The 72089-nt window shown below is 40.8% G+C and overlaps 2 long non-coding RNA genes, 3 other non-coding genes and 1 pseudogene across 8 annotated transcripts; 3 read left to right on the plus strand and 3 right to left on the minus strand.

Annotated features, from left to right (window-relative positions):
• Positions 1 to 4175: 4175 nt before the first annotated feature.
• On the minus strand, positions 4176 to 4298 carry LOC143142723 (U1 spliceosomal RNA; annotated as a pseudogene).
• An 18818-nt stretch (positions 4299 to 23116) lies between these two features.
• On the plus strand, positions 23117 to 23280 carry LOC143142744 (U1 spliceosomal RNA). Its single transcript, XR_012990984.1, has one exon. It is a non-coding gene; the product is annotated as a U1 spliceosomal RNA (small nuclear RNA).
• Positions 23281 to 24798: 1518 nt separating this feature from the next.
• On the plus strand, positions 24799 to 35645 carry LOC143141768 (uncharacterized). The gene is made up of 3 exons (XR_012990796.1): positions 24799 to 25272; positions 25872 to 25925; positions 35330 to 35645. It is a non-coding gene; the product is annotated as an uncharacterized LOC143141768 (long non-coding RNA).
• LOC143142726 (U2 spliceosomal RNA) lies at positions 24970 to 25160 on the plus strand. The gene has a single exon (XR_012990967.1). It is a non-coding gene; the product is annotated as a U2 spliceosomal RNA (small nuclear RNA).
• A 24998-nt stretch (positions 35646 to 60643) lies between the features above and the next one.
• On the minus strand, positions 60644 to 69301 carry LOC143142083 (uncharacterized). 4 transcript variants are annotated; one of them, XR_012990890.1, is made up of 3 exons: positions 65923 to 69301; positions 64712 to 64854; positions 60644 to 60817 (listed from the first exon to the last, which is right to left on the minus strand). It is a non-coding gene; the product is annotated as an uncharacterized LOC143142083 (long non-coding RNA). The 4 variants fall into 4 exon arrangements; XR_012990889.1 differs by having other exon boundaries at positions 64533 to 64854; XR_012990892.1 differs by lacking the exon at positions 60644 to 60817 and having other exon boundaries at positions 64359 to 64854; positions 65923 to 67383; positions 67908 to 69301.
• LOC143142727 (U2 spliceosomal RNA) lies at positions 69047 to 69237 on the minus strand. The gene has a single exon (XR_012990968.1). It is a non-coding gene; the product is annotated as a U2 spliceosomal RNA (small nuclear RNA).
• Positions 69302 to 72089: the final 2788 nt, after the last annotated feature.

Raw genomic sequence — 72089 nt, forward strand, 5'->3', positions numbered from 1 at the left:
TAATTTAGGATGATATATTTCCTTGATATTTCCTTAGTTAGAGAACAGTGCAGCTGCCGCTTGCTCAGGCTGCGCGGGAACTTGAGTAGAGAGATGCTCTCAGTAGGGAGAATGAGAGAGCGCACTGGTTATATGTTGACTAACGTAAAGTTATAATGACGAGTAAAGCAAATACATGATTTTAATGTTTTAATGTTAATTGACTGTTACCAAGTGATTAGTAAAGCATAATGACGAGTAAAGCATAATGGTTTTAATGCTAATTGACTGTTACCAATGTCAGATATGGATCCACTGCTGCCAGTGTTAGAGATACTGGACACTAGCGTGCCAGTAGAGAGGCAACAGTGCATGCTACGGGCCTCAAAAGAGGCCAAGGCTGCGCAGGGCAAAAGCCTGAGTGTTAACAAGCTGCTGCGGGAGCCAAAGACGGCCTACAGAGAAGGTAACATCATGGCATAATGACAACCTAATGCAGAGCTTTTGCTGGCTTGTTCAGTAAGGTAATAAAATGTTTTTTTTTTTTTTTTGTCTCCAGCAAAAAAACGCTGTCACATTGACAACCCTACGGAGGCCCAGTACCTGGGACAACTGGTCCTGACATTCGGCTGGTACTTTGGGAGGAGCTTCAAGTGGTTGATCGAGAATGATGTTGGCTACATCAAATAGTAAGTACATTGCAGAAAACATTAAAGAAAACCAAACAGCATACAGTTGTCCGTTTCTTAAACTAACCATGACGTGTGTGTGTGTGTGTTTCAGTGTTCTTGACCGCCACTTGGAGGAGACCCAGGACCCAAAGAGAAAAACTCCCATCAATGACGGGTGGCTGAAGGACAGCCTGATGAGCTATGTGACGCTGTTCCCCCCCGTCTCTTGTCACCTTGAGGTCAACGTGGATCGGGCCATTTACGGCCAGGGGCAGTTCAAGTCCTTCACCTTCTTTGAAATGTGGAGCTGGTACAGCCTGCATAAACGCCACCAGGCTGACCCACAAGCTGGGAGTGAACAAGAAAGAAAGAAGGCGCGGGATGCTCATGCCGCTGTGAAGCAGTGGCTGCTTAAAAAGGAGGGTGACATCACCACCAAGTCCCTCAAGCGCTTCCGGGTGTACATTTTGGAGAAAGAGGTATGCTTGTTGAGTTGTCCTAATTCTCCTAATAATACTGTAACATCTGATGCATAACAGAAAACATAAAGCTGATACCTACCTGTATTTCACAGAAGTCTCAGTCGGGCGCCGCTCGTCCTGCTGCCACTCCGTCGTCTGCTGCTGCTGCTGCTGCTGCTGCCACTCCATCTGCTCCTCCTACAGCCACTCCATCTGCTCCTCCTACAGCCACTCCGTCTGCTGCTGCACCTGCTGTCGCTGCTCCATCTTGCGCGTCGTGGTGTGATGATGATGACCTCATGCTGGATGCCCTCGTCACCTTTGAGAGTAGTCAAGGGAAGCCAGCTGACGAGCTGTCCACCAGCCAGCCACAGCCTGCTCCTCCTGCCGCTGCTCCTCCTGCCGCTGCCGCTGCTCCTCCTGCGTCTCCGGGGCCTCCACTCCTCGCTGAATCTGGGAAGCGGGCCAAGAAGTCTGCCAAGAGTCAGACACAGCAGCCTGCTCCTCCTGCTGCCGCTGCTCCTCCTGCGTCTCCTAAGCCTCCACTCCTCACTGAGAAGCGGGCCAAGAAGTCTGCCCTGATCCAGCGGGTGAAGATGGCCAGGAGGTACGCGCCGGCCCAGCAGGACATCAGCGCGCAGCACAATCGCCTCATGTACGTGCTGGTCAAGCTGCTTTGGTTGAGTGCCCCCCAGTCCTCTCGAACCGGCCCGGAAAAGGCCAGCATCCTCAAGGCCTATGAACTCATACAGCACAGGGTGTTGGTGGACGACCCGGTGCTGTCCAAGGCGGGCATCCCTCTCCCCAAGATCAACGTCAAAACGGTCAGGGACTTTATCCGACAGCAAGAGAGGCTGGTCAACTTTCACGCCACCAGGCAACCTTCGGTGATCTCAAAGACCACCTCCGTATCGTCCACAGAGCTTCCTCCAGCGCCACGGCAACCCGACGTCCTCCCTCCGCCCGACTACCCGGTGATGGAGTACGTACCAACGGCCAGCACGGCCGGCACCAAGAAGCTGAGGGGACGGGCTGACATGGCGGCGCCGTCGCAGCTTCCTCCTCCTCAGCCACTGCTTCCTCCTCCTCAGCCACTGCCTCTTGTGCGGCCGCTGCAGAGACCCCCCGCCGCCTTCAGCATCACCGGGTCTGTGCCCACCCCCACGCAGTCTGTGGCGGGCCCCTCCTCCACACAGACCGCGCCGACTGCTGCGCCCTTGGCTCGGCTTGTGCCCATCCTGCCTGCCCCTGCTCTCGCTGGGCCTTCCTCCAGCCAGACCCACGCTGCTCCAGCTTCCTGGTCCAGGTCGACCCATTATAAAAGGAAGCTGGTGGCAGACCAGCCCACCCAAGTTGGGGCAAAGCTTTTCAGGGTCCAGCACATCCCCAATTGCAAGGTGTGTGGCCAGCCTATACAGGGACATAAAAAATACAAAAAGAAAACGTATTGCCCTGTGAAAGACATGTCACCCTCCAAGGGCCTGGACAACAGGATCTACAGAAACTTTGCCCACTTTGTCGCCGTCATAGATGGCTTGGAGGACTGACACTGTACAAATTGTAAATAATTTTTTACCTGTAATCTGTGTTACAAGTGCCCGTTATCATGGCACGTTTTTCTCTGTTGTGCACCGTTCTATTTTATGCACTTTCTAATTTGTTATCTATGTTCTGGTCTTACAAAAGCCCGTTGCCTTGGCACTTTTCGCTGTGCTTTGCAGTGTTTTGACTGTACAAACTGTACAATAGTTTCTGACTTGTTATCTATGTTCTGGTCTTACAAATGCCCGTTACCTTGGCACCGTTCGCTGTGTTTTGCAGTGTTCTCCTATTTTATGCACTTTCTGACTTGTGTTTTGCAGTGTTCTCCTATTATGCACTTTCTAACTTGTTATCTATGTTCTGGTCTTACAAAAGCCCGTTGCCTTGGCACTTTTCGCTGTGTTTTGCAGTGTTCTCCTATTTTATGCACTTTCTGACTTGTGTTTTGCAGTGTTCTCCTATTATGCACTTTCTAACTTGTTATCTATGTTCTGGTCTTACAAAAGCCTGTTGCCTTGGCACCTTTCGCTGTGCTTTGCAGTGTTTTGACTGTACAAACTGTAAAATAGTTTTTGACTTGTTATCCATGTTCTGGTCTTACAAATGACTGTTGTCTTGGCACCGTTTGCTGAGTTTTGCAGTGTTCTCCTATTTTATGCACTTTCTGACTTGTTATCTGTTTGCTGGTCTTACTGAATAAAAATGGTAAATCAGTAACAATGCCTTGTTGAGTGTCTACATTTATTTTACACACACACTAGAACTAGGTTTCTAAAGGGTCAAAATCTTAAATCTAAATTAGTTTAAAGCCTTAAAAGTCTTTAATTGTGCACTAGGTCAAAATACATTTAGTGTCTGTCATTTCAGGTTTTTAAAGAAGAAATAAAGTTGGTATTTGTTGTCTATACCAAAAAGCGTATGCTTAAAATTTCAATCACAATGGTCATAAAAGGTCTTCAAAAGTCTTACATTTAACTTCTTTAAACTAAACACTTTCTTTCTTTAAATTTAAACACTTTTCATAATAGTTGAAAGCATAAAGGACATAGGGTGGGGGAAAAAAACTCATCTCACACAAGCTGGCATTTGTGATAAATCCAATACTTTATTGAAAGAAAGGGAGCAAGCTAACTACAATTTTTTTTTTTACTAAAAAACTTTTCAATATCTTGGGACTTGTGTACAACAAAGGTGAATAAAAGGCATTAAAATGAATGCGGGGGGGCTTATGCTTGGTGAAACTGTGTGATTGTGTTATAATCTAGCTATAAAAATCCCATTTGCAACAGCACCTTTTCAGGTGATGTTCAGTAAAACACACGGGATTCACCTTCCAGCGCTGACACAAGTTTGTTTGTTTTGGATGATGTCAGAGCCACGTGTAGCGCTCCCTGCAGGATTCCTCCTACTTCCTGGTCCAGCAAACCTGGGGGAAGGCATAAGATAATCATATGCTAATCAGGATTTTGACACAAGCATCGATCTGACATCTGTAGACTCTCTGCCAATTACCTGTCTAATCAATTGCACTTCAGTCCTGCGCACCCCCATTCGCAGGGGTCAGCACAACCGGAGTGCAATGGCTGAGCCTCGCCCTGGGTGAACCACCTTCTTGATCATGGTATCTCCCCTGCCAGGTAAGTATGAGTTGCTACTGGCAAACAAGGGTACTAGACCAAGTGCCATACATTCCATAAAGACGGTAATCTAATGCTTGCTTTCCGTGAAACCCCTAAATCAATAATACATTCACAGACACGTAACAGAGGTTAACCATTCCATATTGAAATATTGTTGTGCTTGAAATGAGACATAACGCAGACGCCAAATTCTATCTACCATGATGCCCCAGCATTCATGACCTAAGAAACAAAAGCAACCCATGTGATCATCCAAGGCAACATAATCCTAAAGACACTCCAAAACTACTAAGTGGGGTATCAATACTTCTGTATTAGCACAATCAAGGCAACCCACCACTAGCGTACTGCCCGATCATATTATCTTAGCATGTTATTAAACTATTATCCTGCATTCAAATGTTGTAAGGATCAGATAGCTGTCAAGTTAGCAACTGCATAGCCTATTGTTTGCACTCGGGACATCCAGTAACATGAATAGATGAGCCTGTGAGAGGCCATAACAATTCCAATGATCATATGAATAAAAACGTTCAACTTATGTAACTTGTTAATAAACACAAGCCTTTTTGTAGATTTAAAATAGGACTTTTGAGTTTTTGAATTACTACAACCGGAAATGCTTGTGTTTGGTGTATCTCTTAAACCTTCCGACGAACCCACGCATCCAATTTCGCCCGCCCGTTCTACTGTCAAAGGTTCCGCAACAGAATTTAAGACCTGCACACACCAATCTAATATCTTCCAAAAAAACCACTACTGTTTTACAAATAAACTACAGCAGTAGCCTACAATACATACTGTATGACATGGGAGTTTATACAACGTTTTTACACGCAGACATATTCTAAAAGAGTGTGCAAGGCTTCTAATCAATTGCTTCTATTCTATGCCGGACTTATGTGGAAAGGTAACTCGTCCATCCTAATCCATGATCGAGTTAGATCCACTTGTCAGGCCTATTAGCCAGTTATAAAGTTGCGGTTTATTCCACAAAAAAGTTACCGCTCTTGCTGTCTACGTTCACGCAGTCGAGGAAAACTGCACCATACAGCCAGCAGGGGGCATGGGTGGCATTTCCAAATCCGCCACGACATGTGACAGAATGTATAACCTTTCCCTAGGTCGGCAGGGCTTACTGTTTAAAATGTTTATAAAGCCATATGCTAATGACGAACATATTTCTTTGTACCGTGTAACCTTAAAACTGAACTGAAAGACTGACATAACAAAACTAGACAAAGGGAACTGGTAAATCGGGGTCGTTTCATACTGCCCATCAACCCTATAATCGAGCCTGTTTAGGCCATCTCACTCTTCCATGAACACTATCCTGCACTGCTCCAACCTAATTGCAACTCTCCTTGCTGAGGAAATCCAAGGGACTGTTAGGCCAAGAGACTGAGGCCAATGTTAGGCCAATGTCTTGCTCAAATTGCCCCACGAAGCCTCCACCACCATCAAAGAATTAGACAGTTTTTGATAAGTAGGGGACAATCACAATACAATTGTCAAAAAAATGAAAGAAAGGACCTAAGCCATTTAACCGATATGCGCTCTTTCTGCTTAGGCTAGTTAGGCTACCCGCCTCGCTTGAAGCACTATGTCGGGACCGTCCAAGATCCCACCACCAACCGCGTGCACACACACACACAAATTACTGACGAAATTAACAGTCAATAAAATTACAAAAGACTTGCCAATCAATAAAGAAACAGTTCTTACCTTTTCCTTCATGCGCCCTAACATCTGCTTGTGTGTGTGTGTGTGTGTGTGAAATCCAACTGTGGCAAGAGTCAGACAGTCACGCTCAGCCTGCAGAGTCGTCTGGATGAAACATTGGGCTAAATCGAAAGTCTGTTGCAATTTAAGAACTATATCACTGGGGGAAAAACTCTAGGCCTAAGAAAACATATAGTCTACTGTTGGTTGTGTAAATAGTAGGTTTTCTTGCAATGCCCTATTCAACATAGGCCTATACCCTCAGTAGCCTAGCTGCATGCATTACGCATGTACTCTATCTGGCCGTCACGTGATTATAGTATAGGCCACTTACCTAGCTAATGTAAGCCTTACACAAATAGTAAATGTTGCAAATGTATACTATTTCATCTCTATAAGGAAACCGTGCTATGTATAAGGCTAGGTTACAACTTTTTAATCAGCCCCTTAACTGACTCGTATGGACGGGCAAGGCCTATGACCTGTTAAGGTCACACTTCGCCATTTCCGTTAGGCTCATATTAAGTTGGGAGACTATAGGGTTAGGCTACATGCCACATATTTATATTATAGGCCTTCCTGCTTCCTGCTGACACAATGAGTCAGAAGCTCAACGCTGTCTGAAGAAATGTTAGCCGCACAGTCAAGATGGGAGAAAGTCACGTTCGCCTTCAACAATAGCCGATCCCAATCAAGTCGAATAAACTATTTTAGTCATTTGAACAATGGAGTGTGTTAGCGCATATAAGACTTTAATGTTCTGGTGAAGTCTAAAGTGCCTAAACGCGTACTTTTATAGCCAAGTGGATTAAAGGCCTTTTAAACACCTTCGTCAGCGCCAGATTGTGCCCTGAAACTACATTCTTCGCAACTCTAGGCTAACGTTAACCTACGAATGTTGTGCAGAGTCAAAACCTTCCTCTTCAATTAGAAGGCTACCCTACTTGGGCAGAGGCGACCTATTCGGATGAGAATTCAAGAAATAAAGCACTCACCTGTTCAGGTAAACTGAGGAGTCCCATCTCCAAGGAAACAGCAATTGGTAGACTGGCAACTCGGATGAAACAGCATCAACCGCCGGATTGTCCATTCGTCTGTCGTCTTCTTGAGACCGGACCAGCTCAAATGCAAACGATATGTAACTGTACGAAAGCTCATCTAGCCTATAAGCTGTATGCGACACTGGTAGGCAAAGCACAGCTAACCCAGTGTAATAACAAGTCGGACTCAAAAGGTGCGCTAAAGTAAACTTGCAGGCTCGTTCCATTCTCTGACCTTTTCTTTGCTAACTTGTTTGATTCAACGATGGAGCGACGATCAATCGTGTCAGTCCGCCGAGTAGACCACATGGGCCAATCAGGCACGTCTCCAAAAACAAACGGCACCTCGACATTTTACTTTGACATTTTAGGCATAAAAGAACTGAATTTCAACTTGAATTTCAGGCAAAGTTTACTTTAACAAATTACTATTCATTCCACCTATTTCTGTGTTGCTACACAATATAACGAAAAAACGCAAACGTAGGCCTAGATAGTTATTTCTATACTAAAGTATACTTCTATGATATTCCTCTAGTTTTCCTACAGTAGGCCTATACACTCCTATATGGGAGAAGAAAATGCCGTCCTTCCAAAAGGGTAATGAAATTGGCATTTTTATGGACAAATCGCCTTTACAGCTGAATACAGGGAAATTCCCAAGGGCTATCCTCTATTCTTATTGAGTAGCCTAACCAAGGAACAGCAAAGGGGAAAAAAAAGAAAAAAACTTTAACCAACAAAACCAGGTTCACCAAGATTCTGGCCTTTGGCTCCCGGACTTTGATAAGCATAGCATATTGTCATGGTTATAGGTAGTAGGCCTATATTTAACTGAGTGATGAAATTTTGGCTTATTTGAGAAAAAAGAGAAAATTCTTTTCTCTCAAAAATATTGTTAACTTATTCTGACTACCATGAGGCTCCATGACTTTATCAACACAAATTTTGATCATTTTCATAACAATTTGAGTGTTTTATTTAACTTTACTACACCCATGTGTATTCCCAGTCAAAAATGACCGGCCATTAGAAATGAATGGGTGAGAAAATGGTCAGTGTATAAAATTGAGTCCAGACACATATTGATCAGATGGACTGTACGTGTGCTTCTGTACATTAAGACACACACACACACACCTCACTCCCCCTCTTTGCTTCTATGCCAGCCCCCACTGGAACCTTTCACCAATAGAATCTTCCCCTTTCTGACTTGCATGAGCAGGCCATAAATAGCAAATGGAAGTTCAAAACTGGTTATATACAATAGAGCATACATTGATACAAAGGTCTATCACAACATTAGATGATGATATAAGTGTTACTATGGATTTATAACAAGTTATAATGCAGCGGTCATTTTTGACCGGGAACACAAAACTAGTGAACAGAAAATGAACACAACAGGATTGAAATACTCTAAATACAATCCCTCAAAGTATTTTGTTACAAACTACATTTGATTTACAATCCTGCAAAATACAAATGACAAAATACACCAAAGTAATTTAATACGTATTTCAAATACATCTAATTAAAACACTGTGTGTGTGTGTGTGTGGAGCATTAATTCCCCTATCAAGTGCATTGCATGATATGCAGTTTGTTATGTTTATGTTTGGGCTGCAGAGTCAGTCAGTCTCAGAAGCAAAATTATTGGAAAGATCAGTTAGTTGACTAAGTGGACAAGTGTAGTTAATAAGACCATCAGCTAATAGTGATGTAATGAAAACATTCCATACTGGTATGTTCAACCATTAGGGATGAAGAGAGCAGCTCTTAATGGAACTAACAGTCCAGATTGAATTGGTGGATGTGTTTCCTTTAGAGATACAATTTGATGGCTTTAAAGAGATCCACTTCGAAGAGAACCACACATCATACCAGTAATTAGTCCTCAAACTGTATATCTTTTTTTTTCTGTTTTGTTTGGAGATGGAGAAAATGGTAACATGGCAACAGGCTCAAATGGGCCAGTAAAACAAAGCACAACCTCCCTGCATGGATCTCTTGTCTCTGATTGGTGGGTGGGTGCCTCCTGCATGGATCTCTTGTCTCTGATTGGTGGGTGGGTTCCTCCTGTTTTACAAAACAAAAACTGCAGCCCGAGCGCACCAAACGTGGCTTCTATAGGCAGGGCAGAGAACCTGCACTGCAGCTGTAGAACCATACAGGGCATAGAACCTGCACTGCAGCTGTATAACCATACAGGGCAGAGAACCTGCAGTGCAGCTGTAGAACCATACAGGGCATAGAACCTGCACTGCAGCTGTAGAACCATACAGAACCATACAGGGCATAGAACCTGCACTGCAGCTGTAGAACCATACAGGGCAGAGAACCTGCACTGCAGCTGTAGAACCATACAGGGCAGAGAACATGCACTGCAGCTGTAGAACCATACAAAATCAACAATTTGCAGCAGTGTGTTGGAACACTAATGACCAGGTAATGCTTAATTTAGGACCTTGACATAATCGGTCAGATGTCTACAGCTGTTGACCATAAGACGATTTTTATCAATGCCTTGAATTGCTTTATGTTTAAGTTTGCAGAATAGGCTTGTAATGATGCATAACATGATAAGCTAGGGAGCAAAGAGTTAACTTGTTACCCAGCGGCAAGATATGAAAGATATGAAATGTCACTGTGAAGCTATCTTATGCCAAGTCTATCAGTAAGTTAATGTGGCACAAAATAAACTATAGCCTAGTCTCGAGTCAGGTTGGTGAAGCATCTTGGCAGTAGTAGGCTATAGTGCTATAGACTAAACAGCGTTTGAATGACATGAATCTTCTTTTTTTTACACTACATAAGCCTTCATACTGCTGTTGATAGAAATGGGATTCATGGTCACTAGCTACTGCAGGATACCATCTTAAACACTGAAACATTAAACCCTTTGCAAATGTCTGTGTAACTGAGTTTACCGGACAGGCTCTGGGTTAGCACTATCAAGTAAATTCTGTAATATCTCTCACTAGATTCATTCAGGGTTATCTTAAGGTTCGTACAGGAGGACTGCAGTAATGCTCAATTACTAAGTCTTGCACCCAAACCCACAATAACAACAGCAGACCAATCAGATTATGTATCAAAAGATAAGCTTGTATTAACAGGAGGAATCATCACATTAAATCGGAATGTATCAAGAAAATTATATAAAAGAAAATTGAATATGTATATTCTGTATATTGAATGTAGACACTGGACCTAATTTCCAATTGTGTTTGTAATTACCAAAAATGTGTGGTGTATAATATGAAATACCAAGGCAGATCTTAAAATACCAGTGAAACGTGTGGTGTATAATATGAAATATTAAGGCAGATCTGGAAGTACCACTAATGGAACGTGTGGTGAGTAATATGAAATATCAAGGCAGATCATAAGGTTCAGCCTTAGCTTGTAGAACATGTAGTGAACCACATGAAATCACACATGAAATATTAGACAATACAAATCAAACTATGTTGGATCCAACAACCCCCAAAAGAAAATGTAAATGTCTCTAAGTTTGAGATCTCATAAAAAAATTGAATCAAGAGCTCGAGCTGAGATTAATGAAAAAAGGAGGAAAAGTTGTGCGTGTTTCAGTAGTTCTGATCAGTATGTCCCGTCCTACCACGCTCCTGGGCAAGATCAGTCCGTGGGAAGGCGTCCTACTCTCGAGGGGAACTTCTCAGTCCATGGAACACAAGCGAATACAGTGGGGGGGATGACGCTTCGAATCCTCACCAATGCATGCACGGCACTCAGGTATAGCGCGGGAATGATGCCAAAAACCTCCCTTCCTACCAACCGGTGAATCCATCAAACGTCATGTCAAATGCCTACCAGCACGTTCATTGCTTTATCATGCAACAACAAATGTGTAGCTATACCTCTCCGGAGGTTTTGTTTTTGGTGCATTTTGTCTGTTTGTCTAAAATCTAAGACAGTTTTAAATTATGTTTAGTTTCACATTGCAAGTAACGCTTAACATGACCAATAGGGCTACAAATTGTGGTTAACTAGTGTCGATAGCATATTGCGAGTAGTTGTGAACCATAGGAACTTTAATCGTAGCCTATAGCCAAATTGAAATAAATGCGAATTTATGATAAGCCTGTCAGTTCGACTGGCGACCCACAGTTGGATAAGCAGGTTCCCCCGAGCAGTCTGCATTGCTACACTGAGGGCTTCTCTGTCTGCTGATGTTTTGCTCAAAGGTCCAGGCGGTCCACATATCCTTCATGCCATTTCAGCTGAAAACATTTTTTATTTGTTAGCCTACTTAATAAACGTATCTTTATTAGTGTCAAAATTACAGTATTTAGGCTATGTTAATCTCAAGCCACTCTAAGAAATGGCCGTAGGTCTACTTTTACAGCACAGCAAAATCTATTCAGATTGCAGTCCGAGGGATATTGTCCATAAAACGTTGTTAAACTTAGCCTATAGGCTAGGATACATAATCACATATTTGGAGATGATTTGAAGTGGGCTCATATGCTTTCATAACGTATTGATGTAAGAAAGAGAAAGTGTGGTAAGGCCAGCCTATGACATTTCTCATATCTCGCAGATAATTGGTTATAGTCCTGTTTTGCAGATGGTTATTACACATAATAGTTTAAGCAACAATAGCAATAGCTTGTCAATAACGACACAAATAGACTAATGAATGTTCATTTAACGAAATTTCAACATTGTACAGTTTACATGTATTCATGTTCCAACACAAGCCTACATGTATCCATCATGTTCCAACAGAATAAGTACATGTTGCACCAATTCTGGGCACATGTTGGATACGTGTAGGTTCATGTAGGTATATGTAGGCTGCTTATAAAGAGGCAATTATTCTGATACATGTAAGTAAGGCGGGTGGTATGACGTTCGATTGGTCGATAGGTTGGTTGATCAGATGGACGGTCGGAAGGTTTTAGGCACGATTCCCGCGCCATACTCAGGGGGTGAAAAAAAAACAGCCTGCACACACGCACACAGCGATTAGCAAAACTACATTCTGGAACTACGCTGTTCATCAACATTTGGGATAAATAATTCATTCTCCATGTCGTTACATCTTAATATGAACATACAGCAAGTGTTTATATCAAAAGACACAAGTATTACTTTTCTTCAGGGGGAAAATGCGGATCTGTAAAAATATTTTGTACACGTGTGGAAAAAATATGTACCTGCACAAATACTTTGTACGTGTGTGAATCTCCTACGCGATGCTTTCCTGCGCAACACTGAAAGTACGAGTGTGAAACTGAGATACATGCTTACGGACTTTTGACCCTAATTTTACGGCCTTTCTGAAGAGCCAATCAACACATTGCTTACTGCCAACCAATCAGCGTTTCCCACCGACCACCTAGATTTTGGTGCTAAACAGATTGGCTTCATATCGAAGAGTATACTCAGAGCCCGTCTATAATGTCTTATTAGAAATTCTCTGGTATACTCTTTGATTGGGGTTGCAAAATTATAACTTAATTAAGAGTGACGTGGTAGCTCAATTTATACTGTGATCGCAAAAAGGGTTGAAGCGGAGCCGTAATGTTAACGTTAGCTATCCCATCCGCTTTTTAGACTGTAACGTTATAGGTTAGCTTCTAGCTAGCAGTAATGTTGACGAAATAGTTTAATTATTCATTCCATTTCCGAAAGGGTGATTCAGTGGTGTCATTCATGATTAAAAACAGTAATACTGTACACACATTTATGTTTATCTGCTATTATTATTTGATATGAGAACACGTTTATTTTTTCACCCTTTGCAAGCCTATAATAATAGCCTAGTGGACGGCAAAAAGACGAATCAAAGGAATGGGTTGTAATGGGACATCCACAGCTAGGAGATTATAGTGAGTGAGATAGTAATGCCCTTCCAGGACTGTTGGTTTGTTGTTTGGAATACAACATCCCATTTTCTTACATAGTTTTGTTTTCTTTGTGTTTGGGGAGTATTTTAACCACACGGTTATCTCGTCAGTTTATGAAGCACAGCAGCGGTTGCTATAGCAACCATAGACTGAACAGTACAGTAGACTACCAAGCAAGCAAGCGCTTAGGCAAAGTCTATGGCAAGATCTGAATGTAAATGGATAAACCTGTTCAAGCGTTTTCTTTATTTCCTATTTCTTTCAATTATTTAACTTAAGACATGTAAGAATTAAGCCTACTTATTCGCTGGGCAACGTACAAACTGACGAGTTACATTAGCCCTAGCACTATGAGCTACGATAAACGTCAGCTAGGATAGCTATGGCAGCTATCATATTATTTCATGTTCTGGTATGATATTCTTAACGTTTTGACTATGTTACAACTGATAAAAGCATGACAAATAAAGTAACCAAATCGCTTTGCAAAATTTTAGTCCAGAAATACTTATGGGTGTTCATTTACAGTAATGTTACGACCTATCTGCCCTTGTTGTTACCACCAGTTTTAATAACTAATCTAGATCTGTGGGTTAGCGGCAAAATCTGGGTGGTCGGTGGGGAACGCTGATTGGTTGGCAATAAGCAATGTGTTGATTGGCTCTTCAGAAAGGCCGTAAAATTAGGGTCAAAAGTCCGTAAGCATGTATCTCAGTTTCACACTCGTACTTTCAGTGTTGCGCAGGAAAGCATCGCGTAGGAGATTCACACACGTACAAAGTATTTGTGCAGGTACATATTTTTTCCACACGTGTACAAAATATTTTTACAGATCCGCATTTCCCCCCCACATATGTACAAAACATTTCTACAGATACACATTTCTTTCACACAAGTACGTAATATTTCTACAGGTACATCATTTTTTCACACATGTACAAAATATTTCTACAGGTACGAAATTTCTTTTCACATGCAGAACTCCTTTTGCACAGCTGCAAAACTTTATTACACATGTGAACATCTTTTCACAAGCTCTCAATATTAAAGACCCTATTTTGACTCCATACATTTGAATGAAGAAAAGTAATACTTGTGTCTTTTGATATAAACACTTGCTGTATGTTCATATTAAGATGTAACGACATGGAGAATGAATTATTTATCCCAAATGTTGATGAACAGCGTAGTTCCAGAATGTAGTTTTGCTAATCGCTGTGCGCGTGTGTGCAGGCTGTTTTTTTTTCACCCCCTGAGTATGGCGCGGGAATCGTGCCTAAAACCTTCCGACCGTCCATCTGATCAACCAACCGATCGACCAATCGAACGTCATACCACCCGCCTTACTTACATGTATCAGAATAATTGCCTCTTTATAAGCAGCCTACATATACCTACATGAACCTACACGTATCCAACATGTGCCCAGAATTGGTGCAACATGTACTTATTCTGTTGGAACATGATGGATACATGTAGGCTTGTGTTGGAACATGAATACATGTAGGAAAACTGTACAATGTTGAAATTTCGTTAAATGAACATTCATTAGTCTATTTGTGTCGTTATTGACAAGCTATTGCTATTGTTGCTTAAACTATTATGTGTAACTAGAAAAGCATTTCCTGAAGGAAATACAGTGCATGAAAATGCAAAAAATATGATGTAAAATATCATACAGAGTAAAAACAAACTATATTGGTTGCTAGGTAGATGAGGTTTAATATAGTTGGAGTGACTGAACAGTTAAATAGGTGGATAGTTTATATGGTTAAATGATTTGCTTGGTAGATAAGGTTTAATATAGTTGGAATGATTGAACGGTTAAATAGGTGGATAATACTTAACTTAGTTAACTTAGCTAATGTTTTCATTTTTAGTAGTTATGCTAACTAGCATGTTAGCAATGCTAACTATGTTAACCATGTGACTTAGCTAACCTAGCTAATTACTTTTATCAGTTTTGCTAACTATGTTAACTAGCATGTTAACATGCTAACATGCTAACTATGCTAACCATGTGACTTAGCTAACTTAGCTAATCATTTTTAGCAGTTTTGCTAAAAATGCTAACTAGCATGCTAACATGCTAGCATGCTAACTATGCTAACCATGTGACTTAGCTAACTTAGCTAATAATTTTTAGCAGTTTTGCAAAAAATGCTAACTAACATGTTAACATGCTAGCATGCTAACTATGCTAACCATGTTACTTAGCTAATCAATTTTAGCAGTTTTGCTAAAAATGCTAACTAGCATGCTAACAAGCTAGCATGCTAACATGCTAACTATGCTAACCATGCTAACTAGCTACAGTGGGTAAGAGTCATAGTTGATGACAAGTAACAGTTACAATGGCTGAACAGTTAAAAAGTTCAGTAGTTTAAAGGGTTAAATTGTTTAATAATGAAATATTGTAGTGAGGACTTTTATTTTGAAACAGTTTTTGGCAGAGGAAGCAGTTGGACAGGATTTGTAGTCTTAATAGGGCCAGTTTGTATGCTTAAAGCCTGAGACTGGCAGTTGAGATCCAGGTGGCCCGAACACCTGCCATAGGATTCTAATTGCTTAACGGCTCTATTGTGATGTCATCAGCCCATGTTAAGTCTATGGGGAAATTTTGAACAGTTTTTAATTAATAGTTTAAAAAGTATAAAAGTTACAAAGATGAAAAATACAAAGCCCACATGTCGTAAGTAAGACCTACGCAACGCAGTTTGAATGAAGTTTCTACGTTAAACGGTTGAAGCTGCATTAAGTGCGTTAAAAGAAGAAGAAGAAGAAGCCTAGGAAGAACAGTACAGTGCATTTTCATGCACTGTAATAACCATCTGCAAAACAGGACTATAACCAATTATCTGCGAGATATGAGAAATGTCATAGGCTGGCCTTACCACACTTTCTCTTTCTTACATCAATACGTTATGAAAGCATATGAGCCCACTTCAAATCATCTCCAAATATGTGATTATGTATCCTAGCCTATAGGCTAAGTTTAACAACGTTTTATGGACAATATCCCTCGGACTGCAATCTGAATAGATTTTGCTGTGCTGTAAAAGTAGACCTACGGCCATTTCTTAGAGTGGCTTGAGATTAACATAGCCTAAATACTGTAATTTTGACACTAATAAAGATACGTTTATTAAGTAGGCTAACAAATAAAAAATGTTTTCAGCTGAAATGGCATGAAGGATATGTGGACCGCCTGGACCTTTGAGCAAAACATCAGCAGACAGAGAAGCCCTCAGTGTAGCAATGCAGACTGCTCGGGGGAACCTGCTTATCCAACTGTGGGTCGCCAGTCGAACTGACAGGCTTATCATAAATTCGCATTTATTTCAATTTGGCTATAGGCTACGATTAAAGTTCCTATGGTTCACAACTACTCGCAATATGCTATCGACACTAGTTAACCACAATTTGTAGCCCTATTGGTCATGTTAAGCGTTACTTGCAATGTGAAACTAAACATAATTTAAAACTGTCTTAGATTTTAGACAAACAGACAAAATGCACCAAAAACAAAACCTCCGGAGAGGTATAGCTACACATTTGTTGTTGCATGATAAAGCAATGAACGTGCTGGTAGGCATTTGACATGACGTTTGATGGATTCACCGGTTGGTAGGAAGGGAGGTTTTTGGCATCATTCCCGCGCTATACCTGAGTGCCGTGCATGCATTGGTGAGGATTCGAAGCGTCATCCCCCCCACTGTATTCGCTTGTGTTCCATGGACTGAGAAGTTCCCCTCGAGAGTAGGACGCCTTCCCACGGACTGATCTTGCCCAGGAGCGTGGTAGGACGGGACATACTGATCAGAACTACTGAAACACGCACAACTTTTCCTCCTTTTTTCATTAATCTCAGCTCGAGCTCTTGATTCAATTTTTTTATGAGATCTCAAACTTAGAGACATTTACATTTTCTTTTGGGGGTTGTTGGATCCAACATAGTTTGATTTGTATTGTCTAATATTTCATGTGTGATTTCATGTGGTTCACTACATGTTCTACAAGCTAAGGCTGAACCTTATGATCTGCCTTGATATTTCATATTACTCACCACACGTTCCATTAGTGGTACTTCCAGATCTGCCTTAATATTTCATATTATACACCACACGTTTCACTGGTATTTTAAGATCTGCCTTGGTATTTCATATTATACACCACACATTTTTGGTAATTACAAACACAATTGGAAATTAGGTCCAGTGTCTACATTCAATATACAGAATATACATATTCAATTTTCTTTTATATAATTTTCTTGATACATTCCGATTTAATGTGATGATTCCTCCTGTTAATACAAGCTTATCTTTTGATACATAATCTGATTGGTCTGCTGTTGTTATTGTGGGTTTGGGTGCAAGACTTAGTAATTGAGCATTACTGCAGTCCTCCTGTACGAACCTTAAGATAACCCTGAATGAATCTAGTGAGAGATATTACAGAATTTACTTGATAGTGCTAACCCAGAGCCTGTCCGGTAAACTCAGTTACACAGACATTTGCAAAGGGTTTAATGTTTCAGTGTTTAAGATGGTATCCTGCAGTAGCTAGTGACCATGAATCCCATTTCTATCAACAGCAGTATGAAGGCTTATGTAGTGTAAAAAAAAGAAGATTCATGTCATTCAAACGCTGTTTAGTCTATAGCACTATAGCCTACTACTGCCAAGATGCTTCACCAACCTGACTCGAGACTAGGCTATAGTTTATTTTGTGCCACATTAACTTACTGATAGACTTGGCATAAGATAGCTTCACAGTGACATTTCATATCTTTCATATCTTGCCGCTGGGTAACAAGTTAACTCTTTGCTCCCTAGCTTATCATGTTATGCATCATTACAAGCCTATTCTGCAAACTTAAACATAAAGCAATTCAAGGCATTGATAAAAATCGTCTTATGGTCAACAGCTGTAGACATCTGACCGATTATGTCAAGGTCCTAAATTAAGCATTACCTGGTCATTAGTGTTCCAACACACTGCTGCAAATTGTTGATTTTGTATGGTTCTACAGCTGCAGTGCATGTTCTCTGCCCTGTATGGTTCTACAGCTGCAGTGCAGGTTCTCTGCCCTGTATGGTTCTACAGCTGCAGTGCAGGTTCTATGCCCTGTATGGTTCTGTATGGTTCTACAGCTGCAGTGCAGGTTCTATGCCCTGTATGGTTCTACAGCTGCACTGCAGGTTCTCTGCCCTGTATGGTTATACAGCTGCAGTGCAGGTTCTATGCCCTGTATGGTTCTACAGCTGCAGTGCAGGTTCTCTGCCCTGCCTATAGAAGCCACGTTTGGTGCGCTCGGGCTGCAGTTTTTGTTTTGTAAAACAGGAGGAACCCACCCACCAATCAGAGACAAGAGATCCATGCAGGAGGCACCCACCCACCAATCAGAGACAAGAGATCCATGCAGGGAGGTTGTGCTTTGTTTTACTGGCCCATTTGAGCCTGTTGCCATGTTACCATTTTCTCCATCTCCAAACAAAACAGAAAAAAAAAGATATACAGTTTGAGGACTAATTACTGGTATGATGTGTGGTTCTCTTCGAAGTGGATCTCTTTAAAGCCATCAAATTGTATCTCTAAAGGAAACACATCCACCAATTCAATCTGGACTGTTAGTTCCATTAAGAGCTGCTCTCTTCATCCCTAATGGTTGAACATACCAGTATGGAATGTTTTCATTACATCACTATTAGCTGATGGTCTTATTAACTACACTTGTCCACTTAGTCAACTAACTGATCTTTCCAATAATTTTGCTTCTGAGACTGACTGACTCTGCAGCCCAAACATAAACATAACAAACTGCATATCATGCAATGCACTTGATAGGGGAATTAATGCTCCACACACACACACACACAGTGTTTTAATTAGATGTATTTGAAATACGTATTAAATTACTTTGGTGTATTTTGTCATTTGTATTTTGCAGGATTGTAAATCAAATGTAGTTTGTAACAAAATACTTTGAGGGATTGTATTTAGAGTATTTCAATCCTGTTGTGTTCATTTTCTGTTCACTAGTTTTGTGTTCCCGGTCAAAAATGACCGCTGCATTATAACTTGTTATAAATCCATAGTAACACTTATATCATCATCTAATGTTGTGATAGACCTTTGTATCAATGTATGCTCTATTGTATATAACCAGTTTTGAACTTCCATTTGCTATTTATGGCCTGCTCATGCAAGTCAGAAAGGGGAAGATTCTATTGGTGAAAGGTTCCAGTGGGGGCTGGCATAGAAGCAAAGAGGGGGAGTGAGGTGTGTGTGTGTGTGTCTTAATGTACAGAAGCACACGTACAGTCCATCTGATCAATATGTGTCTGGACTCAATTTTATACACTGACCATTTTCTCACCCATTCATTTCTAATGGCCGGTCATTTTTGACTGGGAATACACATGGGTGTAGTAAAGTTAAATAAAACACTCAAATTGTTATGAAAATGATCAAAATTTGTGTTGATAAAGTCATGGAGCCTCATGGTAGTCAGAATAAGTTAACAATATTTTTGAGAGAAAAGAATTTTCTCTTTTTTCTCAAATAAGCCAAAATTTCATCACTCAGTTAAATATAGGCCTACTACCTATAACCATGACAATATGCTATGCTTATCAAAGTCCGGGAGCCAAAGGCCAGAATCTTGGTGAACCTGGTTTTGTTGGTTAAAGTTTTTTTCTTTTTTTTCCCCTTTGCTGTTCCTTGGTTAGGCTACTCAATAAGAATAGAGGATAGCCCTTGGGAATTTCCCTGTATTCAGCTGTAAAGGCGATTTGTCCATAAAAATGCCAATTTCATTACCCTTTTGGAAGGACGGCATTTTCTTCTCCCATATAGGAGTGTATAGGCCTACTGTAGGAAAACTAGAGGAATATCATAGAAGTATACTTTAGTATAGAAATAACTATCTAGGCCTACGTTTGCGTTTTTTCGTTATATTGTGTAGCAACACAGAAATAGGTGGAATGAATAGTAATTTGTTAAAGTAAACTTTGCCTGAAATTCAAGTTGAAATTCAGTTCTTTTATGCCTAAAATGTCAAAGTAAAATGTCGAGGTGCCGTTTGTTTTTGGAGACGTGCCTGATTGGCCCATGTGGTCTACTCGGCGGACTGACACGATTGATCGTCGCTCCATCGTTGAATCAAACAAGTTAGCAAAGAAAAGGTCAGAGAATGGAACGAGCCTGCAAGTTTACTTTAGCGCACCTTTTGAGTCCGACTTGTTATTACACTGGGTTAGCTGTGCTTTGCCTACCAGTGTCGCATACAGCTTATAGGCTAGATGAGCTTTCGTACAGTTACATATCGTTTGCATTTGAGCTGGTCCGGTCTCAAGAAGACGACAGACGAATGGACAATCCGGCGGTTGATGCTGTTTCATCCGAGTTGCCAGTCTACCAATTGCTGTTTCCTTGGAGATGGGACTCCTCAGTTTACCTGAACAGGTGAGTGCTTTATTTCTTGAATTCTCATCCGAATAGGTCGCCTCTGCCCAAGTAGGGTAGCCTTCTAATTGAAGAGGAAGGTTTTGACTCTGCACAACATTCGTAGGTTAACGTTAGCCTAGAGTTGCGAAGAATGTAGTTTCAGGGCACAATCTGGCGCTGACGAAGGTGTTTAAAAGGCCTTTAATCCACTTGGCTATAAAAGTACGCGTTTAGGCACTTTAGACTTCACCAGAACATTAAAGTCTTATATGCGCTAACACACTCCATTGTTCAAATGACTAAAATAGTTTATTCGACTTGATTGGGATCGGCTATTGTTGAAGGCGAACGTGACTTTCTCCCATCTTGACTGTGCGGCTAACATTTCTTCAGACAGCGTTGAGCTTCTGACTCATTGTGTCAGCAGGAAGCAGGAAGGCCTATAATATAAATATGTGGCATGTAGCCTAACCCTATAGTCTCCCAACTTAATATGAGCCTAACGGAAATGGCGAAGTGTGACCTTAACAGGTCATAGGCCTTGCCCGTCCATACGAGTCAGTTAAGGGGCTGATTAAAAAGTTGTAACCTAGCCTTATACATAGCACGGTTTCCTTATAGAGATGAAATAGTATACATTTGCAACATTTACTATTTGTGTAAGGCTTACATTAGCTAGGTAAGTGGCCTATACTATAATCACGTGACGGCCAGATAGAGTACATGCGTAATGCATGCAGCTAGGCTACTGAGGGTATAGGCCTATGTTGAATAGGGCATTGCAAGAAAACCTACTATTTACACAACCAACAGTAGACTATATGTTTTCTTAGGCCTAGAGTTTTTCCCCCAGTGATATAGTTCTTAAATTGCAACAGACTTTCGATTTAGCCCAATGTTTCATCCAGACGACTCTGCAGGCTGAGCGTGACTGTCTGACTCTTGCCACAGTTGGATTTCACACACACACACACACACACAAGCAGATGTTAGGGCGCATGAAGGAAAAGGTAAGAACTGTTTCTTTATTGATTGGCAAGTCTTTTGTAATTTTATTGACTGTTAATTTCGTCAGTAATTTGTGTGTGTGTGTGCACGCGGTTGGTGGTGGGATCTTGGACGGTCCCGACATAGTGCTTCAAGCGAGGCGGGTAGCCTAACTAGCCTAAGCAGAAAGAGCGCATATCGGTTAAATGGCTTAGGTCCTTTCTTTCATTTTTTTGACAATTGTATTGTGATTGTCCCCTACTTATCAAAAACTGTCTAATTCTTTGATGGTGGTGGAGGCTTCGTGGGGCAATTTGAGCAAGACATTGGCCTAACATTGGCCTCAGTCTCTTGGCCTAACAGTCCCTTGGATTTCCTCAGCAAGGAGAGTTGCAATTAGGTTGGAGCAGTGCAGGATAGTGTTCATGGAAGAGTGAGATGGCCTAAACAGGCTCGATTATAGGGTTGATGGGCAGTATGAAACGACCCCGATTTACCAGTTCCCTTTGTCTAGTTTTGTTATGTCAGTCTTTCAGTTCAGTTTTAAGGTTACACGGTACAAAGAAATATGTTCGTCATTAGCATATGGCTTTATAAACATTTTAAACAGTAAGCCCTGCCGACCTAGGGAAAGGTTATACATTCTGTCACATGTCGTGGCGGATTTGGAAATGCCACCCATGCCCCCTGCTGGCTGTATGGTGCAGTTTTCCTCGACTGCGTGAACGTAGACAGCAAGAGCGGTAACTTTTTTGTGGAATAAACCGCAACTTTATAACTGGCTAATAGGCCTGACAAGTGGATCTAACTCGATCATGGATTAGGATGGACGAGTTACCTTTCCACATAAGTCCGGCATAGAATAGAAGCAATTGATTAGAAGCCTTGCACACTCTTTTAGAATATGTCTGCGTGTAAAAACGTTGTATAAACTCCCATGTCATACAGTATGTATTGTAGGCTACTGCTGTAGTTTATTTGTAAAACAGTAGTGGTTTTTTTGGAAGATATTAGATTGGTGTGTGCAGGTCTTAAATTCTGTTGCGGAACCTTTGACAGTAGAACGGGCGGGCGAAATTGGATGCGTGGGTTCGTCGGAAGGTTTAAGAGATACACCAAACACAAGCATTTCCGGTTGTAGTAATTCAAAAACTCAAAAGTCCTATTTTAAATCTACAAAAAGGCTTGTGTTTATTAACAAGTTACATAAGTTGAACGTTTTTATTCATATGATCATTGGAATTGTTATGGCCTCTCACAGGCTCATCTATTCATGTTACTGGATGTCCCGAGTGCAAACAATAGGCTATGCAGTTGCTAACTTGACAGCTATCTGATCCTTACAACATTTGAATGCAGGATAATAGTTTAATAACATGCTAAGATAATATGATCGGGCAGTACGCTAGTGGTGGGTTGCCTTGATTGTGCTAATACAGAAGTATTGATACCCCACTTAGTAGTTTTGGAGTGTCTTTAGGATTATGTTGCCTTGGATGATCACATGGGTTGCTTTTGTTTCTTAGGTCATGAATGCTGGGGCATCATGGTAGATAGAATTTGGCGTCTGCGTTATGTCTCATTTCAAGCACAACAATATTTCAATATGGAATGGTTAACCTCTGTTACGTGTCTGTGAATGTATTATTGATTTAGGGGTTTCACGGAAAGCAAGCATTAGATTACCGTCTTTATGGAATGTATGGCACTTGGTCTAGTACCCTTGTTTGCCAGTAGCAACTCATACTTACCTGGCAGGGGAGATACCATGATCAAGAAGGTGGTTCACCCAGGGCGAGGCTCAGCCATTGCACTCCGGTTGTGCTGACCCCTGCGAATTCCCCAAATGTGGGAATCTCGACTGCATAATTTCTGGTAGTGGGGGACTGCGTTCGCGCTCTCCCCTGATCATTTTGTGAAAAGAAAAGGTGCAGCTGTAAGAGAGGGTCTGTGGTCATGTTGAGTGAGTAAGGAAACCTAGAACTGTAATGTCTGGACTACAGACAGTTTCATAAGAAGGAAGTTAAATGTGGGCTATGTTACTGTTTAGTGTTTATAGATTTGCCAATATTAGGTTTGTCTTTGCAGTGGTTCATCTGAAATATTGGTGTACCACTATTGCCAGATCTTGAAAGCTAAGACAAGCTTGCAGGAGCACAACTACATGGGGGGTAAAAGCCTCCCATACCGGCTTGTTGCTTTGTTTACAAATTATTTGGATTTGGGAGGTTGCATGGTGCTCTTGCTCTGGTTCCATGCCATTGTTGCAGTGGAATGTAAGAATACGCAGTACGTTATGCTATATTTCTCGCAAAGTATGAAAAGTATTATTTATAGCTAGCCCACATTTTGCAGGATGGAAGACGAGCATATTCTCTGTATGACTGAACCATTAACAGTTTCTATGACATGCTTATTGATTTTCTACAAAGGCCCTAGATTTGGAAAAAGGTGCAAAAAGAGTGCCGTTAAGGGTAGTATAAACTTGTTTTTAAACACATTTGGTATGAATCATTGTTTCTTTCTTTGAAATACAATATTTGATTTAAGTTGTGCCAATATTTGAGCTCTCCACATATGATGGGTTGGATGATTATAAATAAATAATAATAATAATATTATTATATGGTTATAAATGGGTTTATGTACTACATTCAGACATACATGATGTTGAAAACAAAATGAGTATCATTATTTTGGGACTCGAGGCCAGGAGTCCTCTGAGCCTATGAGGATGCAGACATGGCAAACGACTCAAAAGCTTGCATTTGGAGATGTGTAGGGTTCCCTGATTTGAACTGATTTTGTTAGTTTGACTTTACAGACAATACATTGCATGATTTAATATACACATTTTTACTATAATACAACAAGTCGCCCATTCCATCCCCATTTCTTTTATTTTTTACGTTGATAGAATTTCTCTGCCCTGGCCTCTTGGTGGTTGTGTTTGCTTGTGCTTTAAAACCCCTTTGGTCGTATGCAGCTCTGGCTCTGTAAATGGGAAATAAATAGTGTGCCGCCATCGACCAGAAGACATCTGAGTTATTTAGTGTTGACATAATTGTTATAGGATGATTTGATTTGTTTGGACTTTTATTTAATCTGATGGAGTTTTATATTCTATGCTGATTAGAATTTATAGCCAAATTCACGAGTGTATTACATTGTATTTACGTTGCAGTACCACTTTCAGCCACTGGGTGGAGAGCCACATCATTAAAATTCCACTAAAACGCTAAACCTCAAATCCTGGCCATTTGTAGAAGCTCTTTGCATAGAAGTTGTGTTTCACGGGCTTAAATTCATTGGCACTTCACGAAAATGTTCCTTCAAATCGTACCTGTAGTGTTGCTTAGTTATACTTAAATGTGATTGGTTGAGAGGTTGTGTCATGTGACGAATCATTCATGTAGTGTCTCAAAATGCCAAAATATAAATGTGCAATGTGTGATTTTCAAACTCTACTACTATAGGAATGTGAGTGCGTGTTCCGACATTATCACTCAGAAAGAAAACGTGTTGTTTGTTAGGAGCGCCCTAACCTTGAAGATTACGACGGAGAATCCAGTCCCTCGCGGAGCACTAGGTCCGGTATCGCTTCTCGGCCTTTTGGCTAAGATCAAGTGTAGTATCTGTTCTTATCAGTTTAATATCTGATACGTCCCCTACCCGGGGACCATATATTAAATTGATTTTTGGAACAGGGAGATGGAATAGGGGCTTGCTCCGTCCACTCCACGCATCGACCTGGTATTGCAGTACCTCCAGGAACGGTGCACTCCCCTCGGGGAAAAATGGCATGTGAAATATTAGCAATTAGCTTCGGCATTCAGTATGTTTTAAGCTGCACGATAACGGGGGCTATGCTTTTGTTGTGGATCACAGTTTCTGGAAACGTAAGTTGCCTGCGAAGTTTTATCGCTCTTCTTGAGCTATTTGCACGGTTAGCCGATATGTATCCTTAGCTGATGCCATGCATTAGCCTACTTTTGTAGTAGCTTAGAGTCTGTGCACCACTCTAACGAGTGTATCTGGTGTGCTTAAGTACAGACGCTAGCTGCAAGCGGTGTTTAATGCAATGTTTTGCTGTTTGATGGGGGAAGGGGTTCAACCAAGTTGCCTTGCTGTGTAACGTTAGACACATAGCAGCGGCACACATGTTGCTGCTATGTCAGACTTGGACACTACGTAGCGCAGCTGCAATCTTTATCATTCCCTTTCATGGTTTGTCGTTGACGCGTAGTCGATAACCGATTCCACAGTTGCTAGCTTTGCAGCTAACTGTAACTTTAAGTGACGTTAGAAAATGCTCGTGTTAAGTTAAGTAGTTTAAGTTAACTTTGTAGCCTAGTTAATGTTAGTGTTGCAAGAGCTCCGATAACTTGGAATGGTATTATTGATTGGTTTAGTTATGATCCTGCTCGTAATGTTTTAGTTTGTTCCGTCCTCAAGGCTCATGCACAATGTGATGCATTTGACTTTGTTGTCGTTGTAGGTGTTGGATTAAAAGAACATCTAATCGCCATCTGTGAGCCTCGGCACGTAAACCGTAAGTGTCACATTCACACGTTGTTACATTCCTTGTGCTATGGGAGGGGATTTCCCACAGGCACCCAAGCCTATTTCACATTACACTGCATGATGCAGATGAAATAATACCAAGTAGGTATTCATTGTACAACCCCAAAACAGAAAAAGTTGGGACGTTGTGTAAAATAATAGTGAATAAAAACAGAATGTAATAATCTGCAAATCTCTTAAACTCATGTTTAGCTGCAAAAAGGACACAGACAACATATGAAATGTTGAAAATGACACATTTGACTATTTCATGGAAAATATATGTTCATTTTGAATTTGATACCAGCAACATGGTTCAAAAAAAGTTGGGACAGAGGTAATAAAATGCTGGAAAAGTTGTGCAACGATAAAGAAAACAAAATGAGGTATGTTTCACAACTAATTAGGGTAACTGGCAACACAATTGGGTATAAAAAAGAGCATCCCAGAGAGGCAGGGTCTCTTAGAAGTAAAGATGTAGGGGTATTCATCACTCTGTGTAAACCCATGAGCACAAATGATGAAACAATGTCATTTTAATGCTTAACATGAAATTGTGAAGTATTTGGGGAGTCATCATTTACAGGACATAATATTATTAAAGGAGCCGTATGTAAGAAAAATATTTCAATTAATCATAAAATGGCCCTGATATTTCACTAGACATGAAGAAATCATGTTCATTTTAAATACTTATATCACTGACAACAGTAGTCCGGCCAGGATATTGTCATTTAAAAAGTGAAGTTGCAGCCCTCAACTGATGTTGATGTTGTGTTTTGTCATGTCATGTCATGTTGTGTTTTGGCCTGATGCGCCACCCTCCACCTATCTACTAATCACGAAGTCAGTAGTGTTTCGCCATCCGGGTTGGCAACCACGAGTCAGGGTTTAGTTTAATCCTGCACATTAGGGGTGGGCGATATATAGGGATGTCCCGATCCAGCTTTTTGCACTTCCGATCCGATACCGATATTGTAGCTTTTAGCATCGGCCGTTACCGATACCGGCCGATCCAAGCATGTATTAAAGATTAAAGATATTTACTTATTTTGTTGTTATACTCATGTTGAAAAGGGTTTTACTCTTAAGAACAACTAGCCAACTTAATTAGGTTAGTTTGAATAATCCACAGTGGTTGGTAATGACCTGTTTATTCTTAACAGGGTTAAGTAAACACAAAATAAAAAATAGTCAATTAACCACACAAACTGAATTGGCATCAGTGCTCTGCTCAAGAGTGTAAACCAAGGCTTAAGAAAGCCATCAGTGTAAACAATATTGTAAACAATATAAAATTATATATAAAAGCAACACACACAAAACCTGAGTAGAAAATAGTCAAATTACCACACACACACTGAATTGGCTATAAGAACCCAAATAACTGTCACGCCTTTTACAGTATTACAATCTCCTCCACACTTTACTGCTCCATCTCCATACTCCCTTCAATTTCTACTGTTTGCCCTGGCTGCAGTCTGAGCATGATGGGGAGATTCTTCTCATCAATGATAAGTGAGACTGCGCTAAAAAGCCTCTCACTGTTGCGTTTTAAAAGCGAAACTGATGCCACAACTGGTCTGGGTTTGCTGAAGTAACCTAGGCTACAGGCTGCATTTATTACAGAAAATCAAGCAATAGCACGTAGGCCTATCTACACTATTTAGTGACAGGAGCTTAAGTTTACCGCGACAACAGCTGTCACTAATTCATATCGTCGTAGGCTGCGCCAATGCACAGACTAAACGGTAAAAAAAGTTATGATAGCCTACTGGAAGCTTCTACCCTTTTGGATGTGTAGAGTTGTAGGCCTAGGTGCACTAGTTGTTAGCGATTGAACAGGTTGCTTTTTTAAATGAAATGCGTTTGTTAGGCTAGCCTATTGTAAAAATAGGTAAATTATAGTGCGTGCTGTGCCTATACATTACACAAACAATCTTAAATCGCGGAGATAACATTCGTTAGACAGGCAAAGCTGTCAGCAGCAACATGCATAAGAGGGTCTCGCGGACACTCGCGGTCGCGGTTAACATTAGGCTATATTAATTCAACTGTGACATGAAATGTTTGCTCGATAACTTTAAATTCTTAGTGGGACATGCACAGACAAGTGGGATGCTGGACAGGTCGCTAGGTGTGCTGAAAAACGCGGACCGGATTTGGGGGGAAAAGCTGAAAAAAACTGGAATGGATTACCTACATCGGTTCGCTGGAAAACACGGACCGGAGTTTTTAAAACAAACTGGATCGGGAGTCCGGATCGGGATTTTCCCGTGCAGGCCGATCCCACATTTTTTGCTAATATCGGCGGCCGATCCGATCCAAATATCGGATCGGGACATCCCTAGCGATATATATCGTCTGCGATAATATCGTGATTGCTGCTTTAACGATGTGCAAATTGACATTATCGAGTATTTAAATTACTTAGGGGGAAAACACATTTGAAATCACGCATTGAACCCCCATACATTCACTAAAGCCAGGAGGTGAATGCGAGAGAAGCCCATAGGGAGAAGCCCCTGGCTGCAGCAGAGCAAGTCACGTGATTGCTAGTGGTCCACGTTGTCACACGCAGCCTAATGTTTATTTTGTGCAGCTACTTCGTTCAAGTGGCATTGATGAGTTAAATTAACGGTATTATATGTAAACATTAGGCTAGCCTTTGAGTATTTCAATAATCAGTTGTAAACAAAGAAATCTTCTTATGTTACCTTTTTGTAAATGGACTGAAGTTTGCTCTAAATATAAACTTTTATCGATTATGCTAACCGTTAGCATCTCTATGGGATTTCTCATATAAATTAGCCATAAGCTAATGCATTAGTTTCTATTCTGTAAGGTCTGCTTAGTTTTACAGTGAAACCAGAGAATGTCTAATAAGGACATAGACGGGCTCTATTCAAAGTAAAGGTTTGAAAGGAACTTCAGCTTCAGACTTTCACTTGGGAAACTGTCAGGCCTATCTATCCTCTGTAATGTAGCTGGCTAGACCATGTCATTGCCACACACACAAGTGGGGGCAGATTTGGAGATTTGCAGATGTGTCATAGAGTGACAATGCATTGGTTTGGTTAAAAAGTCATAGGTTAGGTCATTGGTTATTATTGAAAAAAATATATAATTGAACATGTTTTTAAATGTTAATTCATATTAACTGACATGAACCCTACTGTACATGAAACATTACTGTCTAGCTGCGAGAGAGCTCTCTCAAATGCACAAGTTCTGTGCACTTTCAGTCAGAGATTAGTGGTTGCGCTATGCCTGAAACACACGTGCATACCTAAATCCTCAAATTACGGCCAGGATTCTGTTTGGGCCTCAGATTCGGACAAATAAAGGCCAGTAATAATTTTGTTTCAATTTAACTCATAAAAGAGCTCTTCTTAATATTTTATATTGTTGGTTGGTTTAATATTGTTGCCAATGAAAAGTCATTGTCTTACACGTCTCCAACACGTTGCTCTCAAGCTATCAGTTGCATGACGCCCCCTTCTGAGCTTGCCCGAGGCTGAAGCAGTAACCTAGCCTACATTTAAACACAATTGTTGCTGCCAGGCAGTAAATCATGCATGATTAAAAAATAACTAAATTTAGGCTGAATAAGGTTTCCATTTCAACACAACACACGTTCCATGAATAAATGAAAGCGGATGCCTTATCTCGCAATAAGCGGATGGAAATCCCAACACCCATCCTTACATGAAACTTAATAGTGAACTAGAGATGTCCGATAATATCGGCCAACCGATATTATCGGCCCGATATTAGCATAAAAATGTAATATCTGTTAATATCGTTATCGGATTTTTTTTGCCTTAAAACCGATAAAATAATGCTTGCGTTACACCCAAATAGTGCCTATGCGCTCCTGAAGCGTTTACCGCCGGCGCACAGATGATGACCTCATCAATCTGCGTCTTGAAGCATACAAACAAGCGTGGATGGCTGCAGTAACAAACTTGCTCGTGGCCGTAGTAGCTAGCCCCTTGCGTTGGCCGTGACGCCCCTTTGAAAATCAGAGGTTTACAGGCCACGGTGGCCTTGGTGCCCCCTTCTCTAAATATTCTGCTTTGCGTCCTACTAATAGCGATATATATTCAGCCTATGGCCTATGGCCAAATTACGCAGTGGAGAAAGTGACAGCGCAAGAAAGAAAGTGCGTCCAAATTAACCCATCCTACTCATCACACAGACATCACAAGTATCACATGAAAGAGCTTTTTCTCAGCTTTTAAACGATGTTAGCCGCTAATTGCTGTGGTGAACGGTTCGCGAGAAAAGTAAATAATATCATTCAATTTAATCATAAATTCTACCGAAGGTTTTGCGTCCATCTCCCTACCCATTCATCTCGGTGGAATACTTCCGAACCCTTCGTTTAACATATGACAAACCATATATCAGAATAAACAGCAGACCTTACCGAACAGTAAGGTGTAAAGCAGTCCCCTGTACAGTTAGCCGTTGCAGACTAATCCCGTTTTGAATTTGCAGTAAATTTCAACATACATGGATGTCTCCAAATTTGGGATTTAAGTTTTACACTGTGTTTAAATTGTTCCACATTATTTCATAACGGGCCAAATACAAAACAAATATTACAAATGTCGCCTAGATATCGGTAAATCAGAGGACAGCTGACTATAAGAGTTTGTGAAAGTAGCCTTCATGATCACAAAATGCTAAGCATGCATCTAGGCTATTTGAGTTTCTTAAAGCTGAGCTGTGCTTAAATTGTTCAATACATGATTTCATAACAGGCCAAATATAAAATAAATGTTAAATATAGCCTAGATAATAAATAATAAAAATGTTAAATATAGCCTAGATAATATAAAATATTAGATGATCTGATGATTTACAGTTATATGTAATATGTCATGTTTTATGTTTTTGTAATGTTTCATACAGTGATGCAGGTCTACTGCAGTGAATACAACTTTGATCATGTTTATAGCCTACTACTGTATAGTTAACTTTGGCCTTGGTGCCCTGACATGTGGCCTTTGTGCCCCCCACCAAATATGCCCAACTGAAGGCCAAGTGGCCTTGCCCCTAAAATGGTGAAATTCTAAGCCTGATTGTGGGTATGGCCTGTTATGAAGTCAGTCTTTTAGCCCCGTTCATTGGACTAATACTAAAGGAGGACTTTGTTTACTACTCTGGAAGGTCTGGATTGAAACTTTGTGCCTTCCTTGTTCTTATTGCACACTACCTTAGTGTTGCATCTCTTTGTTGTTGCTCATGTAGAGCAGTGCTGATTGAGCCCAGTTTATAATTTAATATAAAATGATTGCATTAGCCCAAGTAATGGGCTAGGGACACAGGCTGCTTAGATTTGTACACCTTAAATGTTTCATTTTTTGTACTTCACCTCAAGCCTGAAGAATTTTTTGTAGCTCAAACAAATGTTTTCAAAATTGTGCAGTATAGTTGCCACATTGTAATTGACTCATATTTGTGCATTCATTCAATTAAGGTGATTGAGTTTTAGTTAAAGAAACAGTTCATGAAGCATCTATCTATAAAGCAAGAAGCGTCTGTGTGTCTGTGGCACGCATATCTCGCTGACCGTTTGTCAGACTGATTACAAACTTGGCAGGTGTCTTGCTACGGGCATGAGTAAGTGCACTGCCGAATTTGACGTTGTTTGAATAAGAAATGCAAAAGATATCGTTAAATAGCCTATATCGGTAAAAGAAGCACGCATTGGCTTTCGCCGCTAGCCACTCCCCCTCCCACACAGCATGTAGGACTGTAAGCTACCAGTGAGGATAGAAGCAGGGCTTTGGCAGAATTGGATCAGTGTAGGTTACACGGGTAAAAACTTAAGCGAGTGCAAGATAACTCCACGGATTTTGCAACAACACGCCAACATGCCAACACACACAGGTAGGCTATGCAGTGGCTCTTCAAAATTACGTAAAAAATGATTTGCAATAAGCGGACACTTCGAATAGCCCAGGCTACTTTGGACTGTCTTTAGACTTTGAATAAGCACACGACAATTCAAACTGCAAGGTCCTAAATTGAAACGAACGATAATGGTCCCGAATCAAAGAACGTCCCAGAATGCCACACATGCAAAGCATAACCAGCGACAAGCAACGAGTGGCAGACAGTGTGATGTCACTTATGAATAGCCCAGGCTACTTTGGACTGTCTTTAGACTTTGAATAAGCAAACGACAATTCCAACTGCATATCCTAAATTGAAACGAGCGATAATGGTCCCGAATTAAAGAACGTCTCAGAATGCCACACATGCAAAGCATAACCAGCGACAAGCAACGAGTGGCAGACAGAGTGTGATGTCACTTATAGGCCACCAGAGACTGTTTTTGAGTCACACCGTTGCAAATTCCATATGATGCATCATTCCACAAAATGGTTTGTTTTCTCTATCATCAAGTTATTCAATAGGCTAAACATATAGCCTTGACTCAAAACAGCTGTTAGGATTATGTCATTTTGATTTGTAAAAAATGTCACATGCAGCCATGCTTAAATTCTGCTTACTTCACATGTATTATATTATTATATTATCTGTAGGCCTATTCATTATTGAATGCTTACCTGGAATTATGTTTTCCCCTATCATCCTATTTTTAAAGCAGGCCTACCTGCAGGCATGTAATTGGGCTACAGGAATAGCATGTTTGAACGGGCACTGCACTAGTCCTACAAATGCAGGCTCATTTAACACAGAAAAAGGGTAGCCTGTCATACACTATGCCTGTTATTGGGGGCCTAGCAGCGAAGCTGCGAAGGCACCCATTGAGTTAGTAGTTTTTCCTATTATTAGGGGTCCGAGCAGCGTAGCTGCAGGAACCCTATTGTTTCTGTACCGTTCATTTTTTGACCAAAATTCTGTAAAAGTCATACTGCAGCCTAAACCGTAACTCCAAAACTCTTGAAATTATCAGGTATGGTTACCAGTACCCCCCTCTACCCATAACCCAAAATTTGGGGTACTGCACCCAAAGGTGGCGCTATTGAAAAAATTTTTTAATTATGCTTATTTCTCCTTACCAGATTCACCTAGACTCAAAATTATTTCATCATATTAATCTCTACATTCAGATGCACCTTTTTCACCCTGGTCTTATGCTCTAAAAATGTTTACTTTTGCCACAATTTCAGAGAAAAGCCAAACATCATAAAAAGTTTCACAGGCTTCAAAAATGATCAAATCTTCACCAAAATTCTCACAGACAATGTTTAGACAAAGCCTCACAAAAGTTATCAAAAGAATTTGGATACGTTGTTCCATTTCAGAGATATAGGCCAATAAAGTTCGACCACTCAGCCCATTTCTCCTATATCACCTATATTCCTATATGAGTAATTTTTTTTTCTTGGATAACAACCATACAACCATCATTAGGTGGATACCATTAACAGTGCACATTTTCAGATATGTACTCTTTTTTATAAAGCCCTTAATTCTATTGTCAAATGTATGCTAGGAATTTTCTTGATGTTGTGTGTTTGCCAACACACATTTTCACCATTTGAATGTGACTGCTCAATGTGTATGATTGTCAGTGGCTGAGTGGGATAATGCCTAGTGCTGGTGTTTGTTAGGTTGAGAGTTCGAATCCTGCTAGAGCTTTAGGCTCAAGATGCACATGCTATTGGTTATTGAAGATTCACACTATTGAACAGCACCTGAATGACATCAGACAATTAACATTCACACTCATTAGTTGCCAAGAATCAGAATGCCGACACACTCTATGACATATAGGGGAACTTCTTTGTTTACTATTTTTCCTTCATCATTAAGTCTATCATATTTATATTTCATCCATTACTGTTCTTCTCTATAAATGTCTAATTGCCCCAGAATATCCAAAAGTTTTCAGGTATACTCTTTCAGGAAAGCCCTTCATTTTATTGTCAAATGTATACTTGGAGTTTTTCTTGTGTGTTTACCAACACACATTTTCACCATTTGAATGTGACTGCTGAATGTGTATGATTGTCAGTGGCAGAGTGGGATAATGCCTAGTGCTGGTGTTTGTTAGGTTGAGAGTTCGAATCCTGCTAGAGCTTTAGGCTCAAGATGCACATGCTATTGGTTATTGAAGATTCCCACTATTGAACAGCACCTGAATGACATCAGACTATTAACATTCACACTCATTAGTTGCCAAGAATCAGAATGCCGACACACTCTATGACATATAGGGGAACTTCTTTGTTTACTATTTTTCCTTCATCATTAAGTCTATCATATTTATATTTCATCCATTACTGTTCTTCTCTATAAATGTCTAATTGCCCCAGAATATCCAAAAGTTTTCAGGTGTACTTTTTCAGGAAAGCCCTTCATTTTATTGTCAAATATATACTTGGAGTTTTTCTTGTGTGTTTACCAACACACATTTTCACCATGTGAATGTGACTACCCAATATGTAGGATTGTCAGTGGCTCAGTGGGATAATGCCTAGTGCTGGTGTTTGTTAGGTTGAGGGTTCGAATCCCCGGTAGTGCTTTAGGCTCTAGCTCGAATACTATTGGTTATTGAAGATTCACACCATTGAACAGCACCTGAATGACATCAGGCAATCAACCTTCACACTCATCAGTTGCCAAGAATCAGAATGCCGAGACACTCTATGACATTCAGGGGAACTTCTTTGTTTACTATTTTTCCTTCATCATTAAGTCTATCATATTTATATTTAATCTATTAGCGTTCATCTCTACAAATGTCTTATCGCCCCTCCATGCTTGGAGTTTTTCTTGTTTGTTTACCAATACACATTTTCACCATGTGAAAATCCAGAAACATGTAGGATTGACAGTGGCTCAGTGGGATAATGCCTTGTACTGGTGATCCTTAGGTTGAGAGTTCAAATCCCACTTGAAGCATTAGTGAGTTGTGGATGTTAGCATACTACAATAGAATGCTGTTGGGTTGTGGAGGATAACACACTATAACATTACAGCTACTTGTCAATATGGACTTGTAGTGCAGGGCAAGTATTACTGTATAATTATAAGCTGTAGCCTATAATTATTTGTTATTCTTATAATATTTGTCATTTCTTATACATATTTAGTCGGCTCTTCCACTTGACAGAACAACTCAATATCGGTTAAGGATGTCACGCATGAAACAATGCTGCAGAAACATGAAAATACGACTGAGTTTAGTAGGCTATAATTTTCAGTTCCTGTTTATCTATTGCACAATGGGTAATAATTTAAAGGAATCATGTTGCAATCTTGTAAATAGTGACCCTGCAAGATCCCTAGTCATTGCAAAATCATAGTCTGTGACTTAAAACTCTACTACTTGTCTTTAGATGTGAGAGGGTCTGAGACTGTAGTCTTTCAAAAATCTTTCCCAAATCTTTGCAAATCTTTCCAAAGTTTACCCGCTGGGAAACCCTGTAGCTCCGGAGCAGGGGCTCAGACCAGGATAAATTGTTTGCTCGCCCTCAGTTCGCTCTTTTGTTCATCTCAACCCAGCACTCCAGTGTGTCCTGCTCTGTGTGCGTCTTTGAGTTAACGTAAGTCATCACTTTAATCACCCTCACTATGACTTTTGTGATGTTTATCAGTTTGTAGAGTAGCTCTGCCATCATGTGTAAAGTTAAGGTCTTTGTTTGTTGGTTTGGTGTGTTGGAGTCCCATGTGAGAGATGATTAGGTGATGTTGGTTGACTTGGGATGTCAAGTATTGTTTAGTTGTACCTTATATAGCCATATGATTTCAGTTTATTGTTCAAATGTCAATTGGTTTGTTTGTGAGTTGGGATCTGTACTGATTTACCCCATTTCACTGATTACTCCATTTTCTGTTTGTTTCCTCTTTGATGCAGCACACATACAAGTAAAGAACAAAAGAACAGATGAATTGAAACTCAAATAAAGTTAACTTGTGTTGCACCGAAACCTGCCATCTCCGTGTCATCACTCCATACCATTGAGCCTTCTGAGTCACACCATTGAACAGCACCTGAATGACATCAGGCAATTAACATTCACACTCATTACACACTGCTGGTGTTTGTTAGGTTGAGAGTTCGAATCCTGCTAGAGCTTGAAGCTCAAGATGCACATGCTATTGGTTATTGAAGATTGACACCATTGAACAGCACCTGAATGACATCAGGCAATTAACATTCACACTCATTAGTTGCCAAGAATCAGAATGCCGACACACTCTATGACATATAGGGGAACTTCTTTGTTTACTATTTTTCCTTCATCATTAAGTCTATCATATTTATATTTCATCCATTACTGTTCTTCTCTATAAATGTCTAATTGCCCCAGAATATCCAAAAGTTTTCAGGTGTACTCTTTCAGGAAAGCCCTTCATTGTATTGTCAAATGTATACTTGGAGTTTTTCTTGTGTGTTTACCAACACACATTTTCACCATGTGAATGTGACTGCCTATTATGTCGGATTGTTAGTGGCTCAGAGGGATAATGCCTAGTGCTGGTGTTTGTTAGGTTGAGAGTTCGAATCCTGCTAGAGCTTTAGGCTCAAGATGCACATGCTATTGGTTATTGAAGAGTCACACCATTGAACAGCACCTGAATGACATCAGGCAATCAACATTCACACTCATTAGTTGCCAAGAATCAGAATGCCGACACACTCGAAGACATATAGGGGAACTTCTTTTTTACTATTTTTCCTTCATCATTAAGTCTATCATATTTATATTTCATCCATTACTGTTCTTCTCTACAAATGTCTAATTGTCCCAGAATTTCCAAACGTTTTCAGGTGTACTCTTTCAGGAAAGCCCTTCATTTTATTGTCAAATGTATACTTGGAGTTTTTCTTGTGTGTTTACCAGTACACATTTTCACCATGTGAATGTGACTGGCAAAGATGTAGGATTGACAGTGGCTTAGTGGGATAATGCCTTGTACTGGTCATCCTTATGTTGAGAGTTCAAATCCCACCTGAAGCATTAGTGTTAAAATACTGTTGGGTTGTGGAGGTTAGCACACTATAACATTACAGCATTACAGCTACTTGTCAATATGGACTTGTAGTGCAAGGCAAGTATAACTGTATAATTATACGCTGTTTATCTTATTGACTCCGACACAGAACCCACCACCACAAATACAATTCAATTCTGTGGGAAACACTGCCTTCCATTATCAAACCCTTCATCTTATCCACAACAAATAAATAGTCCTGTAGAATCAAGTATTGTTAGAATACTGTTGGGTTGTGGAGGTTAGCACACTATAATGTTACAGCACAGGGTAATCCTAATTTTATGCATCAAATTTATTCCAATCCAACTCAAAAGTTTTGAACGACACAAAGTGAAGGTTTTATCCAGATCAAAACCAAGAATAGATTATGTGATCTAATCCAATTTCAGGATCCTTGTTTCCCTTTGAACAACCCATTTTCAAGATTTGATCCAATCCGATAGCTGAAATCCGGTAACTGAAATCCGATCACGTTTCTTTTGAACAATTGTGCCCAAACAATCAAAGCATATGTAAAACTAAAAAGCTATGCTATCATGTTCGTTTTGCTCGGACCCCGTAAATCACCGCTTGCGGTTATATTTGGGGGCCAAGCAGCGAAGCTGCGAAGGCACCCATTGTGTTTCTACTGTTTCTTATTATTATTATTCCTCTGGCATTGAAGTCAATGGCAGCCCATAGAACCGTCTGGTGAAAAGTTGTGAAATTTGGCACACTGATTAGGGACAGTCCCTTGATTAATGTCACCAAGTTTCATGATGGCACCTCAAGCACTCTAGCGCCACCAACAGGCCAAATTTGGACGTGCGTTCACACACGTAACTTTTGACCCGTATGGCCGATTGTCAAAAATGAGGTATCGTTGGAATCCTTGGACCAAGCCGAGTTCAACGCACTATATGACATCATTTTCCGCCATGATGGATTTTCCGCCATTTTGGATTTAATCAAAAACACTAAAAAGTTTTCACAGGTCACAAATTTTGTCCGATCGTCACCAAATCTGACACACATGATCTTCAGACCAAGCCTCACAAAAGATACTCCTTTTCGTCTTCGGAACTAAAACCGTTGGCCCGTAACAGCCAATCAAAATTTGCGGCGAAGCCGCCAAACAGGAAGTGAGCTCATATCTCAGCAACCCATTGATCCATCATAACCAAACTTAGTACATGGACTCAGGACCCAATCAGGGGGACACTCAAGAAATCTGGTGACCTTTGACCTCTAGGGGGCGCTGTAATTAAAAAACATGCCTTTTGGCCTGTAGCTGCAGTTGTGCTTAGAATTAAAACGCACTAGTGGTGTCTTGTAATACTGTTGAAGGTCCTTAGGCCGACCCAAGCCAACTTGTGATGTTATCGTAATTGATTCGGCCGCCATATTGGATTTAATCAAAAACACGTACAAGTTTTCACAGGTCACAAATTTCATCGGATCCTCACCAAAATTGGCAGAGACCATCTTCAGACCATGCCTTATCAGTGCATTGCTTTTTGGAACAATTGACAGTAGCATGTGGCTGTAACAGCCAATCGAAACTTGCGGCGAAGCCGCCAAACAGGAAGTGAGCTCATATCTCAGCAACCCTTGCATGTATCAAAGCCAAACTTGGTGCATGGACTCATGACCCAATCAGGGGGAAGCTCATGGAATCTGGTGACCTTTGACCTCTAGGGGGCGCTGTAATTAAGAAATATGCCTTTTGGCCTGTAGCTGCTCTTGTGCTTAGAATTAAAATGTACTAGTGGTGTCTGGTAATACTTTTGGATGTCCTTAGGCAGACCCAGGCCAACTTGTGATGTCATCGTAATTGATTCGGCCGTCATGTCAGATTTAATCACAAACATCAAAAAGTTATCACAGGTCGCAAATTTCATCTGATCTTCACCAACATTGGCACAGACCATCTTCAGACCATAACCTACCAATATATTGCTCTCTGTAACAATTGACAAAAGCATTCGCCCATAACAGCCAATCGAAATTGGTGGCGAAGCCGCCAAACAGGAAGTGAGCTCATATCTCAGCAACCCTGCCATGTATCATAACCAAACTTACTACATATATTCATGACCCCATTAGGAGGACGCTCAAAACATTTGGTGACCTTTGACCTGTAGGGGGTGCTGCAATTAGCAATATTGCATTTTGATGTGTAGTTGCTGATGTGTTTTATAAATCTTTTATTTTTTGATTTGAAACTGATGACAATATGTTCCATCCAGTTCATTCTAATGCGTGCGTGCAAGGGCGGGGCGGGGCAGGCTGGGGTGGGACGGGCTGGGAAGATTAGGTGGGGGGCTGGCTGGCGGAGGCGGTGGCAATACTCAGCCCTATTTCAGCCCTACAAAATCAGCTATGTTTTGATGTGACACTTGTTGAAAGTGTTGATCGTGGGTGTCTGATTAGTTCTATCTTGTCGCCGTGGCTACTCCGGCCTATTATGCTTGGCCCCCTCATTGCTGCTTGCAGCTATATTTATTATTGGGGGCCTAGCAGCGAAGCTGCGAAGGCACCCATTGAGTTAGTAGTTTTTCCTATTATTATTATTATTATTGGGGGCCAAGCAGCGAAGCTGCGAAGGCACCCATTGAGTTACTAGCTTTTCCTATTATTACACTTCTGCCATTGGAGTCTATGGCAGCCCATAGAACGCCTGGCTAAAAAGTGCAGATTTTTTGGCAGAAAGTTTCGGGACACTCCACTGACCATTCACACTCATTTACGGACCTCTAAACCCAGCCATCTAGCGCCACCAACAGGTCAAAATCTGGCCGAAAATTGAACCGCTGGGTCTAAAGTTATGAAATTTGGCACACTGATTCAGCACTGTCCCATGATCACTCTCAACAATTTCCAGAACTCTATGCCCAACACTCTAGCGCCACCAATGGGTCGAACCTGGATTGCATTCACGCATGTGACCATTGAATGGTGCGTCCGATTTTCACATATCAGGCACCGTTGGAATCCCTGGACCGACTTAAGTTCAATGACCCCTATTACGTCACTTTCTGCCATATTGGACCTCCGCCATATTGGATTTAGTCCAAACTCTACGAAAAGTTTCAGTGGTCAGAAATTTCATCCGATTTTCATGGAACTTGGCGGAGATATTCTTCTCCCCGAGCCGCACAAACGATACTTGTCAGATTTTTCAATTTCATTTTTGTTTGCCCGTGACAGCCAATCAAATATGGTGATGAAGCCGCCAAACAGGAAGTGGACAAACATCTAGGTGACACTTTGAGTTAACACAGCAAAACTCGATAACATTAGTCAGGACACTTTCTCAATCACTCACAGCAATTTTTATGTATATACATTGAACGCTATAGCGCCACCACCAGTTCAATGTTGGACATGCAATCATGCGTGTGATCCTTGACTCTTTTGTCTGATTTTCACAATTGAGGTAGCATCTGAATCCTTGGACCATCCCGAGTTCATCGACCCCTATCCCATCACTTTCCGCCATATTGGACCTCCGCCATATTGGATTTAATACAAACTCTATGAAAATATTCAGCGGTTACAAATTTCATCCGATTTTCAAGGACCTTGGCGGAGATGATTTTCTGACCGAGCCACACAAACGATACTTGCCAGATTTTTCAATTTCAAGTTTGTTTGCCCGTGACAGCCAATCAAATATGGTGACGAAGCCGCCAAACAGGAAGTGGACTAACATATCGAAGACGCTTTGAGTTAATATAACAAAACTCGATACTATTAGTCAGGACACTGTCCCAATCACTCACAGCAATTCTTATGCATATACATTGAACGCTCTAGCGCCACCTGCAGTTCAATGTTGGACATGCGTTCATGCGCGTGATTCTTGACTCTTTTGTCTGATTTTCACAATTGAGGTAGCGTCTGAATCCTTGGACCATCCCGAGTTCATCGACCCCTATCCCGTCACTTTCCATCATATTGGACCTCCGCCATATTGGATTTAGTCCAAACTCTACGAAAAGTTTCAGCGGTTACAAATTTCATCTGATTTTCACGGAACTTGGCGGAGATGATCTTCAGACCGAGCCGCACAAACCATACTTGTCAGATTTTTCAAATTCCACTTTATTGGCCCATGACAGCCAATCAAATATGGCGATAAAGCCGCAAAACAGGAAGTGGGCTAACATCTCGGAGACGCTTTCATGTATGAAGTCCAAACTTGGTACAGGGACTTTGTATCTGATTGTGAGGACACGGGAAGAAATTGGCATCATTTGGCCTCCATAGGGGGCGCTGTAATACAGGAAGTGAGCTTGTATCTCAGCAACACTTCGGTGTATGAAGTCCAAACTTGGTACAGGGACATATTAGCTGATTGTGAGGACATGAAGGAAAGTGGTCTCATTTGGCCTCTAGGGGTGCTGTAATAAAGAAAGTGAGCTCACATCTCAGCAACACTTTGGTGTATGAAGTCCAAACTTGGTAGAGGGACATGGTAGCTGATTGTGAAGACATGCAAGGAAAGTGGTTTCATTTGGCCTCTAGGGGTGCTGTAATAAAGAAAGTGAGCTCACATCTCAGCAACACTTTGGTGTATGAAGTCCAAACTTGGTACAGGGACATATTAGCTGATTATGAAGACATGGAAGGAAAGTGGTTTCATTTGGCCTCTAGGGGTGCTGTAATAAAGAAAGTGAGCTCACATCTCAGCAACACTTTGGTGTATGAAGTCCAAACTTGGTAGAGGGACATGGTAGCTGATTGTGAGAATGCACAAGGACATTGGTGTAATTTGGCTTCTTGCTGTGAGTGCTTGCTCATGCCATGGCAACGCCATTCCTGCTATAGCGCACTGCTTGGCCCCCACATTGCTGCTTGCAGCTATATTTATTGGGGGCCAAGCAGCGAAGCTGCGAAGGCACCCATTGAGTTACTAGCTTTTCCTATTATTACACTTCTGCCATTGGAGTCTATGGCAGCCCATAGAACGCCTGGCTAAAAAGTTCAGATTTTTTGGCAGAAAGTTTCAGGACACTCCACTGACCACTCACACTCATTTACGGACCTCTAAACCCAGCCATCTAGCGCCACCAACAGGTCAAAATCTGGCCGAAAATTGAACCGCTGGGTCTAAAGTTATAAAATTTGGCACACTGATTCAGCACTGTCCCATGATCACTCTCACCAATTTACAGAACTCTATGCCCAACACTCTAGCGCCACCAATGGGTCGAACCTGGATTGCATTCACGTATGTGACCATTGAACGGTGCGTCCGATTTTCACATATCAGGCACCGTTGGAATCCCTGGACCGACCTAAGTTCAATGACCCCTATTACGTCACTTTCCGCCATATTGGACCTCCGCCATATTGGATTTAGTCCAAACTCTACGAAAAGTTTCAGCGGTCAGAAATTTAATCCGATTTTCATGGAACTTTGCGGAGATGATCTTCTGCTCGAGCCGCACAAACAATACTTGTCAGATTTTTCAATTTCATTTTTGTTTGCCCGTGACAGCCAATCAAATATGGTGATGAAGCGCCAAACAGGAAGTGGACTAACATCTCTGTGGCACTTTGAGTTAACATAACAAAACTCGATACCATTAGTCAGGACACTGTCTCAATCACTCACAGCAATTTATATGCATATACATTGAACACTCTAGCGCCACCACCAGTTCAATGCTGGACATGTGTTCATGCGCGTGATCCTTGACTCTTTTGTCTGATTTTCACAATTGAGGTAGTGTCTGAATCCTTTGACCATACAGAGTTCATCGACCCCTATCCTATCACTTTCCGCCATATTGGACCTCCGCCATTATGGATTTAGTCCAAACTCTACGAAAAGTTTCAGCGGTTACAAATTTCATCTGATTTTCACAGAACTTGTCGGAGATGATCTTCAGACCGAGCCGCACAAACGATACTTGTCAGATCTTTTAATTTCATTTTTGTTTGCCCGTGACAGCCAATCAAATATGGCGATGAAGCCACCAAACAGGAAGTGGGCTAACATCTCGGCTATGCTTTAATGTATGAAGTCCAAACTTGGTACAGGGACTTGGTATCTGATTGTGAGGACGCACTAGGAAATTGGCATCATGTGGCCTCTATAGGGGGCGCTGTAATACAGGAAGTGAGCTTGTATCTCAGCAACGCTTTGGTGTACAAAGTCCAAACTTGGTACAGGGACATATTAGCTGATTGTGAGGACATGCAAGGAAAGTGGTCTCATTTGGCCTCTAGGGGTGCTGTAATAAAGAAATTGAGCTCACATCTCAGCAACACTTTGGTGTATGAAGTCCAAACTTGGTAGAGGGACATGGTAGCTGATTGTGAGAACGCACAAGGACATAGGTGTAATTTGGCCTCTTGCTATGAGTGCTTGCTCATGCCATGGCAACGCCATTCCTGCTATAGCGCTCTGCTAGGCCCCCGCATTGCTGCTTGCAGCTATATTTATTATTATTATTATTATTACACTTCTGCCATTGGAGTCTATGGCAGCCCATAGAACGCCTGGCTAAAAAGTGCAGATTTTTTGGCAGAAAGTTTCGGGACACTCCACTGACCACTCACACTCATTTACGGACCTCTAAACCCAGCCGTCTAGCGCCACCAACAGGTCAAAGTTTGGCTGAAAGTTGAAAAGCTGGGTTGAAAGGTATTTGCAAGTCATTATTATTATGAAATTTAGCGCCCTGATTCAGGACCGTCCCATGATCACTCTCACGAATTTACAAAGCTCTATGCCGAACACTCTAGCGCCACCAATAGGTCGAATCTGGACTCACATTTACGCATGTAACAATTGAACGGTGTGTTCGATTTTCACAAATTAAGCACCGTTGGAATCCCTGGACTGACTTGAGTTGATTGACCCCTATTACATCACTTTTGGCCATACTGGACCTCCGCCATATTGGATTTAGTCCAAACTCTACGAAAAGTTTCAGCGGTTACAAATTTCCTCAGATTTTCACGAAACTTGTTGGAGATGATCTTCTGCCCAAGCCGCACAAACGATACTGGTCAGATTTTTCAATTTCATTTTTGTTTGCCCGTGACAGCCAATCAAATATGGTGACGAGGACGCCAAACAGGAAGTGGACAAACATCTAGGTGACGCTTTGAGATAACATAACAAAACTCAAGACCATTAGTCAGGACACTGTCCCAATCACTCACACCAAATTTCATGCATATACATTGAACACACTAGCGCCACCACCAGTTTAATGCTGCACATGCGTTTATGCGCGTGATCCTTGACTCTTTTGTCTGATTTTCACAATTGAGGTAGCGTCTGAATCCTTGGACCATCCCGAGTTCATCGACTCCTATCCCGTCACTTTCTGCCATATTGGACCATCGCCATATTGGAATTGGTCTAAACTCTACGAAAAGTTTCAGCGGTCACAAATTTCATTTGATTTTCACAGAACTTGGCAGAGATGATCTTCAGACCGAGCCGCACAAACGATACTTGTCAGATTTTTCAGATTCCACTTTATTGGCCTATGGCAGCCAATCAAATATGGCCATGAAGCCGCAAAACAGGAAGTGGGCTAACATCTCGGAGACGCTTTAATGTATGAAGTCCAAACTGGGTACAGGGACTTTGTATCTGATTGTGAGGACACAGCAGGAAATTGGCATCATTTGGCCTCTATAGGGGGTGCTGTAATACAGGAAGTGAGCTTGTATCTCAGCAACGCTTTGGTGTACAAACTCCAAACTTAGTATAAGGACCTGTTACCTGATTATGATGATGCACTAGGAAATTGGAATCATTTGGCCTCTACAGGGGGCGCTGTAATACAGGAAGTGAGCTCGTATCTCAGCAACACTTTGGTGTATGAAGTCCAAACTTGGTAGAGGGACATGGTAGCTGATTGTGAGACCGCACAAAGACATTGGTGTAATTTGGCCTCTTGCTGTAAGTGCTTGCTCATGCCGTGGCAACGCCATTTCTGCTATAGCGCTCTGCTAGGCCCCCGCATTGCTGCTTGCAGCTATATTTGGGGGCCTAGCAGCGAAGCTGCGAAGGCACCCATTGTTTTAGTAGTTTTTCCTATTATTATTATTAGGGGTCCGAGCAGCGTAGCTGCAGGAACCCTATTGTTTCTGTACCGTTCATTTTTTGGCCAAAATTCTGTAAAAGTCATACTGCAGCCTAAACCGTAACTCCAAAACTCTTGAAATTTTCAGGTATGGTTACCAGTACCCCCCTCTACCCATAACCCAAAATTTGGGGTACTGCACCCAAAGGTGGCGCTATTGAAAAAAAAAGTTAATTATGCTTATTTCTCCTTACCAGATTCACCTAGACTCAAAATTCTTTCAGAATATTAATCTCTAAACTCAGATGCATCTTTTTGGCCCTGGTCTTATGGTCTACAAATGTTTACTTTTTCCACAATTTCATGGAAAAGCCAAACATTATAAAAAGTTTCACACTCTTCAAAAATAATCGAATCTTCACCAAAATTCTCACAGACAATGTTTAGACCAAGCCTCACAAAAGTTATCGCTCAGAATTTTGATATTTTGTTCCATTTCAGAGATATAGGCCAATAAAGTTAGACCACTTAGGCCTTTTTTCCTAGATCACCTATATTCCTATAAACCGTAAGTCCTAGAAACTTGACATTTTCAAGTATTGTTACCAGTACCCCCCACTACCCATAACCCAAATTTGGGGTACTGCACCCAAAGGTGGCGCTCTTGTCAAAAACGCTTATTTCTCCTTACCAGATTCACCTAGACTCAAAATTCTTTCATCATATTAATCTCTACATTCAGATGCATCTTTTTCACCCTGGTCTTATGCTCTAAAAATGTTTACTTTTGCCACAATTTCAGAGAAAAGCCAAACATCATAAAAAGTTTCACAGGCTTCAAAAATTATCAAATCTTCACCAAAATTCTCACAGACAATGTTTAGACAAAGCCTCACAAAAGTTATCAAAAGAATTTGGATACGTTGTTCCATTTCAGAGATATAGGCCAATAAAGTTCGACCACTCAGCCCATTTCTCCTATATCACCTATATTCCTATATGAGTAATTTTTTTTTCTTGGATAACAACCATACAACCATCATTAGGTGGATACCATTAACAGTGCACATTTTCAGATATGTACTCTTTTTTATAAAGCCCTTAATTCTATTGTCAAATGTATGCTAGGAATTTTCTTGATGTTGTGTGTTTGCCAACACACATTTTCACCATTTGAATGTGACTGCTCAATGTGTATGATTGTCAGTGGCTGAGTGGGATAATGCCTAGTGCTGGTGTTTGTTAGGTTGAGAGTTCGAATCCTGCTAGAGCTTTAGGCTCAAGATGCACATGCTATTGGTTATTGAAGATTCACACTATTGAACAGCACCTGAATGACATCAGACAATTAACATTCACACTCATTAGTTGCCAAGAATCAGAATGCCGACACACTCTATGACATATAGGGGAACTTCTTTGTTTACTATTTTTCCTTCATCATTAAGTCTATCATATTTATATTTCATCCATTACTGTTCTTCTCTATAAATGTCTAATTGCCCCAGAATATCCAAAAGTTTTCAGGTGTACTCTTTCAGGAAAGCCCTTCATTTTATTGTCAAATGTATACTTGGAGTTTTTCTTGTGTGTTTACCAACACACATTTTCACCATTTGAATGTGACTGCTGAATGTGTATGATTGTCAGTGGCAGAGTGGGATAATGCCTAGTGCTGGTGTTTGTTAGGGTTGAGAGTTCGAATCCTGCTAGAGCTTTAGGCTCAAGATGCACATGCTATTGGTTATTGAAGATTCACACTATTGAACAGCACCTGAATGACATCAGACAATTAACATTCACACTCATTAGTTGTCAAGAATCAGAATGCCGACACACTCTGACATATAGGGGAACTTCTTTGTTTACTATTTTTCCTTCATCATTAAGTCTATCATATTTATATTTCATCCATTACTGTTCTTCTCTATAAATGTCTAATTGCCCCAGAATATCCAAAAGTTTTCAGGTGTACTCTTTCAGGAAAGCCCTTCATTTTATTGTCAAATGTATACTTGGAGTTTTTCTTGTGTGTTTACCAACACACATTTTCACCATGTGAATGTGACTACCCAATATGTAGGATTGTCAGTGGCTCAGTGGGATAATGCCGAGTGCTGGTGTTTGTTAGGTTGAGGGTTCGAATCCCCGGTAGTGCTTTAGGCTCTAGCTCGAATACTATTGGTTATTGAAGATTCACACCATTGAACAGCACCTGAATGACATCAGGCAATCAACATTCACACTCATCAGTTGCCAAGAATCAGAATGCCGAGACACTCTATGACATTCAGGGGAACTTCTTTGTTTACTATTTTTCCTTCATCATTAAGTCTATCATATTTATATTTAATCTATTAGTGTTCATCTCTACAAATGTCTAATCGCCCCTCCATGCTTGGAGTTTTTCTTGTGTGTTTACCAATACACATTTTCACCATGTGAATGTGACTGGCCAACATGTAGGATTGACAGTGGCTCAGTGGGATAATGCCTTGTACTGGTGATCCTTAGGTTGAGAGTTCAAATCCCACTTGAAGCATTAGTGGGTTGTGGATGTTAGCATACTACAATAGAATGCTGTTGGGTTGTGGAGGTTAACACACTATAACATTACAGCTACTTGTCAATATGGACTTGTAGTGCAAGGCAAGTATTACTGTATAATTATAAGCTGTAGCCTATAATTATTTGTTATTCTTATAATATTTGTCATTTCTTATACATATTTAGTCGGCTCTTCCACTTGACAGAACAACTCTATATCGGTTAAGGATGTCACGCATGAAACAATGCTGCAGAAACACGAAAATACGACTTTGAGTTTAGTAGGCTATAATTTTCAGTTCCTGTTTATCTATTGCACAATGGGTAATAATTTAAAGGAATCATGTTGCAGTCTTGTAAATAGTGACCCTGCAAGATCCCTAGTCATTGCAAAATCATAGTCTGTGACTTAAAACTCTACTACTTGTCTTTAGATGTGAGAGGGTCTGAGACTGTAGTCTTTCAAAAATCTTTTCCAAATCTTTGCAAATCTTTCCAAAGTTTACCTGCTGGGAAACCCTGTAGCTCCGGAGCAGGGGCTCAGACCAGGATAAATTGTTTGCTCGCCCTCAGTTCGCTCTTTTGTTCATCTCAACCCTGCACTCCAGTGTGTCCTGCTCTGTGTGCGTCTTTGAGTTAACGTAAGTCATCACTTTAATCATCACTTTAATGACCCTCACTATGACTTTTGTGATGTTTATCAGTTTGTAGAGTAGCTCTGCCATCATGTGTAAACTTAAGGTCTTTGTTTGTTGGTTTGGTGTGTTGGAGTCCCATGTGAGATGATTAGGTGATGTTTGTTGACTTGGGATGTCAAGTATTGTTTAGTTGTACCTTATATAGCCATATGATTTCAGTTTATTGTTCAAATGTCAATTGGTTTGTTTGTGAGTTGGGATCTGTACTGATTTACCCCATTTCACTGATTACTCCATTTTCTGTTTGTTTCCTCTTTGATGCAGCACACATACAAGTAAAGAACAAAAGAACAGATGAATTGAAACTCAAATAAAGTTAACTTGTGTTGCACCGAAACCTGCCATCTCCGTGTCATCACTCCATACCATTGAGCCTTCTGAGTCACACCATTGAACAGCACCTGAATGACATCAGGCAATTAACATTCACACTCATTACACACTGCTGGTGTTTGTTAGGTTGAGAGTTCGAATCCTGCTAGAGCTTGAAGCTCAAGATGCACATGCTATTGGTTATTGAAGATTGACACCATTGAACAGCACCTGAATGACATCAGGCAATTAACATTCACACTCATTAGTTGCCAAGAATCAGAATGCCGACACACTCTATGACATATAGGGGAACTTCTTTGTTTACTATTTTTCCTTCATCATTAAGTCTATCATATTTATATTTCATCCATTACTGTTCTCTATAAATGTCTAATTGCCCCAGAATATCCAAAAGTTTTCAGGTGTACTCTTTCAGGAAAGCCCTTCATTTTATTGTCAAATGTATACTTGGAGTTTTTCTTGTGTGTTTACCAACACACATTTTCACCATGTGAATGTGACTGCCTATTATGTTGGATTGTTAGTGGCTCAGAGGGATAATGCCTAGTGCTGGTGTTTGTTAGGTTGAGAGTTCGAATCCTGCTAGAGCTTTAGGCTCAAGATGCACATGCTATTGGTTATTGAAGAGTCACACCATTGAACAGCACCTGAATGACATCAGGCAATCAACATTCACACTCATTAGTTGCCAAGAATCAGAATGCCGACACACTCGAAGACATATAGGGGAACTTCTTTGTTTACTATTTTTCCTTCATCATTAAGTCTATCATATTTATATTTCATCCATTACTGTTCTTCTGTACAAATGTCTAATTGTCCCAGAATTTCCAAACGTTTTCAGGTGTTCTCTTTCAGGAAAGCCCTTCATTTTATTGTCAAATGTATACTTGGAGTTTTTCTTGTGTGTTTACCAATACACATTTTCACCATGTGAATGTGACTGGCAAAGATGTAGGATTGACAGTGGATTAGTGGGATAATGCCTTGTATTGGTCATCCTTATGTTGAGAGTTCAAATCCCACCTGAAGCATTAGTGTTAAAATACTGTTGGGTTGTGGAGGTTAGCATACTAGAATAGAATGCTGTTGGGTTGTGGAGGTTAGCACACTATAACATTACAGCATTACAGCTACTTGTCAATATGGACTTGTAGTGCAAGGCAAGTATAACTGTATAATTATACGCTGTTTATCTTATTGACTCCGACACAGAACCCACCACCACAAATACAATTCAATTCTGTGGGAAACACTGCCTTCCATTATCAAACCCTTCATCTTATCCACAACAAATAAATAGTCCTGTAGAATCAAGTATTGTTAGAATACTGTTGGGTTGTGGAGGTTATCACACTATAATGTTACAGCACAGGGTAATCCTAATTTTATGCATCAAATTTATTCCAATCCAACTCAAAAGTTTTGAACGACACAAAGTGAAGGTTTTATCCAGATCAAAACCAAGAATAGATTATGTGATCTAATCCAATTTCAGGATCCTTGTTTCCCTTTGAACAACCCATTTTCAAGATTTGATCCAATCCGATAGCTGAAATCCGGTAACTGAAATCCGATAACCGAAATCCGATCACGTTTCTTTTGAACAATTGTGCCCAAACAATCAAAGCATATGTAAAACTAAAAAGCTATGCTATCATGTTCGTTTTGCTCGGACCCCGTAAATCACCGCTTGCGGTTATATTTATTATTATTATTATTACACTTCTGCCATTGGAGTCTATGGCAGCCCATAGAACGCCTGGCTAAAAAGTGCAGATTTTTTGGCAGAAAGTTTCGGGACACTCCACTGACCACTCACACTCATTTACGGACCTCTAAACCCAGCCGTCTAGCGCCACCAACAGGTCAAAGTTTGGCTGAAAGTTGAAAAGCTGGGTTGAAAGGTATTTGCAAGTCATTATTATTATGAAATTTAGCGCCCTGATTCAGGACCGTCCCATGATCACTCTCACGAATTTACAAAGCTCTATGCCGAACACTCTAGCGCCACCAATAGGTCGAATCTGGACTCACATTTACGCATGTAACAATTGAACGGTGTGTTCGATTTTCACAAATTAAGCACCGTTGGAATCCCTGGACTGACTTGAGTTGATTGACCCCTATTACATCACTTTTGGCCATACTGGACCTCCGCCATATTGGATTTAGTCCAAACTCTACGAAAAGTTTCAGCGGTTACAAATTTCCTCAGATTTTCACGAAACTTGTTGGAGATGATCTTCTGCCCGAGCCGCACAAACGATACTGGTCAGATTTTTCAATTTCATTTTTGTTTGCCCGTGACAGCCAATCAAATATGGTGACGAGGACGCCAAACAGGAAGTGGACAAACATCTAGGTGACGCTTTGAGATAACATAACAAAACTCAAGACCATTAGTCAGGACACTGTCCCAATCACTCACACCAAATTTCATGCATATACATTGAACACACTAGCGCCACCACCAGTTTAATGCTGCACATGCGTTTATGCGCGTGATCCTTGACTCTTTTGTCTGATTTTCACAATTGAGGTAGCGTCTGAATCCTTGGACCATCCCGAGTTCATCGACTCCTATCCCGTCACTTTCTGCCATATTGGACCATCGCCATATTGGAATTGGTCTAAACTCTACGAAAAGTTTCAGCGGTCACAAATTTCATTTGATTTTCACAGAACTTGGCAGAGATGATCTTCAGACCGAGCCGCACAAACGATACTTGTCAGATTTTTCAGATTCCACTTTATTGGCCTATGGCAGCCAATCAAATATGGCCATGAAGCCGCAAAACAGGAAGTGGGCTAACATCTCGGAGACGCTTTAATGTATGAAGTCCAAACTGGGTACAGGGACTTTGTATCTGATTGTGAGGACACAGCAGGAAATTGGCATCATTTGGCCTCTATAGGGGGTGCTGTAATACAGGAAGTGAGCTTGTATCTCAGCAACGCTTTGGTGTACAAACTCCAAACTTAGTATAAGGACCTGTTACCTGATTATGATGATGCACTAGGAAATTGGAATCATTTGGCCTCTACAGGGGGCGCTGTAATACAGGAAGTGAGCTCGTATCTCAGCAACACTTTGGTGTATGAAGTCCAAACTTGGTAGAGGGACATGGTAGCTGATTGTGAGACCGCACAAAGACATTGGTGTAATTTGGCCTCTTGCTGTAAGTGCTTGCTCATGCCGTGGCAACGCCATTTCTGCTATAGCGCTCTGCTAGGCCCCCGCATTGCTGCTTGCAGCTATATTTATTATTATTATTACACTTCTGCCATTGGAGTCTATGGCAGCCCATAGAACGCCTGGCTAAAAAGTTCAGATTTTTTGCCAGAAAGTTTCGGGACACTCCACTGACCACTAACGCTAATTTACAGATCTCTAAACCCAGCCATCTAGCGCCACCAACAGGTCAAAGTTTGGCCGAAAGTTGAAAAGCTGGGTTGAAAGGTATTTGCAAGTCATTATTATTATGAAATTTAGCGCCCTGATTCAGGACGGTCCCATGATCACTCTCACCAATTTACAGAACTCTATGCCGAACACTCTAGCGCCACCAATGGGTCGAATCTGGACTCACATTCACGTATGTAACAATTGAACGGTGCGTTCGATTTTCACAAATCATGCACCGTTGGAATCCCTGGACTGACTTGAGTTGAATGACCCCTACTACGTCACTTTCGGCCATACTGGACCTCCGCCATATTGGATTTAGTCCAAACTCTACGAAAAGTTTCAGCGGTTACAAATTTCCTCCGATTTTCACGAAACTTGTTAGAGATGATCTTCTGCCCGGGCCGCACAAACGATACTGGTCAGATTTTTCAATTTCATTTTTATTTGCCCGTGACAGCCAATCAAATATTGTGACGAAGCCGCCAAACAGGAAGTGGACAAACATCTAGGTGACGCTTTGAGTTAATATAACAAAACTCGAGACCATTAGTCAGGACACTGTCCCAATCACTCACACCAATTTTCGTGCATATACATTGAACACACTAGCGCCACCACCAGTTCAATGCTGGACATGCGTTCATGTGCGTGATCCTTGACTCTTTTGTCTGATTTTCACAATTGAGGTAGTGTCTGAATCCGTGGACCATACAGAGTTCATCGACCCCTAACCTATCACTTTCCGCAATATTGGACCTCCGCCATATTGGATTTAGTCCAAACTCTACGAAAAGTTTCAGCGGTTACAAATTTCATCCGATTTTCACAGAACTTGTCGGAGATGATCTTCAGACCGAGCCGCACAAACGATACTTGTCAGATTTTTTAATTTCATTTTTGTTTGCCCGTGACAGCCAATCAAATATGGCGATGAAGCCACCAAACAGGAAGTGGGCTAACATCTCGGCTATGCTTTAATGTATGAAGTCCAAACTTGGTACAGGGACTTGGTATCTGATAGTGAGGACGCACTAGGAAATTGGCATCATGTGGCCTCTATAGGGGGCGCTGTAATACAGGAAGTGAGCTTGTATCTCAGCAACGCTTTGGTGTACAAACTCCAAACTTAGTATAAGGACCTGTTACCTGATTATGATGATGCACTAGGAAATTGGAATCATTTGGCCTCTATAGGGGGCGCTGTAATACAGGAAGTGAGCTCGTATCTCAGCAACACTTCGGTGTATGAAGTCCAAACATGGTACAGGGACATATTAGCTGATTGTGAGGACATGAAGGAAAGTGGTCTCATTTGGCCTCTAGGGGTGCTGTAATAATGAAAGTGAGCTCACATCTCAGCAACACTTTGGTGTATGAAGTCCAAACTTGGTAGAGGGACATGGTAGCTGATTGTGAGACCGCACAAAGACATTGGTGTAATTTGGCCTCTTGCTGTAAGTGCTTGCTGATGCCGTGGCAACGCCATTTCTGCTATAGCGCTCTGCTAGGCCCCCGCATTGCTGCTTGCAGCTATATTTTTAGTTGGCTTTACATTCTGCTATGTTGCACATAGTTGTTCAGGTACAATGTTTTATCATTTGTGAAGAAGTCAAATTTGCCCTATTTGTTGTGGGCATTGTCAATATTATCTCAGGGAGAGTGTAATCCAAACTGTTGTTTGAGACAATTTAAAAAAAATAAATAAACATGGCACCTTTTCCCTAAATTAAGTTGAAGTATTTTTCTTATTTTCCACAGACAATGTTAACATTTGGAAAGCCTTGTTGCATTCAAAAATGCATCCAGTGGGGCATCACAATAACATTAAGCATGTTGTGTTAATTCCACAACAGGAGATATGTGATGATACCTAAATTAGTTTTGAGGAAAAATAACCCACATATCGACATCGGTATCGGCTGATATCGGAATCGAAATTTGAGAGTTGGACAATATCGGCATATCGGATATCGGCAAAAAAGCCAATATCGGACATCGCTATAGTGAACCATCAAATACCCCGCAGATTTCAGTGGTCATCAGTCCCGATATTTAGCAATATAATCAAACAGTAAGCCATGCCCCAAATAAAGGTGCTGTGCTTTGCGCAGGCTAAATAAAAAGACCCCAGCGATAATTTGAAGATTTACGATAGTCTCTCCTAAACATTCCTCACCCGTTATCTAGACATGCATGAAAACATTTGAAAACAAGACTCACTGCCATGTAGGCTAATATTTGATCGCTGTTTTGCTACTAATTATATTTCACGTACTGAATACGCACACTAGAAAGTGAAAGTAGGCCTACTTTGCGCTCCGTGTCTGTATGTCTGTTCATGTCCGCAATCGATTATAACGTTCCTCAAATAGAGAACACATCCATGTTCTCTCGCGTTATAGGCGGTCATGCTTCTGTGTTTACAAAATTCCTGACGGTTCCTGATCGCTAAAGGTTTGGTTTCCTTTCCTGTCGATCGCGATTGATGTAGAAGCACCTCCTAGGCTATAATTTGACTTCAGCGATGAGAGAGGGAGAGAGAGAGCAAAGTGGTCCATGCGCGTGTGTGTGTGTCTCTGCATCAGGTTCAATTGAAGTCAGAGTTGGTCCGTCCAGTCAATAGTCCCGCATTCAGGCCGCTCCATTATTAGATTAATGTTATCAGACAGCACTGTAACATGTGTGGGAATTTCTCTCATTATGATAGAGTTGTGGGACTTTTATTATTATGCTCAATACTTAATAACTTATGCGCAATGCGCAATACGCGCTGAAATTTAGGCCCTGGTTTTAAATGCGCATCTTTTTTTCTCACGCTCTCTCAGAGGTGGCCAGCCGAGCAATTGTTCTGCTACCAGTTTGTGCCAATATATTGTCCAAAATGCTTGATTGCATTGCATTCTCCACATTTTTAGCTACATTTTCATGTACCACATCAGCATTTTTGTTCAGTGAATCTTTTGTAAATTGCTTCACAATTAGCGCGGGCACTCGTCAGCAGCCTTCGGCTTGCCTCTTGCCACTATTCACTCCTTCGTCTTCATTAACATTCCCTGTATAATTCTCAATATTTTTGGCCTCTATGTGTCCAGTTACATCTGTCTGTTCTTGGTCTTGGATTTTGTGAAATAAATTTCTAAATATCACCTGCTTGCTGCAGCTTTGGTCTGCACGTCCTATTAAAACCGGTCTTTTTAAAACGCATCTTTTTCTCTCTCCTAAGCATTTAATCTGCTGCCAGCTTGTGACTCCACATTGCCCAAAATGCTTGATTGCATTGTATTCTCCACATTTTTAGCTACATTTTCACGTACCACATCAACATTTTTGTTCAGTGAATCTTTTGTAAATTGCTTTACAATTAACTTCGGGCCTATAGATCTGCCTGGCTTGCTTCGGTCACGTCTTTTTAAAACCATCTTTTTCTCTCTCGTGAGCATTTAATCTGCTGCCAGCTATTGACTCCACATTGCCCAAAATGCTTGATTGCATTGTATTCTCCACATTTTTAGCTACATTTTCACGTACCACATCAACATTTTTGTTCAGTGAATCTTTTGTAAATTGCTTTACAATTAACTTCGGGCCTATAGATCTGCCTGGCTTGCTTCGGTCACGTCTTTTTAAAACCATCTTTTTCTCTCTCGTGAGCATTTAATCTGCTGCCAGCTATTGACTCCACATTGCCCAAAATGCTTGATTGCATTGCATTCTCCACATTTTAGCAAAATTTTGGTGTACCACATGGCATTTTCTTTCAGTGAATCTTTTGCTTTACAATTAGGCCTATCCGGCCCTCTTCTTGGCTGCCTTCACTCTTTCTTCGTCTTCATTAACATTAATCTTTTTGGCTTCAATACTCCAGTTACATAGTCTCTGTTTTTGGATTTTGTGAAATACATTTCTAAATAAATGCGACTTATAGTCCAGTGCGACTTATATATGTTTTTTTCCTGTTCATGACGCATTTTTTGACTAATGCGACTTATACTCCGGAGCGACTTATAGTCCGGAAAATACGGTAATTATCGTTATCGTCAAAATCACAAAAAATATCGAGATATTATTTTTTGTCCATATCGCCCACCCCTACTGCACATATTTAAATAATATTTCTCTACGGAGGAAGAGTCCAGGTGCTAAGATGGCCTGTCTGCAGTCCAGATTTGTCAAATTGGGTGCATAATGGAATGAAAAACATGACTAAGAATACCCCATACTGTTGAGCAACTGAAATTGTATATCAGGCAGTAATGGGACAACATTTCATTCTCAAAACTCTAGCAACTGGTCAGTTCCTAGACATTTACAGAATTTTGTTAAATGAAGAGGTGAAGCAGAACAGTGATACAAATGCCCCGTCCCAACTTTTTTTAAAACATGTTGCTGGCATCAAATTCAAAATGAACGTATATTTTCCAGGAAATAGTCCAATTTTCAACATTTGATATGGTGTCTATGTCCTTTTTGCTGCTAATGATGGGTTTACGAGATTTGTATTTGCATTTTACACAATGTGCCACCTTTTTCTGATTTGGGGTTGTAGTTTCATCTGGCATCATGCAGTGTAATGTGAAATAGGCTTGAGTGTAGGCTGGGAAGGTCATTTGCATTTTTCTCTCACAGGCCAGCCACTTGAAGCGTCTGTTGGCGTGCACGTGTGGTGCACCATCATCCGATCGGAGGTGCTGCTGTTTGCGGGTTTGAGTCCGGGCGTGTACAGGGCTGAGCCGCGCAGTTCAACACAACACAGGTTACATTCACCAGGTTTAGGTCCTGCTTGACATCAATGAAATCTTGCTAGTTCCATTAAAAACATGTCCGGGTGATAGGAATGGGCATGATTAATCGACGATCGATCATTGATCATTAAGAATGTTGTCGATCACGCTAATTTGTTATCGATTAAACTAATGCAGGTGGCGCTGGGTAGTGCGAGTCTTGAAGCAATGACATGAATTTCACTGTTGCAGCAATTAAACATTTTACCACCCGAGGGCAATAATTGACGCCATAGCCTACCCAGTTACCTGTGAGTTTCCGTTTTGATTTCAATAAAAAAGTAATCATGAAGAGGTCACGACGAAGTGTGGCGTCGGACCATTTGGATTTAAAAAACGACTTAGTTCACTGCAAACACTGCGATGCCGTGTAGGCCTAGGCTATAAGTACAACACAGCCACGACTCAAATGATGTATCGGAAAGTCTATTTTCGCTTTACGTGTATGTTTCACTTAATTCATTTCTATACAAACCAAGGCACCGGATTCCTAAAGAAACGCAAGCACCCACCCCATAAGTGTATCTAAATTCGATATGTACAAAAAAATGACACTGTACAGTGATTCGTGAGCTGTAAACAGTGTTGTAAGCTGCATGTACAAAACCGCTTGGATACCACTTAAAGTGCATTGGACCCTGGTTAATGTCGGTGGCGGCACATCCTGCTCTCAGTCTCAACCTAGCATCAACTCGGCGTTATATTATCTTTTACTGTCTATGGCTGTGATGCACAACGAGCAGAGAAAATTACGAGGGTGTTAAGAACGCCGGCTCGCAGCTGCAGGTTCCGCTGCTCTAGAACACTCCTGCGCATGTAGGCTATCTGTTTTAGAACACTCCTGCGCATGTAGGCTATCTGCTCTAGAACACATGCGCATGTCGGCTATCTGCTTTAGAACACTCCTGCGCATGTCGGCTATCTGCTCTAGAACACATGCGCATGTCGGCTATCTGCTTTAGAACACTCCTGCGCATGTCGGCTATCTTCAAGTTTAGCCATACTGAACATCCGGTTTAACTGCCACAACGTGTTCTTGTAATAAAGATCTTATCGAGGAAAAACACGCTGTATTTTTGTATTTTCATTGCATTATATCATTTCATTGCATTCATAATGAATTTTAATATAAAAATATTAATGATTAATCTATAGTCGATTGTTAATTCTCCCGACGCGACGATGGACTAAGAAAATGTAATCGAATGCCCATCCCTACTGGGTGAGATTAGATATGAAATTGGCCGCTTCAGAATTATCTACCCGATATCATTGGTACTGTAAGACAATGTCCTGAACAGTATTCTGGCACTTCTTTCAGTATGTATTGATTAATAAAATGATTTGATAAAACTGCCAATGTTATATTTATTTTAACTATTTACAAACTGTCTACCTGTTACAGTGTGATTGCTGCATCAACGAGGTCCCATTTCCTAGCCTAATTAGACAAACACACACCCATACAGTTGTGGTCAGTTCAAGTATGTATTAGCTCTAGGGTGATGTGACGCATCACATATAGGGGTTAAGTCAAGTGAAGACCAGTATACACCTTTCTCACCTGTATGCGTACAGTTGAAAATGTGTTGCTGTATGTGTAAAAACTAATTAGTGAGAAGTGATTCCTAATTGGTAGTGGTAGCCAGACCTCTGTACTACACCATTGATGTCTTTGTGGGTCTGAAAGGGCCCTCTTTGATGTCCTTTGATGTCACTAGCTTGTTATTGTGTACAATATGTTGAAAATCGTGAACTAAATTGTTTGAGTTTACATTGTGGAATAATGTGGGCAATGTATTGGTGTATTAATTGACAGTGATCTAAATTTCAACAGCCACATGAAAGCGATAACTAAATCAGCTTTTTACCACCTCAAAAATATTGCCAAACTCAGAGGGCTGATGTCAAAACATGACTTAGAAAAACTCATTCATGCATTTATCTCCAGCAGGGTTGATTACTGCAATGGACTGTTCACAGGCCTTCCTAAAAAGACTATTAAACAGCTTCAGGTGATACAAAATGCAGCAGCTAGGATTCTAACAAAAACTAAAAGAACTGACCACATTACTCCAATTCTTAAGTCCTTGCACTAGCTTCCAGTAAGTCACAGAATTGACTTTAAAGCACTATTGCTTGTTTATAAATCAGTAAATGGAGCAGGACCTAAATACTTGTCAGACATGCTTCAGCAGTACACACCTTCTCGTCCTCTCAGGTGAAAAACCTGCTAGTAAAACCTACAGTTAGAACTAAACATGGTGAAGCAGCTTTTAGCTGCTATGCGGCTCAGCTGTGGAACCAACTTTCGGATGACATCAAAAAGGCCCCAACTGTAGCCAGTTTTAAATCTAGACTTAAGACCAAACTGTTCTTAGATGCTTTCTGCTAACTGTGCCGAGTTACAAATTCTGAATCTGCCTTGATAATTATTCTACCTTGTCTTTTATTACTTTTTTTTACTACTTTTGCCTTTGTTTTTGCTTACTAATTATTCTTTATTTTTTAAATGATTTTACCTTGTGTTTTATGTTTTCTTTTTATTATGATCTTTACCTTTTAACTTTTTTTCTTTGACTATATTGCCCTTCTATGCTTTTATTTGTTATTGTTTGGTTTTGTTTATGTAAAGCACATTGAATGACCTCTGTGTATGAAATGCGCTATATAAATAAACTTGACTTGACTTGAATGGGATTATTACAGCCCTGGCTGGCTGGGTGAGCTCTAGTGATTGGGTTGGTTAGCAGGCTTGGGCTGCCTAAATAGCAAAAAAGTGCAATCATAATATACTGTTTATGCACCACCTGCCTATACTTTGTATAAGATATATAGTGCAGTGTAGACAGTAGTATACAGTTATGGTGTACAGTAATATAAATGAATTATAAACGTGCAGTGTATTAGCAGTAACCTTATAAGTGCACAATAGATATGGCTATGTAGTATGAGCAATGCATGATCAACATGTGCAGTGTATTAGCAGTAACCTTATAAGTGCACAATAGATATGGCTATGTAGTATGAGCAATGCAGTGCAGTGTATTAGCAGTAACCTTATAAGTGCACAATAGATATGGCTATGTAGTATGAGCAATGCATGATCAACATGTACAGATATGCGCAGTGTAGTAGCAGTTACATTATAAGAGCAGTAAAGAACAATATAGATATATGCAGTCTATGAACAGTAATATATTATAAGAAATATATTATAATGACAGCCGCAGGGAAGAAGCTTCCTCTGAACCTGCTGGTTCGGGTGTGAAGAGACCTGTAACGCCTTCCGGAAGGGAGTGGGGTGAACAGTCTGTGGTTCGATGCTCTCGATGGTGCAGTGGTAGAAGTTCACCAGAATCTGAGGAGACAGGTGTGTCTCCATTTCACCTTGTGAATTAGTAATAAAGCCGCTATACAGTTAAAAGAAATCAACTTTATTAAAAGCTAAGATGACCGTGGTAGGTCTGACCGTTACTGACGTCCCAAGGACCCAGGTGGCATCCCATACAAATATGGGTGTCTGCTCTGATGCCTGAACTACGAATATTACAAGGTGGACCTTCTTTAGTCTCCTTGGGAAGAAGAAACGCTGGTGAGCCTTCTTGATCAGGGTACAGGTGTTGAGGGCCCAAGAGTTTTCTTAGGAAAAAAGTTCGCACTCCTTGGTACTCTTGTGTTGAGTTTATTGTCTCATTATTTGGCACATGATGTTTCGACCTTGCGGTCTTCCTCAGATTCACTTGCAAACACAGGCTTGGTACATGATCTAAATCACCTGTCTAGAGGGGTGGAGTCAGCTCAGTGATTCGTTAACCCTTGCAGGTACAGCATGCAAGCTTGTGGCGTGACTAAAGCCAAATAAAAACATTAGATAAAACCTTAAACTTTGTACAATAACACAAACAGATCCCAAGAGAGGTCCTCAGAGATGTGGACACCCAGAAACTTGCAGGTGACGTGCTCCACCTCGGTCCCGTTGATGAGAATGGGGGTGTGTGTGCCAGCTTTAGACTTCCTGAAGTCCACAATGAGCTCTTTGGTCTTCTTGGTGTTGAGAGCAGGTTGTTGTCACTGCACCACTATGTTAGACAGAGACACAGATACAATCTAAAGCTAGGAATATATTGCCAGTGCAAATATTATCAAACAAACATTCATTTTACTCCACAATAAGCATAAGTTGTAGTAGCCTACTATAATTCAAGCCAAACCACTTGTGCAATATCAAAACCTAAACATACAGTAGCCTAGTATTGGGTCAGTTCATTGGGTCTGTTCGGAGGCCTAGGACTGAGATCCCAAAACACTGCCCACTGTTAATGGCCAGCCAGAATAGTCTACTGTTGGTCCCCTCAAGTCATACTTGGCATCTGTGAAATATCATTGGATTTATTTATTGCTGGTGTGTGCTTACAGGTGCTGATATGTTCCACCTCTTGGAATTGAATAGAGTCGGCCTATACTGTAGGGACTATGATTAGGATCAATATTAATAGAGTAGGCCTATACTGTAGGGACTATGATTAGGATCAATATTAATAGACTAGGCCCCTACTGTAGGGACTATGATTAGGATCAATATTAATAGACTAGGCCTATACTGTAGGGACTATGATTAGGATCAATATTAATAGACTAGGCCCCTACTGTAGGGACTATGATTAGGATCAATATTAATAGACTAGGCCTATACTGTAGGGACTATGATTAGGATCAATATTCATTTACACATGATAATCTACTGCTATAGTGGCACTGAGAAATCAGCTGTGAGGCTAAAATGTGAAAGAACTGTAGGCCTATCTGAGCTGCGGAGGTTTTACTGAGAGACGCTAATTGACTAACATTAACCTTGCGGTCAATGTAACTGTCATATTAGTTGCCGATTTTTATTCAAACAAGTAATTGAAGACCTAACATCACGTTAAGTAGGAACTTTGCCGGAAAACTAGCATAGCCTTTAATTTTCACAGAAGTGGCTAAGACCTCAGCCTTTGCTGAGATTCTCGAAAATACTAGACTGATCTTACCTCTGTTGTTTTAACACATTTGCGATATCTGATTAGAAGTCTGCAGTCGGTGTCTGTACTGACTGTAGACATTTTGGGATTCTGATTGGCCTAGAGTCTACAGTGACTGTAGACAGTTAGGGATTCTGATTGGCCCAGAGTCTACAGTGACTGTAGACAGTTTGTCCAGAGACAAATGCTAAAGCTAAAGGTAAGACAATCTTTGGTTTGTCTTTCTTTTTGGCAGCTTTTTGGAATAAACTAACTGATGTTATGAGGAATGGTAGGACATTGTTCCCTTATAAGTATTGTTCACATATAGTATCTCACAAACGTCAGTACACCCCTCACATTTCTGCAAATATTGTATTATATCTAAAAAGCCTTTAATTAATCATGGCAAGAACTGGTTAAAAGCACATGGGCCTACACGTTGCGGCCATATTGGCCTTCATCAGGGCATAGAAACAGGAAGTACATCAAAGCTTAAAATGGACACCCTTAGGTGTTCAGTGGGTGGAGCCTTCCCATTGTCACACACCATGTGACTAACAACAAGTAGGTTGAAAAACAAACAAACAATTAATTAGCAAAATAATAACAAAGAGACATCTCACTAAGTGAGAAAGAGAGAGAGAGAGAGAGAAATAGATTTCAGTTGAGAAAGTAATAAAAGTACACAAATAAATGTCCATGCTTCATAAAAAGGGGGAAAAGTCACATTCCTCATTGAGGCCAGGGAAAGAGGTTGCCTTAAGTTCACTGATCCAGAAAGTTTCTCTTTGGAGAAGGGTCCTTAGATGATCTCCACCTCTCACGGGTTTGGGGACAACCTCGATCACCATCACTTTGAGGGAGGAAGCAGAGGGATGACCTGCCTGCTGGTAATGGACCGCCATGGGGTAAGCAGGATTTCTTGTCCTTATGGCGTTCTTATGTTCTGCAACTCTGTCCTTCAGCCTTCTTTTCGTCCTGCCGATGTAGAAGCAGCCACACTCATACTCAAGTCTATAGACTACAAAGGTAGTGTACTTGTTGTTAGTCACATGGTGTGTGACAATGGGAAGGCTCCACCCGCTGAACACCTAAGGGTGTCCATTTTAAGCTTTGTTGTACTTCCTGTTTCTATGCCCTGATGAAGGCCAATATGGCCGCAACGCGTAGGCCCATGTGCTTTTAACCAGTTCTTGCCATGATTAATTAAAGGCTTTTTATACTTTTTCAACCTCAGAGTGCCTCTGCAAACTCTTTTTTCTTTGGATTCTCACTTCACCCGTCGCAGAAGAGCACCTGAGCAAGTAACTATCTGAAGTCTCCTGAGCGCCCTAAGCCCTTTTGTGTCTCCTGAGCGCCCTAAGCCCTTTTGTGTCTCCTGAGCGCCCTAAGCCCTTTTGTGTCTTCTTCTCCTGAGCGCCCTAAGCCCTTTTGTGTCTTCACAGATGATTATCTGAAGTCTCCTGAGCGCCCTAAGCCCTTTTGTGTCTTCACAGATGATTATCTGAAGTCTCCTGAGCGCCCTAAGCCCTTTTGTGTCTCCTGAGCGCCCTAAGCCCTTTTGTGTCTTCATTGTATTATATCTTTTCATGGGACAACACTGAGAAAATGACACTTTTATGCTTATTCTGAATATGATCTTATTCAGGTTAAGACATCAGAATATACTGTTTACATGACAGTGTCTTATTCTGAATGTTGTCTTACCTGATTTAACATCGGATCATTAATGTCCATGTAAATGGTCTCACTGTGAGACCGCCAGATATGATCACAACTGGCATGCTTAGGCAGTGTTGGGTATGTTACTGGAAATTAGTCATTAGTTACAGTTACTAGTTACTTTTTTCAAAAGAAATTGAATTACTTTACCAATTACTGTATAACAAAATAATTAGTTACTAGAGAAAGTAACTTTTGAATTACTTTTATGTCTGATTTTAAAATGTCAATGTGAACAGTACTGAAGTCACACACAAAATAAACATAATTCTTAGACCCATGTTTTGTAGTCTAACCCTTCAAATCAAACAGTAGCGTTGTACACGAGTTCTCAAACTTTTCCAACCCTAAAACATTCTACATGAAGGCCCCCCGGACCTCGTTTTAATCCACCCTCACCAAATCTAGGTGGTTTATTAGATATGTATACTGCCTATACCAGCCTACTACTACTAGTACCCTGGTGCCAGGCCTAATACTATGCATGGTGGTGCACTGACTCCTCTTCAGTTTCCCCACAATTCTGCAATATATAGCTTACTATTATCATCATTATTATTGCCATCCTTCGGTAGGCTACTTGGAATGAGTTCAATGTTATGTGAAACAATGTTAAATAGTCTATTATCAAAGTTGTTAAATTGTCTGCAGAATTTTGTACAGACTGAGATGTCTGGCTCCTTGCTGTCCCTGTCAAGATGTCCATTTAAATTGTAGCCTTGTGTGAACTCTTGCGTGTTTTGAATCCGAAATAAGGAGGAATGAGGAGAATGCTATTAACTGTAAAGAATGCTTCTGCAATGGAAACACTGAACACAATGGCGACACAGTGTTAAGATCGGGCGACGTTAGATCAGAAGCAGCAAATGTGCATCTGTCATCTTGTCTACTGAAGTCGTCCATTTTTCACACAAGATAAACAGAGTAACGCAAGTAACAAACTCATTTATTTTTAATTGTAACTGCGTGACTTGATTTAAAAAATACTTCATGACATGCTCATTACCACTAAAAGTAGTGGAATTACAGTAGTGTGTACTCCCAACACTGTTAACAGGACAGGCCTCACCTGCTCTTGACCAAAGTTTCCACTTTTCCACTTTTAAAACCACTGTCAGGACACAGCTGGAACACTTGAGGTGTGCCTAGGCCTGCATATAACATGGTGTAAACTAAGATGACCAAAATATTGCAAACAAACACACACATATCACATAGCAATCCTTCCATGCCATTTCAAATATGTACTTTTGTGAGCTGGTCATTAGTGGCGTTTCCACTGCAGGAACTGGAACGTAGTTTTATGGGGCCGCAACGCCACGTTCTGGGAACTTCTACGGGGCTGAATCAAGTCTCTGCCTCGGGGACTGGGTAGGTACTTCAGCGCGGCCCTGAAAGGTGTGAGGTGTAAACAAGGTGTGAAGGAGGCTGAGAAGAAGTCCACAAGCACATTAAACCCAGCAAGGCACACGTCAGTTACAGCTAAATTAATGACAGGTTACGGATAGTTTTTGCCTCCAAAGAGGATAGACTAATTTAGGTACCGTATTTTCCGGACAATAAGTCACCTCAGTCATATGCTAAATGTTGCTATGTTCTGAACGTCTGTATTTTACAGCTCGGATACAACGTGACAGTTCATTTAAACTTCTTAACGAGTTCAGCGAATTAATATACAAGTGTAATACGGCCAACTAAATGGGTGTTTAAATCAGTGGTTCTCAACCTTTTTTCAGTGATGTACCCCCTGTGAAATATTTTTTCAGCCAAGTACCCCCTAACCAGCGCAAAGCATTTTTAGTTGAGAAAAAAAGACTTAAAACCATCCTGGTATGGGGGGACTTTGGTATGGGGGGGGTTTTAGGATAATGAAATTGAATAGCCTACTGAAATATAAAATTCATTTTATGAACTTGCCTGAAATATAATTGTTTTTAAAGTATTTTTGCATGGATTCTACTTTTTAAATATATGTATATTTGAAAATCTCACGTACCCCCGGAGTGCCTTCACGTACACCCAGGGGTGAACTCGCTTAGCGGTAACTTGCTTGTTGGACTCGCTGGCTTATGTTAATTTAGCCTATTCAGCCTCCCAGGAATGTTCTTTGTGCTATCGTGTAGCTGAATAACCATTACTGTGTTACGTTAACATACCGGACACCTATTCAACCTGTTGTTCTTTGTGCTATCGTATAGCTGAATAACCGTTACTGTGTTACGTTAACATACCGGACACCTATTCAGCCTGTTGTTCTGTGTGCTATATGAATAACTTCCCTTTCCAGATTAAATGTCTGTTCTTGGTCTTGGATTTTGTGAAATAAATTTCTAAATAAATGCGACTTATATATGTTTTTTCCCTCTTCATGGCGCATTTTTTGACTGATGCGACATATACTCCGGAGCGACTTATAGTCCGGAAAATACGGTAGTAAGAACTTAAAAACTCACACTCACCTGTAATTCACAGAAGCCCCCACCGGACGCAACTCCTGCTGCCGCCACTTCCAGCTCTTCAAGGTCCCCTGCAGCAGCTGCCACCTCCCACTCCTCGTGGCCAGCTAGCTAGCTGATGAACAGGAGAAATGTCAGTCCACGTTGTCATGATGCCAAATGCACAGTTGACAAAAGACCAAATTACACACCTGCCAAAAACATGGGATAGTAGACCTGGCCAAAACGTCAGAGAATACAAATGCCATATGCTTAATTAATACAATTATAGGGGGGTCCTCTCCCCCTCAACGGGTCCTTGGAACCAAAAGGTTTGAGAACCCCTGGTCTAATATACTGTATGGTAAGGTTTAAAGTCAGTTTCATGGATTGAGTAGCCTGGCGAGCCAGACCCACATTATAATGTAGGGTCTGGGCACTCACCGTTCGCAGTGCTCAGTCCGAGGGTCGGGATAATCAGTTGTCTTTCAAATTCCCTCTGCACGGAATAGGACGCAATAGGATATTTGTTTTCAAGTAGCAGGGAATTCAAGCCAAACCGTTGCAACTCTGCCATCAATCATTATGTTAAGCCCAACAAACGACTCTATACACGATTTCAATGCCAGATTTAGTTTCGATTTCTAGAGCTCACAAGTCAACGGAGAGTTGCTAGACTAGCCCTGGCAGCAAATGTAATTTGCTGCCGCTAGGGGCGCGTCTAGATTTCTAGGCTATGGATTGAGCCTAGTCCTAGACTAAAAGTACATAGAGCAACTCAATCCATATACAGAAAACTAGCCATAGACGTTTAGAAATACTTGAAAGTTGTATGACAATTGGTGCAGTCATCATCGTATCTATCCTCAGTTCAACCTCCTGTTTTTTAGTTTAAACATTTTAAAAGGTGCTATGAAGTGTTTTTTAGTTTAAACATTTTAAAAGGTGCTTTGTAGTGTTTTTTAGTTTAAACATTTTAAAAGGTGCTATGAAGTGTTTTTTTTTTGTTTAAACCATCCAAACATGACCAGAGTAACAGTGCAAAGAGTTGCCTGGTATAACAACACTACCAACCAAGATAGACAGCTTGAGAAAGTAGTATGTAGAGCCTCTAAGATCATTGGCTGCAATCTGCCTTCCATTGCTTCACTCTATGCCACTAGAATGTGTAGGAAGGCTAGTAGCATTATCAGTGACTCCTCCCACCCGGCATATCACCTGTTCAACAGCCTCCCATCAGGCAGAAGGTACAGGAGCATCAGTAGCAGAACATCCACTTCAGGAGCATCAGTAGCAGAACATCCCACTTCAGGAGCATCAGTAGCAGAACATCCCACTTCAGATAGTATCAGTAGCAGAACATCCCACTTCAGGAGAATCACTAGCAGAACATCCCACTTCAGATAGCATCAGTAGCAGAACATCCCACTTCAGGAGCATCAGTAGCAGTATCAGTAGCAGAACATCCCACTTCAGAGATAGTACCTACCGCCAAGCCATCAGACACTCTTAACATGCACTGAATATCTTGCACATGTAAATCTATGCATCATGTAGATGTAGGCCCATGTTTGTATGAACATACTATGTGAATAGGCTGAAGCTCTAAAACACTTTAACTCAAGTTCAGCCCTGTATTTTGATGAGTCATGCTGCGTTGTGAGCACTTTCCTATCAGCTGTGTAGCTGAAATGGCAATAAACAATAAAATGTGTCAAAAAAACCTCTGTGTTGTGGAGACCTTCAAACTAGCACAGGCCCCAGGTATTAAATATAATGCAATATAATATAATGCAAGTCAATGCAAGAGTGCCATGTTGCTCAAATCTTACAGAATTACACATAGCTCCTCTAGAGGTTGCTGATGTATGTTTTTTATATGGTGGTGAAATATCCTCATGCATATGGATGGACATCAACATTGGACAGGAAATATACATTGTATACAGTATTTGTATTCACAAAGTGACATAATATGCTACATATTATGCAAATGTGTTCTCATGTACCTGTAGGTCCAGTTGCAAATGTGTTCTCATGGACCTGTAGGTCCAGTTGCAAATGTGTTCTCATGGACCTGTAGGTCCAGTTGCAAATGTGTTCTCATGGACCTGTAGGTCCAGTTGCAAATGTGTTCTCATGTACCTGTAGGTCCAGTTGCAAATGTGTTCTCATATACCTGTAGGTCCAGTTGCAAATGTGTTCTCATGGACCTGTAGGTCCAGTTGCAAATGTGTTCTCATGGACCTGTAGGTCCAGTTGCAAATGTGTTCTCATGGACCTGTAGGTCCAGTTGCAGGTCCAGAAGCAATCACAGAAACAGCAACGGAGCATCATCAGAATATCATCAAAAAGTTGATTTATGTCAGTAATTCCGTTCAAAAAGTGAAACTTGTATATTATATTCATTCATTACACACAGACTGATATATTTCAAATGTTTATTTCTTTTAATTTTGATGATTATAACTGACAACTAATGAAAATCCCAAATTCAGTATCTCAGTGTAAGTAGATACAGTAGTCAATAAGAAATATAGTCAACTGTATTTCGTAGTTTGACAATTTATGCTTTTATTTGCCTTCTGTCCTAATTGACACTCAGCCTATCCTTTATTTTTATTGTTTGTATTATTATTAATAATAATTATTATTATGTATCCCACTTGCATCATTATAACAATTAAAGCCAATTCAAACGGTGGCAATATATTACGTGGGCCTCACTGTTACGGCTATGGACCTCATAAAAACGGTCGCTCGCTATGTCGCTATCTCACCAATGAAACCATTTCAACACATTCGCCGTTGTGTTTACACAGGTATTGCATTTTTGAAATAAAATAAAAAACCTACAGCGTGCACATGCATGAAGCCTAGCCTACATGATCAGACGTGATGGGGCATGATGCTCTATTCGAATACGCTACTACAGATCAAAAGTGCATGTAGCTACGAGTGGCATCATCAGCTAAGAGCAAAGTTCAGGCAGCCACATTTTTCAAAGGGAGCGGGAACCCTTTGCAGGGAAGTTCCGTTTCCAAGAAACTGATCAAAGATGAGAACATACCTGGTACAGCATAAGCATGCAGCTACTTACTTCACTCCGACAATGGTTCATAATATTCCACATTCTTATTATCCCCGAGGGGAGTGCACCGTTCCTGGAGGTACTGCAATACCAGGTCGATGCGTGGAGTGGACGGAGCAAGCCCCTATTCCATCTCCCTGTTCCAAAAATCAATTTAATATATGGTCCCCGGGTAGGGGACGTATCAGATATTAAACTGATAAGAACAGATACTACACTTGATCTTAGCCAAAAGGCCGAGAAGCGATGCCTAACTGGACACTCCGCTAGGGACTGCATTCTCCGTCGTAATCTTCAAGGTTAGGGCGCTCCTGTAAAACATTTTTTTCTGCGCGAGAATGTCGGGAGGGAGATCTATATAAGGCTCTGGTCGGGACACGCTCACATTCCTATAGCCGTAGAGTTTGAAAATCCCACCTTCCGCCTTTATATTTCGGCATTTTGAGAAACTTTGAATGATTCGTCACATTAGTCATGACACAACCTCTCAGCCAATCACATTTAAGTATAACTAACAAAACACTACAGATGAGATTTGAAGGCACATTTTCGAGTGGTGCCAATGAATTACAGCCCGTTAAACACAACTTATATGCAAACAGCTGCTACAAATGGCCAGGATTTGAGGTTTAACGTTTTAGTGGAATTTTAATGACGTGCCTCGCCACCCAGCGGCTGAAAGTGGTACTGCAATCAATGGAAATACAACACAAATCTGACATCTTGTAAGACGATAAACTAGTGAATTTGGCTGACTGAATTCTCATCCGCATAGAACATACATATAAAACATCAGAATAAATAAAAGTCCAAACAAATCACACTTTAGCCTATAACAATTATGTCAACACTGAATAACACAGATGTCTTCTCAGGGCCGTGCAGAGACCTTCTCAGGGGCAGGGGCTCAAATTCAAAAAAGGGCACAGGGAACCAGATTTGTTAACAAATACAGTTAAGAACAAAATTATTCATACCGCTGGGCAAATATTGATTTAATGTTGATTTTCTCTTCATCAATATGCTTGTTCTGACTGAAAATGACACTGCCACATGTCAAACGCGTGTAGCCTAAGACAATGTAACATGGAATCAGAAAAAGCAGAATTTTCACCTTTTTTAACATTTTTATATAATACCTTTCTTATAATACCTACAAAGCCTCTTCATGTCTCCACAATGATTGTAGACCGCATCTTTTTAGCAGCAATCCGGGTTTTGACTTTTGAGTCTGGTCGCCATCAACGCCTCAGTAATTTATCTCAACACAGAGGAAAGGCCTGCCTTTCTTCTTCTACTAGCTACAATCATTTGTATTTTAGTATATCCTTTATCTTCTACTGTCCTTATTGCTTACTTGTGTTTTTTTATATTATACACTTTTAATTTCTTCTGCTGTTGTGAATGTTGTGTGTGATGTCTGTATGCTACTGAGACCTTGAGTATCTAGTGCCTGCCTGGACATGAAACGGCTTTGCCCATGTGGCCTAGTAGGCTACTAAATAACAGGGTATACATGATTCAATATAATGTGGCCTAGTAGGCTACTAAATAACAGGGTATACATGATTCAATATAATGTGGCCTAGTAGGCTACTAAATAACAGGGTATACATGATTCAATATAACGATGCATGCTTTCCCTTTGCAATTACAAAAGGTTTCCCAGGTTAGCTGTATAGCTGCTAGCTAGCTGGTATAGAAGAGTGGTGTGCTCTAAAAATGGGCAACACCAGTACCCCTGTTGTCTGTATGACCCTGTACCCAGGATTAGAACCAGTCTGCCTTAGCATAATATACTCCCTTCAAAATGCACTAAACATTCGACTATGACGACTATGGCCCTCTGTGAGACAGAAGATATGAAAGGTAAGATAAACCTTTAGCTTAAAAGGGACAAAAACTGATGAAACTCCTAAAACAAATATACAAAACAGGTCAATTTTCAATAAATAACTTTATTATATTTACATACAGCAGTGGTACTCAAAGTGTGGTCCGCAAGCTATCTCCAGTGTTCCACAAGTAGATGTGGTAAAATATAATAGATGAGTTGTTTGCAATATTGAACCAACTTGTATGTAAATCCAAACAGTTCTGCAACACTGATGTAACCTATGCCAGTTTAAATCATATGAATCCTCTGACACCATAAGCAAGGTGCAAAGACAATAAGCAAGGTGGTTCAGTGAGAAGGCCTATTGTGTAATATACTGTTGAAGTAGGTCTACTGTTTTTTTCTTTTTGCTAGGTGGTCTGTGAAACACTGACAAATAGTAATATTGCAGTCTATTAAAATAATGCAAACACAAAACAAGAACATCCAAACTATGCACAGAATTAACAATGTCCTCTTTTTGCCAGACGATGCAGACATCTGGCCTACAGATCCTTTGTAAGATGGTGCTGGGATTATTTAGGGGAAAAGGTCTGAGTTGTTGTTTCGGCTTGTATTGTCCTGGGGATCCGAAGGGACAACACACAAAACATATTCATTGGCTGTGATGATTCTATTACATTGCTCTTTGATTGCGCTGGGCCATAGGTGGAGCCATCTGGTGTTATTGTGGAGATGTCGCTTTCATCCTCCTCCTTTTGCACAGTCTGCATTGATTACACTCACACAGTGAATATTGCACATGATATTGCACAGTCTGCATTGATTACACTCACACAGTGAATATTGCACAGTCTGCATTGATTACACTCACACAGCCCTATTCTAAACAAACACTGCATCACAACACTATTGTAATATTGCACTTGATACTACAATAGATCAGTGTTTCTCAAAGTGTGGTATAGAGCAGGGGTCCCCAACCTTTTATGTACCATGGACCGGTTTGTTTCCTATTTTTTTTTCACAGACCGGCGGGGGGGGGGGGGATGTGTCGGGGGTTCCATGTTCCATATGTGTTGTGCATGCATTACTTGAAAAGAACTAGCTTTAGTTATGTATGAACAGTGAAGGTAACGATCTCTTAAACATGTGCAAAACGTGAACTTGAAGAAGTGAAAATTGAACAATATGAACTATGAATATTGAACAACTTGAAGCTACATCTATAAGTGTGAACATGCTTAACAAAATATGGGAACA

Source organism: Alosa pseudoharengus, unplaced genomic scaffold, assembly GCF_046254945.1.
Source record: "Alosa pseudoharengus isolate Yale_2024_CS ecotype anadromous, Long Island Sound unplaced genomic scaffold, YU_APseudo_1.1 YU_APseudo_1.1_scf_24, whole genome shotgun sequence".
Taxonomy (NCBI): domain Eukaryota; kingdom Metazoa; phylum Chordata; class Actinopteri; order Clupeiformes; family Clupeidae; genus Alosa; species Alosa pseudoharengus.